This window comes from Medicago sativa, chromosome 6 (genome assembly GCF_051527215.1).
Source record: "Medicago sativa cultivar Bolivia chromosome 6, Bolivia_mono, whole genome shotgun sequence".
NCBI lineage: Eukaryota > Viridiplantae > Streptophyta > Magnoliopsida > Fabales > Fabaceae > Medicago > Medicago sativa.
This window is the reverse complement of record NC_140754.1, coordinates 97271717-97335390: the sequence shown is the minus strand read 5'-3', so window position 1 is coordinate 97335390 and position 63674 is coordinate 97271717. Positions and strand designations below refer to the sequence as shown.

General features: G+C 31.9%; 4 protein-coding genes, 1 long non-coding RNA gene and 3 pseudogenes across 7 annotated transcripts; 7 read left to right on the top strand and 1 right to left on the bottom strand.

Moving 5' to 3' along the window:
• Window positions 1-3442: 3442 nt before the first annotated feature.
• Window positions 3443-5646, bottom strand: LOC146918692 (transcription factor MYBS3-like). The gene is made up of 3 exons (XM_085720306.1): window positions 5266-5646; window positions 4788-4984; window positions 3443-3943 (listed from the first exon to the last, which is right to left on the bottom strand). The coding sequence occupies exons 1-3, from the start codon at window positions 5549-5551 to the stop codon at window positions 3539-3541; spliced, it is 888 nt and encodes a 295-aa protein (XP_085576432.1). The 5' UTR covers window positions 5552-5646; the 3' UTR covers window positions 3443-3538.
• A 15112-nt stretch (window positions 5647-20758) lies between these two features.
• Window positions 20759-23750, top strand: LOC146918691 (uncharacterized). Its single transcript, XM_085720305.1, has 4 exons — window positions 20759-20898; window positions 21064-21176; window positions 22954-23034; window positions 23498-23750. The coding sequence occupies exons 1-3, from the start codon at window positions 20781-20783 to the stop codon at window positions 23032-23034; spliced, it is 312 nt and encodes a 103-aa protein (XP_085576431.1). The 5' UTR covers window positions 20759-20780; the 3' UTR covers window positions 23498-23750.
• A 15145-nt stretch (window positions 23751-38895) lies between these two features.
• On the top strand, window positions 38896-40234 carry LOC146918690 (protein EFFECTOR OF TRANSCRIPTION 2-like; annotated as a pseudogene). The gene is made up of 2 exons (XR_015016705.1): window positions 38896-38934; window positions 39428-40234. The product of XR_015016705.1 is annotated as a protein EFFECTOR OF TRANSCRIPTION 2-like (transcript).
• A 2499-nt stretch (window positions 40235-42733) lies between these two features.
• LOC146918689 (uncharacterized) lies at window positions 42734-45601 on the top strand. Its single transcript, XR_015016335.1, has 3 exons — window positions 42734-43038; window positions 43282-44255; window positions 44773-45601. It is a non-coding gene; the product is annotated as an uncharacterized LOC146918689 (long non-coding RNA).
• A 187-nt stretch (window positions 45602-45788) lies between these two features.
• On the top strand, window positions 45789-47613 carry LOC146918688 (F-box/LRR-repeat protein At3g26922-like; annotated as a pseudogene).
• A 4105-nt stretch (window positions 47614-51718) lies between these two features.
• LOC146918687 (protein EFFECTOR OF TRANSCRIPTION 2-like) lies at window positions 51719-54574 on the top strand. The gene is made up of 3 exons (XM_085720304.1): window positions 51719-52230; window positions 52816-53172; window positions 53672-54574. The coding sequence occupies exons 1-3, from the start codon at window positions 52171-52173 to the stop codon at window positions 54359-54361; spliced, it is 1107 nt and encodes a 368-aa protein (XP_085576430.1). The 5' UTR covers window positions 51719-52170; the 3' UTR covers window positions 54362-54574.
• A 1890-nt stretch (window positions 54575-56464) lies between these two features.
• Window positions 56465-58442, top strand: LOC146918686 (protein EFFECTOR OF TRANSCRIPTION 3-like). Its single transcript, XM_085722077.1, has 2 exons — window positions 56465-56560; window positions 57141-58442. The coding sequence occupies exons 1-2, from the start codon at window positions 56489-56491 to the stop codon at window positions 57375-57377; spliced, it is 309 nt and encodes a 102-aa protein (XP_085578203.1). The 5' UTR covers window positions 56465-56488; the 3' UTR covers window positions 57378-58442.
• Window positions 58443-60191: 1749 nt separating this feature from the next.
• LOC146918685 (putative F-box/FBD/LRR-repeat protein At1g78760) lies at window positions 60192-61949 on the top strand (annotated as a pseudogene). The gene is made up of 3 exons (XR_015014355.1): window positions 60192-61175; window positions 61540-61725; window positions 61829-61949. The product of XR_015014355.1 is annotated as a putative F-box/FBD/LRR-repeat protein At1g78760 (transcript).
• The last annotated feature ends 1725 nt before the right edge of the window (window positions 61950-63674 follow it).

Here is a 63674-nt window from a genome sequence, read left to right as displayed (position 1 = left end):
TAGGAGATAAGATTAATTGGTGACCAAACTTATAGAGGAAAGACATTTGATATATTTCACTAATTTCTTGGTCTCTAAATTTAGTAGGGGAATTAGAGAGATACATGCTCCCCTTTGCTAAATTTATGTTGCTAATAAGTTTTTAAAGGGTTAAATATGTTTTTAATCTTAATATTTTACACCTTTTTGAAGAATAGTCCATGCATTTTATTAAATGTTTTTAAAATTTTCACATTTTATTTCTGTTATCAAAATTAGTCCCTGCTGTTAATTCTCTAAAGCAATGCTGATGTTGCAGTTAGTGGATCCCAATTATTTAAATGTTAAAAATGTTTTTATCCTTACATTTTGCGTGATTTTAAAGAATAGTTCTTATTATTTTAGTCGATGTGGGGATGGCAATGGGTACCCTATGGGTAGGGTACTACAATGCCCTTCCCCATACCCGCGTATGTAAAAAATACCCGTACCCGAATCCATACCCTTATGGGCAACAACTTTAGTGCCCTTTGATAGATCTCTGGCAAGTGCACCAAATACTATCGAAGTAGTAAAAATATCGATCCCACGAGGACTGTTTTTAACTTCAATAATTCAATTGCGTTATAAAATTAGGATGTATAAAAGTTTATTTTGTTTTGCCACTAGGCAGTAGATTTGGTTTGATTTTAAGAAATCAAATAAAAGAATAAGATTTGATTAAGAAAATATGGAGAGAGATGAGATCAGGTCTTTGAATCCTCTATGTTTTCCCTAATTGGTTACTGCACCTATTGTTACTAATGATTTTCTAGTTTCACGATAGTTAACAAATTAGCCCTAATCAATCCCTTGAGTTAGGACCCTCTTCTTAAACTACAGCCCCTAATTCCTTAGGTGGTCTAATAATCCTTGAAGGTTTTATGAACGTTAACCTAATATCACTAACAAACGATTATCCATTCCTAGACTAACCATGTTTATTAGAACAATTCAATTAGGTCCAAGTCGAAAGCTATGGTCAGTAGTCATTCGATCTCACAAAATCATGTTTATATTTGATCAGGATATAAAAAGCATTAAGAACAATTGAATTGAATAAAGACTAGAAATTCATTAATAAACAATAGAGTTTCACAGCAACATAATATCAATTAGGGTTACATAGGTTCATCTCCGACCTAATCTCTAAGAGATTTAGCTACTCATAATTGAGTTTACAAATAGCATAATCAATGAAAGAATTAAAACATACATAAAATGGGTTAGAGATGATGAAATCCTCTCCGCTGCAGCCTTCTGGGTGTTAAAATCGCACTTTAGTTCTCCAAAATCGTCATCCCTATGTTTGAGAGTGACTTCAGCTTAAATAGGCAACTTCTGGATCGCCCAAAATCGCACCACGATTTAGAAATCGTACCACGATGGCCTCTTTGAACCCTAATTTCCTTTAAAGCCCTTCTTGAAATCGTATCACGATGGTATGGATCGTATTGCGATCCAACTCCTCAAAAAACATGCTCTCTGACTTCAAGAAATCGTATTGCGATTAGCAAATCGCAGTACGATTGGCTTCTTCCAGTTCTTCCATATTTGATGCTTTTAACTGCTCCTGGACACTTAATGTTGCTTAGAACTCTATCAAAATGTCAAAATAAGTCCTAAAAATTACGTAATGACAGCATGTCATCACCCTTCCCCATACCCTATGGGCACCTTAGTGCCCATACCCGCACCTATTACCCGCACTTTAACTATGAAAATACAATAAAAATATCACAGTTGAAATAAAACTATGATTCAAATTTTTTTAAATCAACTCATAAAATAGTACGAATCGTAATATTTAACAAAATAAAAAACATCTAAAACATCCTTTAAAAATTGATGGATCAGTTATTGTATTATGTAGTTTTTAGGTTTAGGCTTAGACTTAAATAGCTAAATAAATTAATTAATTATACATCAAAAATAAATAAATTATTTATCATATAATATAAATATGTATATGCGGGTTGCAGAGCTGGGTAGTATAGTACCCTTACCCGTACCCATACCCGTTTAAATTTGCGGGGAATACCCGGACCCAAGCCCATACCCATGAAAGCGGGGTTTTACCCTACCCATTGTGGGTATTTTTTGTGGGTACCCATTGGGCATAGGTCTAATTGCCATCCCTAGATGTGAAACTATCTGCCCACTCTTATTCCACTATATTTTAAAAATCTTTAGAGGAGGCATGTATGTTGTAAGCCTAGACGGCTACCTTTCCAACCCTAGAGATAGTGGAATCCAAAATCTTCTCAATACACAATCCAACTTTGCTTTTAACTGATGGAAAAATAACTTTATGTTATAAAAAATCAGGAAGTGAACAAAAAATTAGCCAATCATGTGATTTTTTAGGCATCAGCAGCTGTCTCTATTATGTTGAGTTATTGACACTGCAAAGCACTACAGTACAAGCAACCAAAAGAGCTTGTTCCAGTTGTAAACTTTTGATAATTATAATATAAAACACGTTCTTACTAAATTAAGTCCATATATTAAACCATAATACTATATTGGGTAGGGTAGGTACAAATGTTGATGACTTGCTAGTTAATTTATTACAAGCAAAATGTAAAATTTTATGGTTGAAAAGCAATTCCACTCATATGAGTGTGTAATAGTAAAACATGATTTTATAAAGCTGATTTGGTGACTTTACTGGAAAGTTAAGGAGCAGACTTATATAAATGTTAAGGGTTCAATCCTCACTCAACATAATATTAACATTGATCGAATAAAAAACTAAAATAAGTTTTATGCTAAGCTTTGCAACAATGTTTTAAACATTGTATTGAACCAACCGGCTCAATCAATTGATCGATTAATTCGTTGATTGGTTTGATCTTGATTGAATCATAGTGGAATTTATCGAAGTTGAAATAGTTGAATTACAGTTGATTTAATCGGTTTTATGTTTTTGCATTTTCTTAATATATTTATTTATTTGTTATTTGGTTCAATTGGTTCAACCAATTGAACCATGATTTGTAGGTCTTTGCTTGTTTTTTTTTCGGTTCAATTAATGGGGTTTTAATTAATTAATGCTTAGATTAGTGCCTAAATAATTAACATTAACATAAATAAAAAAGTGTTCCTTTGATCTAATCAAATGACATTCTTCATGATCGTTGAGATATAGTCGACAAATTTTATCAGATCAAACGACCTTCTGTATGATCGTTGAGATATAGTCGACAAATAAATGATACAAAAGAGTACACCTCTCTAAGCAATACTCATTCTATTTCCTTTTAACCGTTGCTTTAAAATTATGTTATCATAAATGAAATTATTTTCATTTTTTCATAACACTCTTAATTATATATTATTTCATTCCATTCCACTTATTTCTTTCTTTGCATCCATAGTTCGAACTATTATCGTCAAAACAATAGTTAACGTTGCACTGCACTTTGAAAAATGACATGTAAATAGAAACAAAAAATTTCTTGAAAAGTTGCATACATAAAGGAGTAATATATAAACTTTTTATAATAGTTTAAGCTAATTAAGTCACACTAATTGGCCCAATAAGAAATGAACTTGGGGATGTTTTATCTTGTTCCATGTTATTTGAATTGGACCCTGCCAGAGTTAGCTCAAGATCAGGTGCTGCTACATTAGAAGAATTTGGTATCACCAATGTCATATTTAAAGACTTTGTTAGAGGATGTAGCCAATCTGGCACATCTTTATGTTCTGCTTCTTCAGAATCATCTTCAACTTCAACATCTTCAATTTTTTGCATATCATAATAATCTGATTTGGTTTGTTGTTGAAGTGAGTTTATTAGTAGTGACAAAGTTCCATCCTTCTCAACTTCATGATCATCATGTCTACAAACTGAATCACCTGACTTGCTTTTTGAGCTGTTATTTGGATCAACTGCTTTGTTTGTCTTGCCACTACCAACCTAAACATATTCAACAATATCATTCAATTTAAGAGATTAATGTAAAATGCAAATATCCAAATTGGTCTTTTGAGAAGGAAAAAAACATTATTGAAAAACGAAAAATATCTAAGATTTTGACAAAATATTAAATGTCAGTTAAAGTGGTCTCGATAAGGACTAATTTCACCGACATTTGACGTTTTTTATTTGTCATCGAACAAATGTGTTTGTATATCAAAAATCAAGTTGTTTACTAAACACGTTTGAGACTCTTAACACATCCTTTATGTCTAAGATTGAACATCTCAAGCATGACTCGAGTGATCTTATAACGATTTATGTCTAAAGATTGAACATCTCAAACATGACTCGAGTGATCTGATAACGAGTGACCTAATAATTTTTTGATAGGTTATGATGTTATTTTAGAATTTGGGTTGTGCCTAATTCAACAATTATAAAAAGAAGATTCTTTGGCCACCATGATTCTTAAAAACCACTCACGTTTGAATTTACTCATTTAGACGGAAAAAACACATTTTTTCCGAATTATACATCCAAACGCGTTCGTGCCTTTCCAATTCGAAGTGGTGTGCTTTTTAAGAAATCAGAGGGAATAGAACAAAAAAAAAACTTATACAAAATGGGCGGGCATATAAAGTAGAAATTTTTCCCACATATGAACTCTTTTATAGACTTTATTTCATCAAATGTGAGACTTTTTATAATATGAATAAACAAGAAGTATGCATTTCATTGAATTTAAGGTCATGAGGTGATTAATTAAGAAAGAAGTTTTTTTATATATAAATTAAGAAAGGAGTACTAGTTAGTTGATCATGAAATATTATATATTATATACCATGTCAAAGAGACTTGAACGTCTCTTCTTCTTGTTCAAGGTAGCAAGTCGAATAAAATACTTTTGAGCATGGCTTGCAACTTGTGTTGGTGTTCTTGTAGTCACATAGTTTCTAGAGATACCCCTCCAATCTCCCTTTCCAAGCTTCTCAAGTCCAACAAGGAATTTTCTATGCTCTTCTTCTGTCCATGGAACTCCTAATTAATAAAACAACAAAATTTCAACAAACTTGTTAGATGTTAATTTTATTTAACATTCTAAATCAATGATTTAAAATCATAGATGAACTAGCTACAATTGATTGATAACAAAGAAAGTAAATAGTAATAAAATGCCTTCATAATAAATACATCATAGCATCTGAAGCCTAGATACTTCAAAATGGATGACGTGCCGTATCCCTGCGTATCCTGCACCGATGTCTTGATAAAATTTGATTCTAAATTAAAAATTTACAAATATATTACAATATATATACCTTTTTTCCTTTCTTGTGTACGAACTATGAGGCCATCTGAAAGATAACCAATAGAGGCTCTATCATCAATGGATAATCTTGAAGAAGAAAAGGAAGAAGTAGGAGAAGAAGATGAAGTAGGAAAAGAATCCATGCTAAAACTCTTTTTCATGGAAACACAAGAAGAAGATAAATCAAGTTGAACACCAAAAAGTCTAACTCCAACAAAACTACTACTTCCTCTTAATGAATTACAAGTCCTTGAATTATGGCCTATGTTTCCACAATGTGAGCACTTTCTGCCCATTTTTTGAACCGACACAAACCTTAACCTTAAAAACTAGAATACCAAACTTGTGTTTATTGTCTCTTAGAGGGAGAAATTGAAATTAGAGATCCAACACAAAAGAACTTATGTGTCTGGTGATATATATGATGATTGATGGGTGTGAGCGGTGGAATTTGTGAAAATTGGACGCACACCAACACTATTTAATTGGTTGGACATAGTTTATTCAATGTGGATACTTTTTATAATTGATTTTTTTTTTTCAAAACTTTTTTTAAGCATTAGAAATACTAGATCACAAGGATATATAGATACCTTATCTTATTTGTAAGTACTTGTGTATGGACTATACTAATACACACCACATTAAATTCACCTGATTTTCCTCTTTCCTTCTTTTTGTCAAATCATAATTCTGTCACACACACACAAAAAAAAAAATTATCAATTAAAAAATATTTTTGGATTTTGGAGTGTGCACTTTATTAAAGTTTTTTTAGTTACCATATTATAATTAAGTTTTTACTATCAGAACCCAAATTCCTTACTACTTAGAGCAATGATTGTTATTAAAGTATGTTTTATTCATACATAACACTTAACCAAATATATATACACCCTCCGGTCACTAATATAAGCAAAATTCCACTTTTTAGATACATTCAATTAATGATGTATGTGGTCTTTATTATATGTCACATACATCATTAATTGAATGTATCTAAAAAGTAATTTTTTGCTTATATTAGTGACCGGAGGGTGTATGTATTTTCGGTGGATATGTATTTATGAGCATATATTAAGATGCCTCCAGGAATTAGACGTCACTCTAGATACCTTGTCAAAAAAGGAGATATTCTAGTTATAAACAAGATTTTACATTCGTAAATATTATAAATACATGTTTTCACCAAAATAAAAAAATTATAAACACACGTACCTATGAATTTGTATTTGTTGGTCCCAAACGTATTGTCAAACATCAAGGAAGTTATTAAGTAAAAGACAGATAAGGTCAGAATTCCCTTCCCCTCCAATCTTTGGGATGTCGGTCTATCATATATGTGATCTATATGTATGACTTTAGGGAAAAATAGAAATATCATAGAAAAGAATTACTTTGAAATTCGTATCATTCAACCACTATTACTTGCCATGGAAATTACTAAAGGTACATATGTATAAGGATATCCCTATCTTGTATTATTAGAAAAACGTGACAAGGACGTGACAATCAAATTTTGTACATTTTTTCTTTCACCGATCTTAGATTTGAATGTTTCAAATTGAGATAATGTGGTTCTTAAAAAATCTATATGGAGAAACTATTCCTTTTGAGATGTTATTCAAAGTCAGAATCCAAAGTAATAATCTTGCTTTCTGGAAGGCAAGATTAAACCCTTAAATGGGGTACTTCTCTTTATTCAAACATTTGATAGAAATTAGAAATAGAATACCACTTTTTACAAGACAAGATAGAAATGTTGTTCATAATCACTTTCATTTGATTGACATGAAATCTAATCAATAATCCATATGATGAATCATTAAAGACAGCTAATTATAATTAGATTAGATCATTCAATTATCCATCATTATAGTAATTATCATTTTGATTAAGAGAAAGAAAAGGGGCCCGGATGGTAGATACCATATTGGACATATCACATCATGTTTTTAAAATCACCATACAACATGGCTTTGCTAAAGGTGAGTTCCCACATAATTAAAATCTTAGATTCATTGGTAAAAAGGATAAGGATATAGAACATTCATGTTCAATATGGTATAATATATCAAATATTCACATTTTGGGATAGTTATATATCCATCTTAATCTTTTTTTTTCTCTTCAAGTGACTTAATGACTGGAGCTCACACATTTTAAATGTAGAGAAGTATGGTGTTTGGAGTTCGACCTGCATGTATTATGTATTGTCCTTACCAACTGAGTTACGCTCACGGACATATTCATCTTAATCTTACCATGTCACATATCTTTTGTCCTTTTTTTTTATATACAATCACATATTTGGTCCTACCTAGCTTAGTTAGTGATACTTTAATTGTTAATTAATGTTTTTGTTATTATATTATTTGAGCTAACTTTCTTAAGAATTTCAGTCCAAATTTATTAATACAACTTGTATTGCAAGTCAAGTTGAGCATTGTTTAGTCTTTTAATTATTTGTACAAAGGAAATTATAGGTCATCTATTTAATACCCATTTGGCCTTACATGAGAAGGAATCTTTTTTGTGAGGGAAGAGACTAATACTGATTAGATACTACTATATGACTATGTTTGTTTATTCTTTCTAATTTTTTTGTTAGTCTTCACTACTTTCAATATCATTGAAGAGTATTATATATATCTATATAAAAATATATTTATTAGTGCTATCAAAGAACTTTCCACTTCAAGTGTCTTTGTTTTTCTGGTTGCAAAAGTTTATTTTTCTATCTTCAAAGTACAAACTTTTGAGATTTCATATCCTAAAAATGGGGAAGTCTAACATGAGGTAGCGTTTAGGTCCCTCATTGCATGAGGGAGTTTTTTTTAATGGTGAGATTGACTCAATGGATTGGATTTATTCCACCTCATCAAGTGAGCACATGCACCTCTCCATACTCAACCAAAACATATCATACACACTCTGCATTTGATTTTCCATTAGTTTACAATTCTCTCTCCTCTCTATCAGTACACTCACCTCTCTTCTTCCATTTCACAACTCAATGGCTGACTTCACCGCTCCGCCGCCGTCAGTTCGCCGCGCCGTCGCCGTCCAACGTTGATACTCATTTGCTATTGAATGTATTGAATGTTCAATTGAAACTCGTATGAAATTACTGTGTAAAACGTTGATACTCATATGTTTAATAGATTTTTTTCTTGCCAGAACCTTAAAAAAATTATCTGCAATTGGTTTGTGTATTTGAAAAAGAAGTATGTCCTTTCTACTTCCCTTTCAATCCCGATCAAAACTATGTAAAAAAATTTGAATTTCATTGCGTAACAAGGGAGATCAGGTCGGGTCAAATCGCGGGTCAAAACGACCCGTTTTACAGTTGACGGGCGAAGAAGAAAAGATGAGTTAAACAAAAAAAAATAACAAAATCAAGCAAGGCATGAATCGAACCAGCGACCCCTCACACACATATAATCACATTACCAACTGTACTATGGATACATTTTGGTTACACTTGGATTTATATATTATTTAACGTCTATTACAAAATTTGAATTTGATCATTTAATTCATTTTGTATTGGATTTTTATACATACCAAGTCTTAAACATACACAACCCTAAATAAATTTTATACGACCACACTTACATAAATGATAAATTTTATGGTTAAATATGTTTTTGATTTCTATAAATATATAAATTTTTCGTTTTATTCTCTCTAAAATTTTCGTTCAATTTTTAGTCACTATAAAATTTTCAATCACTACTTTTGGTTCTTATTTTAAAGTTAATTTTTGTATTTTCTTTTTTAATGAAAATATGCAGGAATTTGTAGATTTTTGTAAAAATAAATAAATTTTTTAACAAAACACAAATTAAATATGAATTTTTACCTATCAAAAATATAAAAATTCATATTAAATTCATGTTTTGTTAAAAAATTCTAATTTTTTTTTGGGAGAGATACTTATAATATTATGAATTTTTTTTCAAAATTTTATACAAAAATATGAATTCTACATATGAATTTACTTTAAAAGAGGGACCAAAAGTGAACATGAAATTTTTTTATGGACTTAAAGTTGAAGAAAAATTTTAAACGGACTAAAATGAAAAGTTGTAAGCTGCAACACGATTTCAACACTGTAACTTATGAATTTGAAATATTTTAGATTTCATTAACTGTATTGAATGGCAATTAAAATAATTAATTCTTTTTTAAGGAATCAATTAATGCATCATTTAATTCATAGTAGGATAGATATATATAGTATAAAAAAAAGACTTTTGAATAACATAGGCAAAAATTTAAATAAAATTTATTTTTTTTGAAGAAGAAAAATAAATAAAATTTATTTAAACACACAATCTATTGTCATTACAATTTAAAATAAAAATTAAAATTAAGTTATGAGACTAAATTATATTTCTTTTAAATTTTATCAATTATATGTGTTCAAATTTTTTATTTATTTTAGGTTATGTTCAATTAAGCATTTCTCATATCAGATTCCCAGAGGTATGTCATCCGGACGAACTATCCCCTCGAAAACTAGTAAGTTTAGGAACTAGTTTACTCCGGGGACCTAAACGTGCCTATCAACTGAAAGGCAATAGGCACAGTCAATCCGACCGTTCAAAATGACATTCTTAGACCTAAAAGGATGCAGAAACTTGAATTTCTCAGATCGGGTTCTCGGAGGTATGTCATCCGGACAAACTATCCCCTCGGAAACTAGTCACCTTAGGAACTAGTTAACTTAGGGGACCTAAACGTGCCTATCATCTGAAAGGCAACATGCACATTCAATCCGACCGTTCAAAATGACCTTCTTAGTCCTAAAAGGATGCAGAAACTTGAATTTCATAGATCGGGTTCTCGAAGGTATGTCATCAGGACGAACTATCCCCACAAAAACTAGTCATCTTAGGAACTAGTTTACTCCGGGGACCTAAACGTGCCTATCATCTGAAAGGCAACAGGCACAGTCAATCCAACCGTTCAAAATGACCTTCTTAGAACTAAAAGGATGCAGAAACTTGAAATTCTCAAATCGGGTTCTCGGAGGTGTGTCATCAGAACGAACTATCCCCTCGAAAACTAGTAAGCTCGGGATCTAGTGTACTCCGGGGACCTAAACGTGCCTATCATCTGAAAGGCAATAGGCACAGTCAATCCAACCGTTCAAAAAGACCTTCTTAGACCTAAAAGGATGCAGAAACTTGAATTTCTCAGATCGGGTTCTCGGAGGTATGTCATCCGAACGAACTATCCCCTCGAAAACTAGTCAGCTTAGGAACTAGTTTACTCCGGAGACCTAAACGTGCCTATCATCTAAAAGGCAACATGCATAATCAATCTGACCGTTCAAAATGACCTTCTTAGACCAAAAAGGGTGCAGAAACTTGAATTTCTCAGATCGGGTTCTCGAAGGTATGTTATCTAGACGAACTATCCCCTCGAAAACTAGTAAGCTTAGGAACTAGTTTACTACGGGGACCCAAATTGCCTATCATCTAAAAGGCAACAGGCACAGTCAATCCGACCGTTCAAAATGACCTTCTTAGACCAAAAAGGATGCAGAAACTTGAATTTCTCAGATCGGGTTCTCGGAGGTATGTCATCCGGACAAACTATCCCCTCGGAAACTAGTCACCTTAGGAACTAGTTAACTTCGGGGACCTAAACGTGCCTATCATCTGAAAGGCAACATGCACATTCAATCCGACCGTTCAAAATGACCTTCTTAGTCCTAAAAGGATGTAGAAACTTGAATTTCATAGATCGGGTTCTCGGAGGTATGTCATCCGGACGAACTATCCCCTCAAAAACTAGTCATCTTAGGAACTAGTTTACTCCGGGGACCTAAACGTGCCTATCATCTGAAAGGCAACAGGCACAGTCAATCCAACCGTTCAAAATGGCCTTCTTAGAACTAAAAGGATGCAGAAACTTGAATTTCTCAGATCGGGTTCTCGGAGGTGTGTCATCCGAACGAACTATCTCCTCGAAAACTAGTAAGCTCGGGAACTAGTTTACTCCGGGGACCTAAACGTGTCTATCATCTGAAAGGCAACGGGCACAGTCAATCCAACCGTTCAAAAAGACCTTCTTAGACCTAAAAGGATGCAGAAACTTGAATTTCTCAGATCGGGTTCTCGGAGGTATGTCATCCGAACGAACTATCCCCTCGAAAACTAGTCAGCTAAGGAACTAGTTTACTCTGGAGACCTAAACGTGCCTATCATCTAAAAGGCAACATGCACAATCAATTCGACCGTTCAAAATGACCTTCTTAGACCAAAAAGGGTGCAGAAACTTGAATTTCTCAGATCGGGTTCTCGAAGGTATGTCATCCGGACGAACTATCCCCTCGGAAACTAGTCACCTTAGGAACTAGTTAACTTCGGGGACCTAAACGTGCCTATCATCTGAAAGGCAACATGCACATTCAATCCGACCGTTCAAAATGACCTTCTTAGTCCTAAAAGGATGCAGAAACTTGAATTTCATAGATCGGGTTCTCGGAGGTATGTCATCCGGACGAACTATGCCCTCAAATCATCTTAGGAACTAGTTTACTCCGGGGACCTAAACGTGCGTATCATCTGAAAGGCAACAAAGATAGTCAATCCGACCGTTCAAAAGGACCTTCTTAGACCAAAAAGGATGCAGAAACTTGAATTTCTCAGATCGGGTTCTTGGAGGTATGTCATCCAAACGAACTATCCCCTCGAAAACTAGTAAGCTCGGGAACTAGTTTACTCCGGGGACCTAAACGTGTCTATCATCTGAAAGGCAACGGGCACAGTCAATCCAACCATTCAAAATGACCTTCTTAGACCTAAAAGGATGTAAAAACTTGAATTTCTCAGATCGGGTTCTCGGAGGTATGTCATCCAGACAAACTATCCCCTCAAAAACTAGTCATCTTTGGAACTAGTTTACTCCGGGGACCTAAACGTGCCTATCATCTGAAAGGAAATAGGCACAGTCAATCCAACCGTTCAAAATGACCTTCTTAGACCAAAAAGGATGCAGAAACTTGAATTTCTCAGATCGGGTTCTCGGAGGTATGTCATCCGAACGAACTATCCCCTCGAAAACTAGTAAGCTTAGGAACTAGTTTACTCCGGGGACCTAAACGTGCCTATCATCTGAAAGGCAACGGGCACAGTCAATCCAACCATTCAAAATGACCTTCTTAAACCTAAAAGAATGTAGAAACTTGAATTTCTCAGATCGGGTTCTCGGTGGTATGTCATCCGAACGAACTATCCCCTCGAAAACTAGTCAGCTTAGGAACTAGTTTACTCCGGGGACCTAAACGTGCCTATCATTTAACAGGCAACATGCACATTCAATCCGACCATTCAAAATGACCTTCTTAGACCAAAAAGGATGCAGAAACTTGAATTTCTCAGATCGGGTTCTCGGAGGTATGTCATCCGGACGAATTATCCCCTCGAAAACTAGAAAGCTTAGGAACTAGTTTACTCCGGGGACCTAAACTGCCTATCATCTGAAAGGCAACAGGAACAGTCAATCTGACCGTTCAAAATGACATTCTTAGACCAAAAAGGATGCAGAAACTTGAATTTCTCAGATCGGGTTCTCGAAGGTATGTCATCCGGACGAACTATCCCCTCGGAAACTAGTCACCTTAGGAACTAGTTAACTTCGGGGACCTAAACGTGTCTATCATCTGAAAGGCAACATGCACATTCAATCCGACCGTTTAAAATGACCTTCTTATTCCTAAAAGGATGCAGAAACTTGAATTTCTCAGATCGGGTTCTCGAAGGTATGTCATCCGGACGAACTATCCCCTCGGAAACTAGTCACCTTAGGAACTAGTTAACTTCGGGGACCTAAACGTGCCTATCATCTGAAAGGCAACATGCACATTCAATCCGACCGTTCAAAATGACCTTCTTAGTCCTAAAAGGATGCAGAAACTTGAATTTCATAGATCGGGTTCTCAGAGGTATGTCATCCGGACGAACTATGCCCTCAAATCATCTTAGGAACTAGTTTACTTTGGGGACCTAAACGTGCGTATCATCTGAAAGGCAACAAAGATAGTCAATCCGACCGTTCAAAAGGACCTTCTTAGACCAAAAAGGATGCAGAAACTTGAATTTCTCAGATCGGGTTCTCGGAGGTATGTCATCCAAACGAACTATCCCCTCGAAAACTAGTAAGCTCGGGAACTAGTTTACTCCGGGGACCTAAACGTGTCTATCATCTGAAAGGCAACGGGCACAGTCAATCCAACCATTCAAAATGACCTTCTTAGACCTAAAAGGATGCAGAAACTTGAATTTCTCAGATCGGGTTCTCGGAGGTATGTCATCCGAACGAACTATCCCCTCGAAAACTAGTAAGCTTAGGAACTAGTTTACTCCGGGGACCTAAACGTGCCTATCATCTGAAAGGCAACGGGCACAGTCAATCCAACCATTCAAAATGACCTTCTTAGACCTAAAAGGATGTAGAAACTTGAATTTCTCAGATCGGGTTCTCGGTGGTATGTCATCCGAACGAACTATCCCCTCGAAAACTAGTCAGCATAGGAACTAGTTTACTCCGGGGACCTAAACGTGCCTATCATCTAACGGGCAACATGCACATTCAATCCGACCATTCAAAATGACCTTCTTAGACCAAAAAGGATGCAGAAACTTGAATTTATCAGATCTGGTTCTCGGAGGTATGTCATCCGGACGAACTATCCCCTCGAAAACTAGGAAGCTTAGGAACTAGTTTACTCCGGGGACCTAAACTGCCTATCATCTGAAAGGCAACAGGCACAGTCAATCTGACCGTTCAAAATGACATTCTTAGACCAAAAAGGATGCAGAAACTTGAATTTCTCAGATCGGGTTCTCGAAGGTATGTCATCCGGACGAACTATCCCATCGGAAACTAGTCACCTTAGGAACTAGTTAACTTCGGGGACCTAAACGTGTCTATCATCTGAAAGGCAACATGCACATTCAATCCGACCGTTCAAAATGACCTTCTTAGTCCTAAAAGGATGCAGAAACTTGAATTTCTCAGATCGGGTTCTCGAAGGTATGTCATCCGCACGAACTATCCCCTCGGAAACTAGTCACCTTAGGAACTAGTTAACTTCGGGGACCTAAACGTGCCTATCATCTGAAAGGCAACATGCACATTCAATCCGACCGTTCAAAATGACCTTCTTAGTCCTAAAAGGATGCAGAAACTTGAATTTCATAGATCGGGTTCTCGGAGGTATGTCATCCGGACGAACTATGCCCTCAAATCATCTTAGGAACTAGTTTACTCTGGGGACCTAAACGTGCGTATCATCTGAAAGGCATCAAAGATAGTCAATCCGACCGTTCAAAATGACCTTCTTAGACCAAAAAGGATGCAAAAACTTGAATTTCTCAGATCGGGTTCTCGGAGGTATGTCATCCAAACGAACTATCCCCTCGAAAACTAGTAAGCCCGGGAACTAGTTTACTCCGGGGACCTAAACGTGTCTATCATCTGAAAGGCAACGGGCACAGTCAATCCAACCATTCAAAATGACCTTCTTAGACCTAAAAGGATGCAGAAACTTGGATTTCTCAGATCAGGTTCTCGGAGGTATGTCATCCGGACAAACTATCCCCTCAAAAACTAGTCATCTTTGGAAGTAGTTTACTCCGGGGACCTAAACGTGCCTATCATCTGAAAGGAAATAGGCATAGTCAATCCAACCGTTCAAAATGACCTTCTTAGACCAAAAAGGATGCAGAAACTTGAATTTCTCAGATCGGGTTCTCGGAGGTATGTCATCCGAACGAACTATCCCCTCGAAAACTAGTAAGCTTAGGAACTAGTTTACTTCGGGGACCTAAACGTGCCTATCATCTGAAAGGCAACGGGCACAGTCAATCCAACCATTCAAAATGACCTTCTTAGACCTAAAAGGATGCAGAAACTTGAATTTCTCAGATCGGGTTCTCGGTGGTATGTCATCCGAACGAACTATCCCCTCGAAAACTAGTCAGCTTAGGAACTAGTTTACTCCGGGGACCTAAACGTGCCTATCATCTGAAAGGCAACATGCACAGTCAATCCGACCGTTCAAAATGACATTCTTAGACCTAAAAGGATGCAGAAACTTGAATTTCTCAGATCGGGTTCTCGGAGGTATGTCATCCGGACAAACTATCCCCTCGAAAACTAGTCAACTTAGGAATTAGTTAACTCCGGGGACCTAAAGGTGCCTATCATCTGAAAGGCAACAGGCACAGTCAATCCGACCGTTCAAAACGTGCCTATCATTTAAATGGTCGTATTGTCTGTGCCTGTTGCCTTTCAGATGATAGGCACGTTTAGGCCCCCGGAGTAAACTAGTTCCTAAGATGACTAGTTTCCGAGGCGATAGTTCGTCCGAATAAGATACATCCGTGAACCCGATCTGAGAAAATCAAGTTTCTGCATCATTTTAGGTCTAATAAGGTAATATTGAATGGTCGGATTGATTGTACATGTTGCCTTTTAGATGATAGGCACATTTAGGCCCCTAGAGTTAACTCGTTCCTAAGTTGACTAGTTTTCGAGGGGATAGTTCATCCGGATGACATACCTCCGTGAACCTGATCTGAGAAATTCAAGTTTCTGCATCCTTTTAGGTCTAAAAAGGTTATTTTGAACGGTCGGATTGAATGTACCTGTATCCTTTCAGATGATAGGCACGTTTAGGCCCCTGGAGTAAACTAGTTCCTAAGTTAACTAGTTTCCGAGGGGATAGTTCATCCGGATGACATACCTCTGTGAACCCGATCTGAGAAATTCAAGTTTCTGCATCCTTTTAGGTCTAAGAAGGTTATTTTGAACGGTTGGATTGAATGTACCTGTAGCCTTTCCGATGATAGGCGCGTTTAGGCCCCCAGAGTAAACTAGTTCCTAAGTTGACTAGTTTCCGAGGGGATAGTTCATCCGGATGACATACCTCCGTGAACCCGATCTGAGAAATTCAAGTTTCTGCATCCTTTTAGGTCTAAGAAGGTTATTTTGAACGGTTGGATTGAATGTACCTGTAGCCTTTCAGATGATAGACACGTTTAGGCTCCCGGAGTAAACTAGTTCCTAAGTTGACTAGTTTCCGAGGGGATAGTTCGTCCGGATGACATACCTCCGTGAACCCGATATGAGAAATTCAAGTTTCTGCATCCTTTTAGGTCTAAGAAGGTTATTTTGAACGGTTGGATTGAATGTACCTGTAGCCTTTCAGATGATAGGCACATTTAGGCCCTCGGAGTAAACTAGTTCCTAAGTTGACTAGTTTCCGCGGGGATAGTTCGTCCGTATGACATACATCCGTGAACCTGTTTTGAGAAATTCAAGTTTATGCATCATTTTAGGTCTAAGAAGGTCGTTTATGCCATTTTAATAATGTTTTTATTCCACGTTAGTGTGGACCAAAAACATTTTTGGAGAATTTAACTTGATTTTAATGGTTAAAATGACGTTTTGTTCTTTATAATTAAATTGATCCTAAGCGAAGCTTCTCCCCCTATCTGCTTCTTGCCGCAATCAATTCTCTCTTGTAAACAAAAGACAAAAGATCACGTGTGGTTTGTTCTTTTTTTTTTTGGTCAAAAACGTGTGGTTTGTTCTAACTTTCAATTTTTTCCTTTCAAATCCAACTTAAGTTATGAAAGATGAATAGTTTAATTAACTTCAAAAAATAATATTTTTTTAGCTAATTATTTTTATGAAAGAAATTTGTCAGTTGATATAATATATATGACTTAATTAACGGACCAAAAAAATGTAACTTTTTTTTCAGTTGAAAAAGACATATGTCCATTGCACAACATCGTATTTTTTTTCCTTAAAAAAAAAATTGTCACAATCAATTATGTCAAACCCACACTAAATTGAATTGATATTAGTATCCAGAACAATAATGGTTTAACCAAAGTTTGAGACTAAAATTAGAGACAGAATTCAGTTTCATATCTTTTAGCGGTCCTTTAAATAAAAAAACTATTTACAGTAGTTAAATAAAAATAAAAGGTTTTAAAGTACAAGTGGTGCGCTTGGTGCAGCTGGCATGACAGTTTCTTTCCGTCATTCTTGGATGAGGTTTTGTTTTTGTGTTCGATTCCTGCCATGCCTCAATTATTATTAATTTTTGTTTTAATTCTGCTTCTTCAAGCTCCAGACGGGTCATAACGACCCGGTTGAAAACCCACGTTACCCGGAACGAAAAACCATGGCTTTAAGCCATTTTAACTCCAAAAATTGAATTTGAACAATTGAATTTGAACACTTAGTCATGAACCAAAAACCTTTTTTGTTTTGTTTCATGCAATTTTCTGCATTTTATATACTCAAAGTGTGGAATCTAAAATTTTAATTTCAAATAAAATTTCCCAAAATTCCAGAAAAAATTAGCATGAAAGTAGGCCATTGATGATACCAAAATAAAATAGAAAGAAAACACAATCAAATTTTATATCAATAGTTATTCAATTTGCAACAGAGATGGCTCCACGATGGGTTTACACTACACGATGGGTTTACACTATAACAAGGAGGATTTCGATGGTTTTTGTTGAACTTTGGGTTTTGAGTTTAAATGTATATGTCTTTGTTGTCGTAAACCATAACTATGCCTTCGAACCTGCACAAATATTGTTTATTGAACGCCGGTAAGCTGTGCCGGAGAGGTCGCCGACGATGGGGAGTGGGGAAGAAAGAAGTTTGGATCTTAAAATATCTGAATGTGGGACAGTTATGTTCTTGTTGGATGTGTTAGAGTGTGGAGAGATATCTGTGTTCCTTATGTTTAATCTAGACCACATATCTAATCCAATGGTATTTTTTACTCCCTCACCGGTGAGGGACCTATTAGCTACCTCATCCTAGCCGTCACCCCTAAAAATAGTCATAGTTTTCAGAGAATATTGATAGTCTAAAAGAAGAACATGCAGTCGTTGAGAATTGGTGACTATGCTAATATTGATGGCTAATTTTAGCACCCCTCCACATGTAAAGATCTGGAGGGAAGAAAATACCTGTGTTAAATTTAGACTTAAATACCCTTGTATTTGATCATCTTATAGTAAACTCAACGTAAAATTTTTAAAAATAAAGACTAAATAAAGTTCTACAAACTTCTAAGACTCGATCTCAAAAAGTAAAAACTATTCACCATAAACTTTGCATCCAATTCAAAAAACTTGACATATCTTTCGCATTATGCTCTCTCGTCCATAACATTGTATGATATATTCTCTTGAGGTACCATTTATTTTATACCAACTTTTTTCTGTTGAAGCTAGTTTTTAAGTTGCTTGTAGTTTGTTATTAGTTCTACATTGCTTAGGTTCCTGAACTATTGAATGTATGAATATGTTTAAGTACTCTCATAGTTTGAGTTATCTTTTGAGATGAGATTCAAATATATTTAATATGGTATGAGAGTCGGGTTAAGGATTGCAATGTGGGAATTGAACTTAGGCCTACGTTAGACGTGAGGATGAGTGTTGAAGTTGGTTTTGAAGTTGTTTATAATTTATTATTAGTTTCATATTACTCAGATTCATGAGTTATTGAGTGTATAAATATGATTGATTACCTTCATCGTTTGAGCTAACTTTTAAAATTAGATACAAGTCTCTTTAACATTTCCAACGTACCAAGCTTTTTACACTCCACTTGTTAGGTACAAAAGCGTATAAAATTCAATTAATTTAATTTTAAGCACATTACTAATTTGCTTATGTTTGCACATATCATAGTACCAAACCAAATTGAGATATACATGCATCTAGTCATTAGCCATATCAAACACTAAAAATTTAGTTTTTGAGCATAATAAGGAAAAAAGAAGCACCGTTTTTGTACAAAAAAAAAAATTATTCACTGCTTTCATACATAGGGTGTAAATAACATAATATAAAATAAAATAAAACAAGTAAAGAACGGGTTAGGTTAGTTCACAAGTCACAATCAATCAAATAAATATAAACAATGATACATAATTAAGATTAATTTTTCACTTATAGGCTCTTTTATCATGATCAATCACATTTCATAAGAGAAAATTATAGGGACAATGTGCCCACTTATACTGAAAAGATAGATTACATCACTAAATTATCAAGTAGCTGGATGAAATTTTTACTAAAAATGTCCAATGTACAAGCACTTTGTTACTCAATAAATAATTCCACTCCAATAAATTTGCAACATTTGCATCCTATAACTTGTCTCAATCCAAAGGTTCTACTTTGGTGGATGCCAAGGATCTTGATAGCTATGTCACGCCATTTTTTTAATCCTTCATGGCCTTTTAATTTTGCAAAGAGTTATTACTTTCCTTAAGTCAAGATTAGCAACAGAAATTAAGCAATAATCATTTTGTATAGATGGGGAAATTGGGAGTTGTATTCGGCATACACACTAAAAAAATTCCTTAATATGTTCCAATCATTTCAATAGTTTATACTTTTATCACCTATTATCAGGATCCATTCTTGATTCATCCACTCATACAATAATCAATTATTGATACCAATGAATATTTTATATTGTGCATCAAGATTCATATCTATTTGTTGATCACTTTTTTTACATAATATTATATACATTTACTTTTAACATTGAAGTATGATACAAGCACAATTGAAAATAATTATATAATAAAAAAAGCATATGTATGATAGAAAATTAGAAATTAAGTACGTTTAGAAAGCATGATCTAGTTATGAACATGTTTGGAGTGTGTGACTCAACATAGTCTTGTATTTTAATGGCACAAAAACATACACCAAAGGAATATAACGGGTTCAACTAGTCAAAAGTTCAACATTTAGTTAGTAATTTGATTATTATAGAGAATCTAAATTTGCAAATATTACTATTGTTGTTGTTGTTGTATTACTATTACTGTTGAATAATTTAGGAGAGAATGGAGATTGAATGTGTTAGTATTTTAAATAATATCGATTTTAGAAGTGAATATCAAATTGATAGTAAAAAATATTATAATAAAAATCTTTTTCAATCTGCATGGTCGAACACTATGATTTCATCTTATATTTAAGATAATGTGTTTTTATATATTACAAATCATTCAAATTAATCAAGTGATTGGACTCAAATAGTTAATGAGTTTTTTCAAAGACGAATCGCTTTAGAGAACCTAAATTCAATTTCTGATGAAAACAATTCTTGACCCGGCTTTATTTACCTTATGACCGAACTTCAGATTACTAGGGTTCTTTTCCTCATAAACCAAAGGGTTAACCCTAGAAAAAATCAACCAAATTGTTTCCTAAACATGTATTTTTTTTTCCTCATAAACCATTTTTTTTTTGAATAACCTAGGGGCAAAATTGGAATTTAGGGGTTCTAGGAAGCAATAGGGAGGCTAGAAAAGCAAGATTTAAGTTGTTGCAAATCCAAAATGCCAAATTTAGTCTTAAGCCCATAGAAAAGCCCAAAAGAAAGCCCATCTATATAAATTTACAATAACTACAACATTTATTATTAGAACTCGCAGAAGCTTCATCAATGGCGGAAGAAGAAGAAGAACAAGAGCATCCCTCAAAAATAGAAGAACAAGATCAAGAGCAAGAGCAAAATCTCCCTCCACCTTCCGACCCACCATTACCATTTGATCCCAGTCGAAGTAACTTTCCTTCTTTCCTTCCATTCTCTTTTCAATTTTCAATTTTCTCGCACAATTGAGTTTTACTGAATTTAGGGTTTCAATTTCATACATTGCAATTATGAGTTTAGGATTTGATTAGTGATTAAAAAATTTAACTTTTGATTATTTTTTGTTGAATTGAAGTGGTTGGTATCATCAAAAGAAAAGCTTTGATCAAAGACTTAGCTGCTGCATATCATGCTGAATGTCTTCAATATTGTCAAGAACTTTTGGAACTTCAAACTAAATGGGAAGAGGTTACATTCAAATCCACTCTTTTATATCCCTTTATATATGAATTTAATTTATTTGCACTGTTGGTGTAAAATCAAAATCATTTTACACATGCATCCAATCATGTGTTGCCACACCATGTAATGTATTTGAAAACACATGACTTGTTAGATTTATATATTGGCTATGTTTGGATAAACACCTTAGTTGCAACTTATAGCATAAGTGCTTATGTATATAAGCTATGTCTATAGTAAAAGATAAAGTAAAGTTAAATTTTTTTCATATGAGAGTTATAAACTGATTTCATAAACTATCTTGGCGACTGTACCAAAATAAGATGAAAACAACTTATGAACATGTCATAAGTTGTTTTCGTAAGTTCTTTCAAACAATCTCACATAGAATTTAGAAACTAATAATGCCCGGTTTGAAACTTTGGATAAATAGCTTAATTAGGTGTTTATAGCATAAACGTGTTTCATGTAAGTGCATGTGTATAATCTATGATATTATAATGTCAATTTTTTTCATATAAGTTAGAAGATATTTTCATAAGCTATCCTAGAGAGCTTGTGGAAGTAAGGTGAAAACAGTGTAGGGACATGACATTAGTATTACATTTACTTTCATTGATTTCATAAACTAATAATGCCCTATTATGATAAATAGCTTAATTAAGCACGTAAGCGTAAATACGTTTTATGTAAGTGCTTATGTATTGGATACGATATGATAGTATAAAGTCAAAATGTTGTCATATAAGTTATAAGTTGTTTTCGTGAGCTATTCTAGAGAGTTTGAGCCTGTTTGGATTGACTTATTTGAGCTTATCTATTAACATAACCACTTGTGAGGTTGTTTGGACTTGGGAGAGCTTATGAAAATAACTTATGACCTGCTCTTCAATTTATTTTCATATGCTCTCCAGGATAACTCATAAAAACAACTTATTGCTTATATGATAACAATTTGACTTTATTTTATCTTATGTTATAGCGTATACATAAGCAGTTAGGCCCTGTTTGGATTGCTTATTTGAACTTATCCACTGACATAAGCACTTCTGAGACTGTTTGGAATAACTTACGAAAACAGGCTATGGCACGTTTATAAGTTGTTTTCAACTGATTTTCATAAGCTCTCCAACATAGCTTATGAAAACAGCTTATAGCTAATATGAAAACAATATAATTTTATTATTTTGTTAGTTATAGAATAAGCTTATACATAAGTACTTATCATGATAAGAGCTTGTGCTCTAAGCTGCAAATTAAATTGTTTATCCAATAGGGGCTTAGATGATAAGTGTTTATGCTTAAGTGCTTAATAAAGTTGTTTATCCAAACAGAACCTTTATCGATGTAAGATGAAAACAACTTATGAACATGTCATTATTGTCTTCATAAGCTCTTCCAAATAGTTTGACGAGTACTCATGTCAGTAAATATGTTAAATAAGTCGATCCAACACAGGCTGTAAGTTGTTTCTTGTTAGCATTTTAGTGGTATTAGAAAGAGGGTAATGCTTGATACACATCCCTTATAATCACATTACCTTCATTATGTTGTGAAATGTCGTGGAAAGTAGTAAGATAAGCTGTGATCATATGGTGAATACTGTGATGACTTTAGATGATCTATGTTTAGTATTGTTCTAAGAAATATTACCCATTACAAAGGCTTTGTTTGGGTAATATTTCTTAGAACAATAAGCACTATCATATAAATTTGAAGCCATAATTGGTTATAGTGTTTCAATGTAGTTGATTATACTAGTTATTTGTCTCAATTGTTTCAGCCGTTTATTGACTTAAAGCCTCTGGAGGAATCAAAAAAGGAGCCAACGCGTCCCTCTAAACGCATGAAAAAGTTGCGCTAGGTATGATATGGCATAATCTCATTGTAATTACAAATTTTCCATAGCTTATTTAGCTTATTGAACATCAGTTCAAGTACACAAAGTTAATATGTGGATTCAGGGAGCAAGACACATAATATATCATCTTTGATGTCTGTGTTGTATAATATAACACTTCCATTATTGCATTCAGCTTTTGTCAAGAACTTGTAACCATGGTAGAATGATCAGATGAAAAATAATTCAATTGTCATCTAATTCCTATAGTTTATTACAGTGAGATCGAATTTAATTACAAGTACTTTAAGGACATCATTCTTGACTAAATTTTTAGTTCAAGATTTTAGGAGATTACATTACATAATCTAAACAAGTTAACTATTTGAGAACCTTCATTATTCTATATCCAAATATGATATTAATTTTTCAGCTTTTTACATGCAAAAGATAATGATTAATTTATTTATTTATTTGGATGAAACAGCTTCTAAGCTCTGAAGATATGTGGATGTATGCTCCAATTGCTTACAATGGAATGAATATTGGATTAGACCTCAGCTTTTCTTCTCCAACAAATTAAAGGAAGATGAATATGTGATCATGATAGTATAGCAATTAAAGAGGATGTAACATTTCATATATTTTGTTAATTGTATTAGAGGCTTGCCAACTAATCAAGAGGATGTAAACTCAATTCTAGAACACACTAAAATCTATGTATTTTCAAGTTTGATCTTCGATGGTGTCAAAAAAATCTCTGCTTAGGATTAGCAACAGTCACATACTTCAACAATAATTAGTCTGTGATTGAAAGCTTAATCAAACAAGCTCTTTTTATTTTAGAGCAATGAGACAAACAAAACAAAAAAACAATCGTGGAGCATTTGTCACACAAAAAAGGAACAATCTTTGAAGCACGTGACATTATGAAACTAAGTACACATTTTTACTCAATTTTATTTAGATGTAATGAATTATATCTATTTTTATTTATTTCATTATTCTTTTGACAAGTTTTATTTCATTATTTATAATGGGGTTTATTGATTTTGACATACACACACTCACCATTATATTTTCATTTTTAAATTAATACTCGAATTTCGTCCTTGTTAATTTATCTTAGTTGGTAGGGACATTGCATAATATATGCAAGGATCGAATTCAAACCCCGGACATCTCATTTATTCACTTTAAATTAAAATGTTAATTTCTAGCCACAATGTTACTTGACAGGAAAAAAAATACATTAACATTTTCATTTTTAAATTAATACTCGAATTTCGTCCTTGTTAATTTATCTTAGTTGTTAGGGACATTGCATAATATATGCAAGGATCGGATTCAAACCCCGGACATCTCATTTATTCACCTTAAATTAAAATGTTAATTTCTCGCCGCAATGCTACTTGACAGGAAAAAAAATACATTAACATTAGGCATAATGATGATTTATTTATGAACCAATGATTGAAATTATTATATATCTATTAAAATAATTTATATGTTTTAATATTTAAATTTTTCATTATGATCACAATATATATAACGGATGCAAAAATATCCCAAGATATATTTTCTCTTTTTTTTTTCACATGTGAAAAGTTTGTTACTAAAGCTCTGAGTGTAGTAACAAAATTGTGTAAAAAAAAAAAAATTCTGAGTGTAGTAAAATCCATAATGACGTCGTACTTTTCAATTGAGAAATAGAAAAATAATTTAATTTGAATGCAGTGATAGTTTATATTTTTTTACACATAAATCATATCAAATTATATCATAGTTTGTTACTAAAGCTCTGAGTGTAGTAACAAAATTGTGTAAAAAAAAAAAAAAATTCTGAGTGTAGTAAAATCCATAATGACGTCGTACTTTTCAATTGAGAAATAGAAAAATAATTTAATTTGAATGCAGTGATAGTTTATATTTTTTTACACATAAATCATATCAAATTATATCATATGTATTTCTGGAGATACTTTAGGAACTAACTTAAGAAAGTGACGCTATAGTGTGCCGTGCAACAAATTTTATAGTTAGTGCATACAAAATTATCCCATAGAAAAATTGAGTGAATGCTTAGACACAATTGCACATTTACATGTACGATCATTGTGTCACCTTAAGGATCTTTGAAGCTCCAATATATCATATATGTCATCCCATCATATCAAATTTAGGAACTAAATAATGAAGATTTTAGTTCAACGGCTAAACATTATGAATCTGGTACCTGCTATAACAACAGTCCAGACAATAATATATCAGATCATTATATTCAACATATATAAATTGCATATTCATCATATGTTTCATTGTACATGTTAGAGTTCAGTTCATTTCATATATTCAATTCCTATGGGCCATATAATTGAAACAACTTTCTCTAATAACCTTTAATTATTGTCATATGTATTAATTTGTTAAGCCACTACTGCTTATTACCTTTTAGACCATTTTGGTGGCTACCTAAAATTCACAATTCTATTTGAAACCTTTCTTTTACTCTCATAAACTTTTTAGCAATATATATGTATACTTCATATAAAATAGCATGACTATAAATTTACATGTAACTCAACATGCTAAAACATATCTAATGCCTAAACTTCTTTTTTTAAGGGAAATTCCTTAATTTATATAAAAACTAATTAATATCCTAAATCCGAACTCGTAATATCATTATACTAATCAAATTGATTCACACACTCGCATGAAATTTCTATCTTATTTCACAAGTTAAAAAACTAAAGATATAAGCAGTGTTTTGAAAATTGTGTATTCAATGCTTTAAAAGTTTTTTTTAGACGATATTCAATGTTTTAAAAGGTCAAACGTTTATATTTTCAATACAAAATTTATTTCTTATTTTCTTTTTTGATTTCTTTTTCTGAGTCAGATTAGTTGACACCAAGTGTCAAACTAAATTAATGAAATTAGTTGACCTTCGATCTTACTGAATACAACCCATTACTCTCCTCTTGTCACACAACTCTGTTCTCTTGCACTGAAGGAAACAATGGTGTCTGAATAACAGCATGCGCACCTTCAGAAGAAAACAATTCAGTAACCTTATCAAAATCTCATTCATTCCCTCCATCAATCAGTAAATCGGACATGAATAAATCATACACACCTTGGTTTTGAGGAGCTTGGAGCCATTTACCAACCTCACTACGCAGCCAAGGATCTCCTGTAACTCAGATGTGTGATCCATCACTTATGCTCCACCTACATCCACTTAAAAGAACTTGTTGCGACATTCATATACTCCGCCAAGCATAACTTGGGTTAAAACCAAGCTTAGCATCAAGAAAAGATGTTTTAGGAAAATATCTTGCTTTGAATATTTGAGAGACCAATGATGTCAGGTTCGTTAAGAAATTTCACCCTTGCTTTGCGACCATAGCCAAGTTAAAAGCATGAAAATTGCAACAACAAAAAAAACATACAACCAAGGTCTTTAGGATACGTTAAACTCTCCCATGTCATCCATTTGATACCACCATTACCTCCGACACCACCCCACTAGAAAGAATTCAACATCCTCTCAATGTCGTTAATCATCTTTCTTGGAAGCACGTAAATACTCATAATGTAGGAGGGAATGGATTGTAACACAGACTTAATCATTACTTTCTTACCCACTTTCGACAATGCGCGTCCTCTCTAAGAGTTGATTTTCTGCCAAATCTGATTCTTAGTATACGCAAAGGTATCTGATTTACTCCTACCAATCATCGTTGACATCCCCATATGTTTTACAGATCCCATCACTAACCGGACCCCCAAGATGAGCGCTAGATCCTCTTGGGCCGCAGGGCTCATATTACGGCTGAAATACACCTTTGATTTAGCTGAATTAATTTCTTGACCTAACGCCTCCGCGTTCGTATGCAGAATTTGAATCAACTTATTAACCTCGATCACATTTTGCTACACTTATTTTTGTGTTTTTGGATGCGTTACCTTTTTTGGTTTTATGGTGTGTGAGGGCGTTATATCTACTTCAATTAGGTTGATTGTAAACTTTTCTTATATATTTGTTTGGTACTAAATATCAGTTAGTATTTACCTTGTGTTTTATTTTGTTAAAAAACTAAAATAAGTAAATTACTGTTTAATTAACTGTGGGATTGGCCTGGTTGTAAACATCTTTTTGTAGATGATGACCTATATTTTTTTTTTATTTTCTTGCATCGAGTAACATCATAATTGTGTACATATTCGTCTCGTGTGTGAATTAGACATCTTAGAAAAACTCAAAATTGGCGAATTAGTTGTGCATCGTACGGGTTTGCTATCCTAGTTGGAAACAAAAGTGCATATCTGAATCAATTTATTGGTTTAGTAAAATCGAAACCCTTTGAATTAAATTGATATGTTAGCCATCAGTGCACACAAGAATCAACAGTTGTTATCTTCGTTGGGTATTAATCCAAGGAGGTGGTTGTGTAGCTGAGAATTTGGGATCAAGAAGAATCATAATTTCACTGTTGGTCTTTCAGCAAAGTGAGTGTACCGATTAGGTGTAGAAAGGGAGAAAGATTCACGTGAGTGGGTTTAACGAATAACTCAGGACCCTTGGATTGAACATAATCAATGGTTAAGATTTGATGCCAAATTAAAGATTAACACTTGGTGTCAACGAATATATATATATATATATATATATATATATATATATATATATATATATATATATATATATATATCAGTTATTTCAATAAAATCCTTATCTATCAATCCAGCTTACTACAAACCTCACCTCAAGGATTCTCAAAGGTTTCAACAGTGCTATCTTAATGTGTCCCACATCGGTTGGGAAATTGTTCAAATAAGAATTTATAAGTAGAGGCAATCATCACCTTATAAGTTGATTTTGGGGGGTTATGTTAAGCCCAATCACAAAGTCTATAATGGTATCAGAGACATCTCCAAGATTCGTACTTGCTCGTTTTTTTGCTATCAGGTTTCTGCTATTAGGATACTTATCCTTTATATCCACACATCACGTCCAATAGTGTTGAGTGTGAGATTATTTGTTAAAGAATATTACATTGATTGAGAGAAGACATGAATAAATATTTATAAGTGGAGGGTAATCATAACTTTTCAAGTCGAATTTGTAAGGTTGTATTAGGCACAATCTCAAATTCTAAGATTCTCAACCCTCCTAAAAATGGGAAGGGAAAATTATTATTTTTCTCAACCTTTTGCTTCTTTTTGACCGTTTATTCCTATACCGAAAATCCCATTTCTTATAAAAAAAAGGATTTGTTCTATTTATATTCTTATTTTTTTAATATATATTTATATTTGTTATATAAGGAAATATATGCTATTTATAGATTGTTATATATATAATTTATATAATATAATTTATAGAATTTACCTCTTAAGGGTGACATACAAGCAATCCATTTTCTCTATTTCTTTATCTCGACGTGAATCGTATGTTTGCAACAAAAGGGACAAAATTTTCTCAATTCCAATCGACTAGGTGTATTGTGTCAATTCTTTTGAATAATATATCTAGAAATACCCCTAGATTCCTTATTAACACTCTCTTTATCACAACTACTACATTTCAAAATAACAATTATTCGTATATCTTTACCCTTGGCCATGAACCTCCTTTGGTTTTTTTTTATTCACTTAACTCTTCTATTTTATGATTTGAAGCGAAGAAGATAAAAGGAACGAAAAAAGTATAAGTTGAGAATTCAAAATCAAATTATGAAAGATTTTGTTCCAAATAATATTATATAGTACAATAATAATTCATTAATACAATGATTTAGAACTATATTTCGAATCACAGTACAATATTTCATTTTTCATTTAAATATCTTGTATGATATTATTGACCCGCCCAAGTATTCTATTACAATTCCATTTATGGTCTCACTCTATTACTAAATTAATAGCAATGCTTCAATTCCATTGAAACCTGGGAAAAACTCCTAATTTCACTGAGGCCAAATCCACCTTTCTTAAATTAGAATGTAAGTTTGGATGAGTATAATTATTTAAATTAAAATGATACAACAAAATGCTTTCATTCAACAACAAAATATATCTATATTATATTAAATGCTTTCACTCAACAATAAAATAAATTTTAAATCATTATCAAGTCACATGGAGTTAATTTCAACTTAAGTTACTTCATTCACAACAGAGAAAAGAAAATTTTCATTCAAATATTTTTTACCTTAAAATTGTTTATACACACAAGTGATTTGTCTCTATCTTTTTGTGATCTTCAAGTCACCCAATACTAATGTTAAGCTCTAATATGTATTCATCTAAATTATCTTTTACCAAATTATACATGATTCAACCATTAAAATACCATTAAAAAATTTGTAGTTATATAAATGTTTTGTATATGTAGTTTTGTTTGCAATTATTTTTTAATTATTAACAATCAAATTTATTTGTACAATCCAAAACAAAAAGAAATATTAATCGATTTAAAATACCGGCAATCTACAATGCATAATAAGCTTAAAGATCGTAACAATTTGAAACTAAGTTCAGTGGACATGTTTGAATTTTTTGAGTGAGATGTTCATCATACAATAGACACAAGCAAGAACAATACATTTCAGGTTTCTATTATCAATATTTTATTGTAATACTTAACAAATTAAACGGATTAATTAAATTTTGAAAAATAATAGAGTATTCTATCTTCCCTCATTTTCAACAACCATGCATATCACTCATAGTTTCTATTGGACGTTGCAAGAGCTCAAAGAGACAATAAAGAAAGAAAAAAAATTAAGTGTTCAAGTGGTAATTGGATTTAGATTAATGTTGTTTATTTCTATGTAGCGATAACATCTCATGTAGAAGTAGCAATTCCTAAAATTTCTCTCGCCACAATTTCTATTTTTAGTTTTTTATACAACTTTAATTTAATTTAATCTATGTTTGATATCACATTTAAGTGGAAATGATTTTAAAGAAATTAGTTTGGTTTGGTTTGATTTTACTTACGTTAGATTTTAACTTTAATTTAATTGAGTTGTTCTTTCAAAGGAATTGAAAGAACATTGTTTTGTGTGTGTGTGTGTGTGTGTTCGCGCGCGTGTAAGTGTTGGGTAAATATAGTTTTGTTTGTAAATATTTCTCTATTATAAACAATCAATCAAATTCCTCAACAAAGAAAACATTCTTATATGGTTTAAGATGTTAACAACGAAGAATGAACTATACCCAAGATGATTGCTTCAAATAAAAAAAAAAATTAAGGAATGCATTTAGATTTCTTGAGAAGGACTTTCATCTCATGTTAGACTACAACAAAAACAATACACAGACTTTTATTTAAAGTACTGCAATTATAAGGAAATTAGATTAATGAATTAAATTGTCAAAGTTTGAAGATAAATTTTTGTAACATTTTAACGATCTCGACAACAATCATCATATAAATAAGAGGATGTTTATGTTTGGAACCAATGGTATTGTAAATGGTTTTAGATTCTTTGTTGAGAAAAGAAATAATTTTATTTAACCTATCTTCCCTTAAGATGGTTTGTATTGCGGTTTGTCCCCATCAGTTTGCAATCTTCAAGTCAACTAAAGTACAAATCCTAAACTCTAAAATTGTTTTAATATAAGTTCTATACACCAAATTGTATATGACCCACTAGTTGAACATTTCCCATCATATAACCAACATTCTCTTAAAACTCCAGACACATTTTTGTAATCCCCCTTGTTAGTACATGAGAGCTTGTTTGTAAAAAGAATTTATCACCAAAAGATGAGAAAAAGTGTATTAAGTCAATCTTTACCCTCATCTCTTCATTCCCTTTATATTATTTGTTTTTATTTCTAAACTCATAATTGCTTCTTTTTAATTTTGAAACTATTCTTCCTTACTTCACCACAATCTTCCTTAACTTTTTACTGACTATGATGAACATTCCACCGTTAAATGTAATCATTGATTACTTCTTTATTTAGTTTTTAAAATATTTTGTTGATCTTTTTTGTTGTTGACAATTTCTGTTTGATTTTTGTGTTCAACAGTTTGGTAACTTTGATGTTGTTGTTAAATGTCAACAATCTATGAAAGTTCAACAAGTTATTGAAGGTAAACAAGTTATTACATCCCTCATTATTTTTTTGTTGTTCCATGTGAAAATTTCATTTCTATTGTTTATCTTTGTTTAACTCTTATGTTTTTTTCTTTCTTTTTGAATGAATATTTATTGATTACATTTGTTTTTTTTTAATATAATAACATATTATTAAAACAACCTTACATACGATTTACCAAGGGCAACACCCATTTGTACGATAACCACTTTAAATTGAATGGTTATTATTCGGTAAGATTCAATTCTGCAATTTGTTATTATTCTTATATGGTTCGGTAAAATGTTCAATTTAATTGAATGGTTATAATACATAAGGAAATTATATGCTACTTTTCGACAATTTAATTATTATAGTTTGTCATCTAAATCCTTATGTAGATATTTAATAGGATCAAACCACAACATATTTATAATAATATCTACAACTTGATCTCTCTTCAACTCCTCCTTTCTAGATGAGGTGTAGAACCAATTAAAGAAGTTATTGGCAGTTGTAAGTCGCTTTTTATTCTTGTCCTTCTCACTCTTGTTGGGAACGGGTTCACCCTTTTTCCATTTTATAACAGTATAATTAACCACAGTTGTTAAGAGGGAATTCCAAAAACGAATTAGAACGAACCTTAAAGGGGATTGCATGGAATGGAAGAAATGATGGATCGTGAAGGGTAGATTCATTATTGGATTCCACCAGCAGGAAAAGAGTCATGGGAATATAAGACTTGGAGACGATGTTGACCCAATCCAAGACTGTGGTGTTACGTGGAACAGATGTGATCAATAGGTCATACATCTGTTCGTTCACGTCGTCGGACGACACCGACTCCGATGCCAACTCCGACGCAGTCGCCGTTGCAATGAGAGCGGAAAGAATGATTGTGAGAATAATCAAGTGAACGAGTGAAGGAGTGAGTGAAGAGGGTTTTAGACCAGTGAGTGAGTGAAGAGGATTTTAGTTTACAGTGAAGAAGACGAGTAACAGTTAATTTCTTTCTTTTTCTTTCTTTCTTTTTTTCTTTTTTAAATTTAATACAAACAATGTAATAACATTATTAATAATAATAAGAAAATTGTTGTTGACACATTTGGTTTGGTTGAGAAACACATATAAAAGACGAAAATGCCCCTCGGCTGTTAACTGCCGAGGAATTCAAAAACCGGCTGCAGTTAACTGCAGAGGAAACCTCGGTAGTTAACTGCCGAGGAAAACAATTATGCAGACAGTGAGTTCTGCATAATTTTAAAGCATTTTCAAGTCATTTTTCGGTCAGTTTTTACCTGTAATTAAACCAGAGCATTTCCAAAGGCAATATAAATCATACAACATTGAAACTCGGTCATAAACAAGAAAAATACAATATAAATGAGGGACTCCCTAAAGACCATTTCACCCGTGACATTCAAAAGGCTAGAAAGGACTGGATGTGCAATAAATGCCTTACACCATAATTGAGGCAATAATTTCAGTAGTTTCTTACGTTCATCACACCTCATTTTAAGTTTTTGAATGAAATTCTCCTCATTATTTACTATTGTAATTCTGTTCTCTAAATAAGTCCAAAACCATAATAATCAAAATTAAATTAAATAAAAATAATAAAAACTACAAACTTAAAATTAATTGTATTGAAAGATATTGAAGGATTTATATAAATTCTTCATATATTCAATCAATGTCGTTATAATATTCTTAAAATTAAAAATATAATAATCAAAAGCAATTAATTTAACATAGTCTAAAAAATTTAATGTGAAAAATTTTGTTTTTTGTTTTTCATTATTTCCCACCCCCTAAAGCCTTTCTCCTCTAAACTCCCAAAGAAAGTATATATGTTACATAATTTATTTTGTTATAAAAAAATGAAAAATAATCGCGGTTTAAAATTCCGTTGTTTACAACAAATAACAAAATTCAAAACTAAAATTGCAGAGACTTATAAATTATGAAGTCTATCAGAATTGAGCATAAACTCAATATCAAGCAAATGTGAGTCACCCTGTCTAAAGATAAATTTTGATATGATGTCAAAATTGTGAATATTAGGCCTAAATAAACCCCAAAAACTAGCTCAAGGTATTAAGGTAGTGTTGTCGATCGCAAAAAAAAGAGCTACATTAGCCTTAATTTAGTTGATAACATTTTGTATTAAGTAGTATATCATAACAAAAACTGTTTGTTTAAATTTCAATATGATATGTTGTCACTATAGCAACAATTTGACGACACAATAATTATCACTATTAATTGTAAAAGTTGACTTACATTGTAATAATAACGTCCGTGATCTTTCCATAACTCATATTTGATGATATCAACATGCTACAATTTAAAGAAGGTTCATCAACAATTGTTCAATAGATAGATGAAATATGTGATACAAATCATACAAAAAAAAGTTTATTACACATACTAGATCCCTAACTTTACCCGAAACACATAGCGGCTCTGTATCATTAAACCAGGAAAAGAAACTGTTTCCATTGACACACAAAACACTATATTTTTGTATATATTCAATATGACAATAAATTAGATACAATAAGTACTAACCTATTCCTGCGTTCTCATTTCTCAATAGACTATTAACATATAATATTTATATTCATAACTATTTAAATGATTTATAGACGAATATAATACGAGATAATTTTGTAACACTAACAACATTAAAATACCACCTACAAACTTATTGATATATAAATATTGTGTAAATATAATTTTGTTTGCAACTCTTTCTCACTTATAAACAATCAAGTTTAATGAAAAAAATGTTATATATATATATATATATATATATATATATATATCGGTTAATTCAATAAAATCCTTATCTATCAATCCAGTTTACTAAAAAATTCATCTCACAGAATCTCAAAGGTTTCAAGAGTGCTATGTTAAATTCAAAATCGTTATTTATGTTTAATTTAAACATAAATATTGATTTACGTTCTATTAATTATATATATGTGTCATGTATGATTTATGTTCATGCTTAACATTTTAACGAATCTGTAGTAAATCATATTATTTACACTGATTGATCAAATCAAACGTTTGAATCTTATTTTCTGAAGGAAATTTGAAGTATTAATGAATGTCTTTTTTAGTGATTGGTCCACTAATCATTGGGTCAGTAACCATTGGGTCCACTATAAAAAGGACTCCCTTTTAACTATGTTCTTACACATTAAAGAACATTCTCTTTCTGCCTCCTTTTCACCAACTGGTAAATTATTTTAATAAAATGATATTATTGTTATCATGGTGAGGCGTCCAACTGTGAGACATTTTTTCTCCCGTAAATTTCAATTGTGAGGCTTGATTTTCTCCCGTAAATTTCACTACCGAGAATTTCTCTCAATTTCTATTTTTAATCTAATTTAATGTATATTTTGGTTTGATGTATAAAGTTGATTGTGATATGTTTGTTTGTTATGGTTGATTTTACTTTGGTTTTATTTAAAATAATATATGATTTTATAATTGATTTTTATACACAAATTTAGAACTCAAATTCACTTTTAAATAAATGCATTCAAAAACATATCACTTTATGATCAACTCATTTTTAGTCATAAAATCAATTAATTCAAAATCAATTTTTATACCAAAAGTGATTTGTATTTGAATACACTTGAATTGAACTATAAAGTTGTGGGTAAAAATCAATTTTAGAGTCAGAAGCTATTTCTACTCAACAAGAACCAAACATATCATAATCAATTAATTATACATCTCTAAAATCAGTTTTGGTCTCTAGAGAAATAGAACCAAACATAAACTTCACCTTTCATCGTAGAATTTATACTTTATTTCATTCATCATGCGTCTCCTGATAATGTTTCTATTTCATTTATGATTTAATTACTTGGTTAAATCTAATTGCTAATCTAGGCTATGGTGTTTCAATTGTAAGTCTCAAATAAGCGTCATCAAATTATCTGAGCAAACTATTCATTTTAATTTCAGTTTTAAATTATGTGGTAGTTACTATTTTCTCCAATTTTATGCAACTTATCTATATCATTTTATTTTACAATATATATATATGTTATGGGGTTTTGTGAATTGTGTATTATTTGGGTTCTTGACAAGAAACATAACATTTTATACAAAAATCTAGGTGAATTGTGAATTGTGTATTCATTGGTACTGCACATTTTTCAACTGCTTAGAAAAGAATTCCAGTCTGGAATGCTTCAAGAAATTGTGTGTGTTACAGGAGTGCATGACTTTGTTACAAATGCTGGATTGATCGTTTCTGGTATCTTAATCGAAAGAGATTGTCGATAGTCTTGACTTACACCGACCAGGAGGTAGAGCAAACAGTGCTCTTTTACACCCACAATAATGCTCTTGAGTTATTCTAGTAAGTAAATCTTTTATTAGTTTTTAGGATTTCTTTTATTAGTTTCATCTGATCCTTTGCATATTTGATAAGCATGTAAATAGTTTGTTAGACTTTTTTGTTGATTTTTAATTGTATAGCTCAGGTTGTTACACAAGTCTTGGGATGTGTATAGCTCAGGTTGTTACACAAGTCTTGGGATGTACTATGTATATATATAACCATCTATATATCAAATAAAGTGAGCAATAAAATATATACTTTATCATCTTTATACGTTTTCTATCATAGTATAAATCGTAGGGTATTCTTTCTTTAATGTGAGTAATGATATTGCAGTAGTAAAAATAGATTTTGGTAATAATAATGAGTTAATGGGAAACTAGTCATGTTTTAGAGATTAATTAATGGATTTCTTTGTTATCGAACATTTTCATCATTGATTTGTGTCGTCGCAATCTTGATGTTGAAAATATTACAAGACAATGAGATCATTTGTCTCCACCGAAGCAACAAGTTTGGTTTGACAAATCAAGAGCTGAGGTTGACAGAACTCTCAGGCTTCGAAGAGACATGTTTGAAGATGAAGATATTATTAGTGATCGACAATTGAAAGAGTTATGGTTAATAGGTTCTGCAGCTTCCATAATATATTATAATAATTGGGTTAGGAAGTCACCCGTTACTGCTACAACTCAGGTTGTTTGCTCTTTACTTATATATCATTAGTAATATGAAATTTTTTGTTTTTTAGTTTATTGGTTGTCCGTGATTCTATTGGTTGATTGAGCGTTTAAATCTTATTTTCAGAGTGATATGGCTGCAATCTTTCATCCACCAGGTCCTGTAGAGGGATCACCTGTGGTTGTGGAGTCATCAAATCTGGTGAGAGAAGTATTCTTGTATAGATAACATATATAATTGGAAAATTTAATATAATTTTCTGTCTCATTTCATTCTCACCATACCTCTTCAACACAGTTTCTACGAAAATGGTATTGAGGAAGTTGAATGAAAGATTATGTATGCACATATAATTTGATATAACATTCTTTTCAAACAAAGTTTATGCTTTTATAAAACTAAACATTATATTAACATTCCAAAATTTTAATGTTTAAGATTGATTTTTTATTTAGTTTTTATTGTAAATCTAGATTTTTACTTTGATTTCTATTGTCAATAATTAAAAATGTGTTGATAGTAAAAAGAAATAAGTTAATTAATAACTGTAACATACTAAAATTATCGGCCAAAATAATTGTTTTTTACTCAAGTTTCAAATATATGTTAAATGTGTTAATTATTCATATTATAACACTAATACCATTAAAATACCATCAAAATGCATGTTTTGTGACACCTTAAACTTTAAATATAATATATAATATTTCTAGCTCTATAAATGGTTGTTGGATGAGTAAAGTATGAGATAGTTTTGTAATACAATCACCATTAAAACGTCATCAACATACTTATATATATAAATTTTGTTTAAATATAGTTTTGCTTGCAAATTTTTCTCTATTATAAACAATCTAATTCAACAACGAAAAAAGTGTTGTTAGTTCTTTTAAAACATCGACAAACAAAATGACATCAAATGATTTAAGTGTATACCATTTTCCAGCGAGTGAATTAGATTTGAAATCTAAAAAAGTAGAGTAAAAAAAAGGTGAAATGTGATCTTTTTTGAGTGTGTGCACCCTTTTTTCAATGAGTAAATTAGATTTTGAAATTATTGAAATAGAAATGTTTACTATTATTCATCAATTTTTTGTCTATATCGTAACTTTTTCAACAAATAAAAAAGTTTTATGCATTAGTGGGGCTAAAAAGTCTCTTAAACTCACTTTATTTTATGACTTTTACATTTCGCACCATATATATTTTTAATTTTTTTTGTTGAAAAAATGTTGTATACGATATTATTTCAACGCGTACTATACTCAAACAGAAACACATAATGTATGTGTATTGCTTCGATACCTGGTAAGGAAACATAACATTTTATATTAACATACAAGTGAATGGAACAAAACATATTGAATTCAAATACATTTTTCATCAATTCACTGCAGATATGTTTCAATAATATTATTGTTTTCACCGTCTTGCAAAATAAGGTAAATTTTAAAAGAAAATGAATTATAATCTCTATTATGCATGATTTTAAGTTTTAGCTACTAAAAGAATCTCATTAAATACCATCAATTTATTTGTTTGTATATATGTATTGAGAAAGAAAATTATCGATATATGCAAACAAATAAATATTATTTAATAAAAAATGGTGGTCAACAAAATCAATGGAACACAATTAATTTTAATTCAAAATTTGTTTTCTTTTAATACCATTGTGTCCCCTAGGACTAACCACACAATGTATTGAGTCCATGAAGGGATTGACCTTATTCATTATATATGGGAGCTAGTTTTACTTGAACACAAATATAAATAAAATATATTTGGGAACACTCACATAAATGGAGCAAAATAAATGAGAAAGAATTTAGTTATATCATTCAATTATTTCTTCTTTAATTTTTTGGATTCATGAGCGTGTCACTAACCACTTTTTATGTTTTTTATTTGTGTTCGTGAATATGTAAGCATTTCTCTAGATATGGAGTATTGGTTTTTTTTTTTGACAAAGATGTGGAGTATTGGTTAAAAGTTTGCTTAAAACAATTTCATATTTCACCATTACTAATATGAGGTCTCTATTAATATTGAAAGGTCAAATGTCTTTTAAGGAACATTTAAAGCAAATGTTTTTTTTTTAACTATATTTGCATTTAAGACAAATGTTGAATAGACTTATCAGACAAATGTATTTGGTACAATGACGAATAATTTCGGTACCAATTTCACCGTCTACTAATGAGGTCCATGTAAAGACAGAGAAAATATGTATATAGATTTATCGAACATAAGATTTGTTAGCGCATAAGAAAATCAAACCTAAAACTTGAAAATGGTGCATTTTGATATCCCAAGCTTACACCAATAACTATGACTAATTAATAAAAAAAGATAAATCTTATTTTGAATATTAATTAAATAATCCATCATCATAATACACTTGGAGGTTGGAATGATCTTGAAGTAATTGATATTATGAAAGGGCATTTTGGTAAATGGCAAAAGTATGAACATAAATATTAGAAGCTTTAATAATTGGAACGTTTAACAAGAAAAGTAAACAACGGTCATATAATCTATCTATCATATACTTTCCATGAGACACGACACAAATGTTGAAGAGAGAGCAATGTGACTACAATAAACATGATTCTAGCTTCTTTCATTGGAAGGTAATTCATATCAATTATCCTCTAATCTAATAGAATAAACAATTGGAAAACCTTGAATCATGTCTCTTAATACTAACATATTCTATTAAATTAAGAGACATGATTCAAGGTTTTCCAATTGTTTATAGATGGGCTCCTGTAAGTACATTCTATGCATTTACATTATTTTTCTTCAACTTATTAAGATCAAGATGGTTTCAATTGAACATGTATTGATTGATTCAGAATGCTAGATTACCATTGCCTTGACCATATTGTATATGTTCATTTTGCAAAATCCATGATTTGAGATACATATTATTCTATGATAGTATAATTGAAGATGATTAGTGAATACTTGATTTAACAAATGATGATTAGTTTAATTAAGAGCTAAGTTATAGGTTTGGAAGTCTAGGATGAATTAATTGACTGATTATGAAGTAAGTATTTTCTCTGGTTGTGAGTTAATCAATTAAGTCTTTGTAATCAAATATTTACTATGATGATTGTGAGAATAATTAGTAATCTACACAATTTGTGTGAAGTGTTGTTGACCCAAAAGATTAAATATAAATGCACATTTGCATCTTACATAAAGGATATATCAAAGTGCAATTTTTTTAACTTCAATGATTCATTTGTTGAACAGATGCAAACCAAGGGAGATGCCTTGCAAACAGAATTTCAACTGTTGAGTACATTTGATTATGCTTGGAACACAATTAATAACGGTCCACGGCGTCCCGGTGATATTCTTGAAATGCTCAACAAAATATCTTCCAGCACAAGAACATTTTCAGATGTAGCCAAATCACTTCTACCCTTCACTCAAAAGAAAGTAGGGATACCAATTAAATCAAGTATGTTGCCTATGAAAGATAACAAATCCGATGAAGCAGACAATGGCAGCTACAATTTCCTATCTCGCGTGTTCAAATTCCACCGGTCGCGTCCTAAGATAGTTCAAGATACAACTGATTTTTCCGTTGAGAAGAGTGGTAAAATTTGTGGAGTGAATTTGGATAATAGTTCTATTTGTACAAAGACGCCGGTCGAAAAAAGAGTTAGGTGTCATGAACATAAAGGAATGAGAATAAGAACATCCAAGTCAGAATCAAAAAGAGGAAATGCTTGTAGGTACTAAAATATTGACCATGATGTTGAAGATCTTCCACAAACAATGGCTGAGAGTCTTGTTGATGAGAGTATCACCAAAACTATTACATGTGGAATTATTTTGAAAGATGGATCCACTTGTAGAAAACAACCAGTTAAAGGAAGAAAAAGATGTCATGATCATAAAGGGAAGAGAATTCGTGCATTTGTTCCTATTAATTAGAAATAATTGATGATGAAGAATGGTCAATTTTTTTGATAGACCACAAAATTATGTACTTGTTCAAGTTTATACTTACATCTAATCTATGTAATACATAGTTGTTACTTGTAGATCATAGATCACTAGTGTTTGATTGTGGTTTCTTAATTCATTCACTTTAACCTTTACAAATTTATTTATTATACCTTAGTTGTAGTTTGAATTTATTCCGAACAGAGATATGGAAGCAAATAAAAAAAATATGGTATTATATAGGCAGGCCGTTGGATCGGATCGGATTATAAAGACTAGTACTGTATGTTTGATAGTGTGAGGATTGTAACATGATTCAAATTTGATTTTAGAGTTCCATTATTTTTTGACGAGTTAGAGTTCCATTAAATGTGATAATTATTTATGTTTGAATTTCCTCTAGTTAAAAAACTATAAATTTTCTATTCCGATGTTTAAATCCTCAAACCACATTTGTAGAAATACAAAAACATTCCCACAAAATCCTCAAATTAGACTTTGTCCCTTTGATACCACTTTCAAATGTGAGTTTTTAAAACTGATCTTGTAAAGATGGGTTCGAAATAGCTTACGCTATTTTTGAGCATGTTTTCCTAAAAATTATTTTTTAAAATATAAAGTAAGAATCACTTTTATAAAATTTATAATACTCGGCATCATAATATAGAAAATATGTTATTTGAAGAACTATTTACAGTATCCATCCTTTATATTTTCAGAGCAAATTCAATAGTATTAACGGTTAAGCGTGGGAGAGTGTATTGAGAAAGGTGTCCGTTTTTCAAACCGAATTTATAAAAGGCTTTTATATATGTGTTTAGTCCCTGCAAATAGGGGTCATTTAAAAAATGGTCCCTATATTCCTTAATCCTGGCATTTTGCTCTGCCAAAATTTAATCATTTAAAAATTGATCCCTCAGCCCGGTTAATTACTGTCACGACACAACGTGAAATTACAAAAATACCCCTGTAATTAATGATGTGGCAGTGATTAAGTGGGGAGAGAGAGAGACACAATTTTAAGTGATTAAATTTTGGCAGACAAAATGCCAGGATTAAAGAATACCATTTTTTAAATGACCATATCTGCAGGGACTAAACACATATAAGAGCCTTTATAAAATTTTCGTCAACTCAAATCGTAAGAAGTTAAAAACGTGTTGTTGGGTGTTGTGAATTAACACAGGCGGATATAAGGGTAGCACTTGTGTGACATAGAGTTGGGTGACATTGACAATCACAATGTCACAATGCTTGTGAAAGAGAGAGAGAAACACAAGCATTGTGACATTGTGATTGGCCAATGTCATCAATGTCACCCAAGTCTATGTCACCCAAGTGCTATCACGGATATAATAGTAGTATAATTATTTTTTAGGGGAGTAGTTGTAGATGATTTTTTATTTTTTTTAGTGAAGTAGTTGTAGATGATGATTCATAAGTTAAAAACGGTTCCAAAATAACTGTTCCTTAAAAAAAAAACGGTTCCAAAATGAAAAAAAAATTACATGACCCTATAAATAAATGAGGAAAAAAAAAAATCAAGGATTCACGGAAAACAAAAAACCTAGGATTTGTGTTGTGCAAAGAACAGTGACGCCGCCAATCCAAAAACATCAGAGACATCGTCGAACCAAAACATCATCACTACTAATTAATTTACACAGTAAGTATCCTTGACACGCCATAATTTTCATGATTGGTTGACACGAGCTTGGTAATATTATCATATTTGTGAATTGATTTATTATCTTTGCCACTTTTGGATGTGTGTTTATGATGAATCATAGCCCAAGTTAGGGTTTATGTCTTTAGTAAAAAATAATTTGAATCATAGCCCAAGTTAGGGTTTATGTCTTTAGTTAAATATAATCTATACCTATTAATAAAGGCAAAACACACTTTTGGTGTAGCCTATTTTTTTACCTAAATTACCCTTCACAAAATGCAAATATTTTAAAAAGAAATTAACTACTCGAAGTCAGTTACCATCTTTTCAAAAACAAGATGTAACCGATCTCATAAATCAAAATGAAAATTTAAGAGTATGGATTTGGGAGGAATGGCCAAAACAGAAATATGGCCAAAAGAGGAATAACATTGAAACCTTATGGATCATAGCGGCCATGTTTCTGGTGAAGTAGAAACTTGATGAAACTTTTTATGGTTTAGGCTTAAAGGATTGTTGTGACATGTTGATTTTTTCAATTTGATTTATTTTGCTGAAGTCCTTTAAATAGATGTATATAATCAGGGATCATCTATTTTGGATCGATTGTGAAGGTTGGTGACTTTTTTTCGTTGTGTTTCTGGATCATATATAGGTAACATGGAACTTACTCTTATATAGTTATCATGATATATCTTAGATGATGACTTAAATCTATCTATACAATTTAACCTGGTCAAGGAAATGTACTATGCTTATGAAGATTTGTAATTTTTGAAATCAAACATGGATATTGTTTAGTCGCTAAAACTCCGCACATTGTACTGGTATTATTATTTTTCGGATGAGGGATGAGATCCTTACGAGTGCTTATTTTTCAAATGAATGAAGCCATCATACTGGAAGAAAAAAGACGGGGAGGGTCTCATCTCATACAATACAAAATTTGCATATGCATTCTTAATTTCTTTGATAACTCAATGGATTTTGGTCTTTAAATGAACCTTCATCCTTCCATGACCGCATCAGGCGACAATTATGTGTAAACCCACATTACAACGCTGCAACGATTCTAACATAGTTGGTGCAAGAACCACATCACACTGAGTCAATATGCAGCAGCCGATGTAGTGATCATACAAAGTATTTATCTATCTAACTATTTTACATTTTTCAGTTTTCTTTTTGGAAAGGGATTAAGAGAGGGTTCATATTGGAGGTCATGAAATTGTGGTAAATGGTTAGTGATTTACGTCATTACTTCAAACTATATATTGTCTCTTTATTTTTTGTTATTTTTTTTTCTGTCTAATTCTTCTATTTTCCTTTCTTTTCATACAAGCGTATATTTATTTAGGTTGGACATAACAACACACGATCATCATATAAGTATAGCATAATTTGGCTTTGAGAGAATTAGGATCTGAATTCAAGGTGTTTTGACTAGATTTAATTTGATTATTGCAATTTTCAAATGTGCCAGATGCTTGCTCCCAACAACTACAACTACAACGAATAACGATTGACATTGAAGTGGAGTTCTATTTAGTTTCAGTTAGCAACATGACGTCGCACTCTAATGATATACCGATGTAACTCTTTTCCTTTGCTTTCTTCTTCTACTGTGAGACTATTTTAAATTTCCTAAATTTAGATTGGATTTTTCATCTAAATGTCCTTTTCAATTCGAACTGTTCAGGTGTAGTATTCAATAATGCACTTTTTATCTTATTTTGTTAACTTCATGAATCTTCTTTTGAAAAAAATCACATGAGTATGCTTTAACAGGGTGATTTATGGCAGTTTCTCTCTCTTTCTATTTAACAATTCCTAATGAGAATTGAGGATTGAGCGGTTCTATTGTTTTTCTTCTCAGGACAAAAAAAACCAATGAAAATGGGAGCAGAGACGTTCCAAATTACAATTGCAAGAGACGTTTCATCCACAGATAAAGAGGAAAACATGACAGGGTTTCACCAAGTTTCTATATTTCTTATCCCTTTTATCATCCATTTATTTTAGAACAAAGAGAAATATACATTTCATCCAATTGAAAACAATAGGTACATACTTTCATCATACACTTCTTATTTTTAATTTCAATTTCAGTATGAATGGATAATTTAGTTGGTGATTTTATTGATCAATTTTTTGTTTCTATTATATCCTTCATTGACTTTTTCTTCAAACTTCCCTCACAATGATTTATTCTATTCATTTGTTTTTCTTTAATTTTCATATGCTATTCCCATTATATTTTAATAATCCCTTTTTTAGTGGGGAAAATTGATGTAACTTCTATTATATTTCAATCTTTTAATCTTACTTTTTTTTTCGAACATGAATCTTCTAACCCTTCCTTTGTTTTCATTTTTTTTTTCTTCATGAAAGTGGTTTCCTATTGTCATCTTCCATAACTATTAATGGGAACAAGAATGGGACGATCATGAAATATTAGTAGGTTACAATTAACTCTCTTGCTTTGTGTGTTATGCTTCTACGGTTTTTAATATTCATCCATGTCTTCTTATACTAACATGACACACTTTTTTCTTTTACCATTATTTTTTCTTTGTTTCCTTTTTTTTTTAAATTTTTTTTTTAGAGATTTTGTTCTATGTTTTTTTTTCTTTTACCATTAAAAAACTGTTCAAACTTTGTTCATAATAGTGTGATCAATTTCAAAAACCATATTATTATTATTTAAAGTATCTACATTAAATATGTTGACAATATTTCGTAACCAAGGTCGACCTGTTTATGAAAATGTAGCTGATTTTGTGAATCGATATAGAATGATTTAGTTATCTTTTAAGAAGCCATTCGTTGCATGTGCTTATTAGAAACCAACAAATTGAGAGTGGGAGTTAGAGGAAAATCGTACAATTTTACTACTATTATTTCCAGTTTTTGAGTTTTGAACTTTAACCTTAACTTTCTTTTTCTTTTTCATTTACTATTTGTTTTCGATCAGCGCTGGTTCAATGTGAGATGGAGGACAAGAGTAGAGGAAGAGAAGAGACAAAATAATATCTAAGGAACATAGGGAGCCATCAAGGTGACCCTTTGACCGTGGCCTAAATGCAAATCCTCATAGCACTCACATGAAATGATGAAGGAAGGGGGCATAAGGTTTTTGGAGAGAGATAGAGAGAGAGAGGTTTGTTTACTAATTTTAGTTAAAATATTTTCTTATTCTGTTTCTAGAATTAATTTTATTCTCTTCATTTCTTTTGTAGAACATGTCTTATATTTTTATTTCAAAGAAAATAATTTGGGTTTTTTTTTTCTTCAAATATAGGTATACCTATAAATAAAGACCCATTTTTGTGTATTTTGTACCTCTGGACTTATTTGATATTTGTTTTGTGTTACTCATGTATACTTTACCCAAGTTCAACCCCTAAACTCATTCCAACCTCAACCATAGAGTGGAGAATAAGAACCATAAGGAGTGGGAGAAAGCTCTAAAGGTAAATATACATGTTTTGAAATATATTTTAATGAAGTGATTATATAACAAACTTTATTTTAGGCTTTTGAAATGCAAAGTGCTAAAGAAATTATTCTTTGAATGGCAAAGGTATAAAGAGATTAATTGTGCATTTGGAATCACAATGAAAGGTGATAACGGGCGGTTGATATTATAATTTTCTTAAGTTTCATTTATATTTCTATTTTATTGTGAGCATCTTAGATAGTATGAAGTGTGTTAAGTGAGAGATATGTCAATTGTCTTATGTTTACAACTATTTGAATTAATAAATAACAATCATAATATGTTCTAATCCTCTCTTATTCTCTTGCTATCTAATTATATCTCTTTATTTATTCATAGAATAGATATTATTCCAAAGTAACATTTTCTATTTCAACCTATCATTTTTGTGTACATACATGCGTTAGCGCAGTAGAAAAGGCGGACAGACGGGCACGGGAGTGCCCGTCTGGACGCTAGTTTAAAGAAAGTAAAAAAGGAAAGCATGTTTTATGCATATTTTGTTTATGATGAATCATAGCCCAATTTAGGGTTTATGTCTTTCTTTAAATCTAATTTAAAGAAAATAAAAAAGGATAACATGTTGTATGCATATTTTGTTTATGATGAATCATAGCCCAATTTAGGGTTTATGTCTTTAGTTAAAAAGAATTTGTAGAAAGTAAAAAAGGATAACATGTTGTATGCATATTTTGTTTATGATGAATTAATCATAGCCCAAGTTAGGGTTTATGTCTTTAGTTAAAAAGAATTTGTAGAAAGTAAAAAATGATAACATCTTGTATGCATATTTTGTTTTGAGTTTAGGAAGAATGTAAAAAAGGATAACATGTTCTATTCCCGTTCTTTGGGTTTGAAGTGATAGTGTTTGATATGTTTTGGTGGTGTTTTAACTATGAGAGAATAATGCAATATGTATAGACTCTATTTTGCATGCATGCATGCAGTTTCGGATGTTATATGGTTTGATATTTGTGCAACTTTGTTAGGTCAGTCAAGTGCAACCAAAGATAAGGAAAGAAGCGGAAGACTGTTAAAGATGGAAAAGAAAAAGAAAAGTGAAATACATATACAAGATGCTGGCAGAGACAGACTAAGTGACCTTCCCGACCATGTGCTTCTCCGAATAATTGAATTTATGAACATAAAATGTTCTGTTCAAACTTGTGTTTTGTCTAAACGATGGAAGGATATTTGGAAATGTCTCACTAGACTTTTATTCGTTCGCTTCTACGAAGACAATGATATCACCACCAAGTTTGTATCCCACATTTTGTCTGGCCGTGACGACGCTCTTCCCCTTCATAGTCTAACATATATTCATTATGATGATAATATAGATCCCCATATAGACACAATTCTCAAGGTCATCACATATGCTGCATCACATAATGTGAAGAAACTCAACGTTGATGTCGATGGATTTGTTGTCTTCAAGGAACTTGAATTGCCCCCTTCCATCTTTTATTGTCGTTCTTTGACATTTCTTCACCTTCGCTTTTGGTGGCAGCATTCATATAATACTAAGAAAATGATTCCAAAATCTTTGAACTTGCCGTTATTGAAAACCTTGCATCTTGAGAATCTCTCTTTCACTACAAGTGACAATGGTTGTGTTGAGCCCTTTTCAACATATAACATGTTGAATACTTTAGTCATTATGGGTTGTCGTTTACACAAACCCTCTGCATATCCAATTCTAATGTTTCTAGTTTGACCTTAGCATGTACCCATATGCATAAAGTTGTGATTTCTACTCCAAAACTTACTTCTCTCACTATCAGTGGCCTTCTTAATCCTAACTTCCAAGTCCCCTCTGCATACAATTTACCTTTTCTAGAAGAATTAAATATCGATTACAGTTTTCTTTATAAACCGGACGAAAGTTTAGTCATGATTAGTTGGTTGCAATTGTTTGATAAGGTCAAGATTATGACTCTCGGTTTCGATACCCTTAAAGAGACATATAAAGTAAGTTACTTTAGTATCTTTTATCCTATTTATATTTTTTATTTTTGATGTTGCTCAAGATAGGTATTAATCCTTATGCCAATATTTTCCAAATAAACAATCTTGTTTGTCTTTCACGTTATTCATTTGAAATGTATCCAATCCATTCTAATTATGCAGGTTCTAAACAATAATGGTAGAACTGAACCTCCTTGCTTTGTTAGATTGAAGTCATGCAAAGTGAAAATGGATAATTCAACGATATCTAACGAGAGTGTAAGAGGTTTGGTAACATATCTACTTCAAAATTCACCACTTGACAGATTTGATATCATCACTGTGGAAGGTTTTGAGATTAGGTATTGATTTTTACTAAATACTTTGCATTTGCTTCGTTTACTATATATATATATATATATATATATATATATATATATATATATATATATATGGGTTATGATAGAAGACACCTTTTATGAAGGTGTCTTTTATCAAGTTACTCTATGAACATTTGCGAAAAGACACCAACTTACTTTTAGGAAGGTGTCTTTTATCAAAGTTATAACTAAAAAATGAAAATCACACCTTAAGGTGTGACTTGATAAAAGACACCACCAAAGGGTGGCTTGTAACATAACCCTATATATATATATATATTCGAGTTTTTAGCCATTAGGCTACTTAACCAAAAAAGAGAGTAGAGGGTCAATTAAGAATATATTCGAGTTTCTATCCATTAGACTACTTGACCAAAAAAGAGACCAAAAAAGAGAGTAGAGGGTCAACTAACGGCCATAGCAGTCGATAGCAGCTGCACGTAGCGTAGTCGGCATAGCGGTGCAGAACCAAATAGCGGCCGCTTTAGCTGCTATAGCGGCGTAGCAGTTCGGATAGCGACCGGTTTGGCCGCTATTTGATTTTAATATGAAATTTCCAAATCCTTATTTATTAATTTTGTTACGTCTGCGGCAACTTAACCTAATTTTTTCCCGCCCATTTGCTTTATTAGATTTACAATTATTTAACCTAACAAATTTCATCTAAAAAAATGCATTGCACACCAATTTCATTCCTATCCTCTTGCCTTTTTTTTTTAAGAAATATTTTCTACCATATCAATGATCTTACGGGTTAAAGATTATTTATTGGTCTCTATTATAGTCGAGAAAACCCGTGCAACGCACGGTTCAAAAGTCTAGTTAACCCTATGTTTAAAACCTTTTTGAGGGCTTTTGGGGATTCTGTAAACCCTAACATTGTTTAATGGTTTCTCTCTCTCTCTCTCTCTCTCTCTCTCTCTCTCTCTCTCTCTCTCTCTCTCTCTCTCTCTCTCTCTCTCTCTCTCTCTCTCTCTCTCTCTCTCTCTCTCTCTCTCTCTCTCTCTCTCTCTCTCTCTCTCTCTCTCTCTCTCTCTCTCTCCTTTCATCTTCTATTGTATGGTTTCTCTATTTTTTTTTCTTCCTCTCTTTTCTTTTGTTTTATGGTTTATCATGTTTTATGATTTTTTTTTATTTGTTTCTCTGTCTATTGGTTTTTGGTGTTTTGATTTTTGAATGTTTTATGAGATTTGAGTGTTATATTTAATTTTATATTATATATAAGTTATTTTTTAGAATTATATAAGTTTAATTTGTTTATACTTTATATTCATATAATTTGTCCAAAAAATAATCAAATATTACGTTATCCCACTGTCCCACATTTTGGTTAGGTCGCTACGCACCGTTAGCTGAGATTGACAACTATGCTAACGCCCTAAGAGTTCCAAAACACCGGGTTTGATAATTGAAAGCTACTATCTGATGGATCTTATATTTAAATTTTAAAATTAATCTATATCAAGATGCATCATGATGAATGTTACTTACAATTACACCATTAACATTAATCTTTAAGAAATTGGGATGACATGTGAAATAATTATAGATTAATGTTAAAATATTAGAAATATGATCTATATCATAATTCTTTTCATTGTATGATTTTTGTCCCTTTCCATTTACAGAAAAATTAGAAACCAAAAAGGTGTTTACTTATTTTATTAACTTTTAGTATTTGTCTGAGATTTGTTGCTATGTGGAGACAGTGTTTTGTTGTTCAAAGCAGCAGATGGATGTAGCAATACAGCAGCTTTTTTTTGAACAAGGAGCAATACAGCAGCTTGAAGACAATCCTCGTGGCTATGACCTACTCTTTGGATAACAATATTTATTTGTCAATTTTCTTTTTAAGAAGATTATTTGTCTACATTATTTTTAGTCTTATTTCAAACTCAAACCAAATTATTATTATTATTACTATTATTATTATTATTATTATTATTATTATTATTATTATTATTATTATATGATTTCAAATATGAGGTTGAAATATCTTTGTAGACCTATTAAAAAGATTTGTGAGCTTGGAAGAAAAAAATAAGAAGAATAGAAATAAACCATAGTTGTTTGGGTTGCATTAACTTACATTTGAGTCATCAAGGGAGTGTGAGCAATGAATTATAGTTTGAATTCTCAAGTTACTCCTTCTGAAAGATGTGTATCAGCTCAAGAAGAAAATTGCTATTTAGGCAAATAGCAATTTTTATTGGCAACTAGGATATTAAAAAAAATCTCGGCTTTGTTGAGAGAGGAACTGATAGAACAAACAGGTCCAATGGGCACTACTCATCACCATGAAAGCATTAGTAGTGAAGGTATGGGCACTATCAGCTCTAGACGACAATTTGCATTGATATTCGGAAGAACACTGCATCTCAGCAATTTACAACATAATAAGATGTAGTAACATAATAAATAATAAACCCACTTGTGTTGGCCTAGTGGTATTGACTTGGGATCTGGGAGTGTGTTCCTCCTCGAGGTATCAGGTTCAAATAACACTTTCTATTCATCACGATAGAGTTTGAGGTTTTGCCTCAACTTGAGTTCTGCAGTTGTGAGGTTGTGTCACTTGTGTGAGGCTAGGCGTTGATTTTTTTGGTGTTGGTTGTAGTCTTTGTTAGTTTTTATTTGGTTTGGCGATAGATATCGGGTGGGTGGTGTCTTTATGAGTGTTTTGACATATGAGGTGTAGGAGTTTACTTTTGGATGTTCCGCCTATATACATCGTCCTTTGCTTGTTTCTGTCTTGCCGGTCTCTGTTCTTCTTGAGCATTGATTCGGTTTTAATAAAATTTTGCCGTTAAAAAAAAACACCTTTGTTATGATTATTGTTGTTTCTTTGCTTGAAAACAAATAATGAATATCTTATATATTTTTTAAGAAAACAATTAATATGTATCAAAGAGGTAAAATAAAGAAAATAAAAAGAGAAAGATTGTGTGTATGTTTTTGTATAAAGAAGAAGGTCGACCAATGTTCTGGAACTAAGATGGAGACAACACAACAAAAACAAAAATAAAACATAAACACGCTCAAGAAAACAAACAAATCAAAATCATAAAAATAATGCGAGCAAATACTTATATTAACATTTTTTTTCTTCCAGGAATTAATAATGTTTTTTTTATGTTTTTTTTCTTCCTAATATTTACTCTTTTATCTAATGAAATAATAATGTGTTAACCATTTCATAATGAAATAATAATGTGTTAACCATTTCATGAAAGACCTGTTTTAGAGTGGTGTGACCCACGTGTATTTCTCTCAATCAAAAGACGAGTGTTAGAAAGAACGTTAAAACGAATATAGTTTTTCTTTTGGATGGATAAGTAAATGTCGTTTAAAGTATTACATAAATTATGAAGTAGAAGAAACGTCATATGACCTTGTCAAAATGCAAACTAGGACTCTTCGACAAAGTCACACGACTATTCATTCTATGTTAAGCAAAAACTGCAATCATAATTACTTCACCAAATTAAAATTAAACAAAATTAGAACCCGAACACTTTCATTGAAAACTTTCTCGCTAGAAAAAGGCTGACAACTACAATGAGAAAATTAAACAAGATTAAGAGACAATTGAAGCATGTTCAAGAACAATTGAAAGAAAGCAAGTCAACAAAATTAAAACTATATGTTGCCTCCACCAACTTACGTAATAAGGTAAATTTTCAAAGAAAATGAATTACAATCTCTATTATGCATGATTTTAAGTGTTAGCTACTAAAAGAATCTCATTAAATATTAATTAATTAGTGAGAAAGAAAATTATCAATATATGCAAAAAAAAAATATTATTATTTAATAAAAAATGGTGGTCATCAAAATCAATGGAACAAAATTAATTTTAATTCAAAATTTGTTTTTTTAAAACCATTGTGTCCCTTAGGAATAACTACACAATGCATTGAGTCCATGAAGGGATCGACCTTCTTCAATAGATATGGAGTGTTGGGTAAAAGTTTGCTCAAGCCAATCTCATATTTTCACCATTACTAATAATATGATGTCTCTACTAATATTGAAAAGTCAAATATCTTTTAAGGAACATATTTAAAGAAAATGATTTTTTAACTATATTTGCATTTAAGACAAATGTTGAACAGACTCATCCGAAAAATGTATTTGATCCAATGACGAATAATTTCGACACCAATTTCACCATCTACTAATAGGGTCCAATTAAAAGCAGAGAAAGTATGTATATAGACTTATTGAACATAAGATTTGTTAGCACATAAGAAAATCAAACCAAAAACTTGAGAAAGCACACAAGCTTACACCGATAACTAGGACTAATTAATTAATGAAAAAAAGATAAATCTTACTATGAATAATAATTAATTAATCAATTATCATAATAGACTTGGAGGTTGGAATGATTTCAAGGTATGGATATTATGAAAGGGCATTTTGGTAAATGGGAAAAGTATGAACATAAACATTAGAACCTTTAATAAATGGAACATTTTACAAGGAACGCAAATAACGGTCATATAATCTATTTGTCATATACTTTCCATGAGACACGGTGCAAATGTTGAAGAGAGAGCAATGTGACTACACTAAACATGATTTTAGCTTCTCTCATTGGAAGGTAATTCATATAAATTATCCTCTAATCTATTAATTTTAATTTAATGTTCTATTAATTATTATATATATATATGTGTCATGTATGATTTATGTTAACGCTTAACATTTTTTTGAATCTGTAGCAAATCCTATTATTTACACAGTTTGATTAATTCTTCATTCTTTTAGTGATAATAGTTAGTGTTAATTCATGTTTCAGCTAAGTCGTTTTTCTGGGGTGACACTTTTTTAAAGCTTTCAATTTAGATTTAGAAGAAATTCAATAGCTCATTTTTTTAATGTAGTGCTTGAAACTTGAAATTGAGTATGATGTTATGTGTGTAAGACTGAAAAATATCAAACTAAAGGGCTACATAATAGCTGACAATTTCACACATTCACGCTGTCAAGACATTGTTGGATTGAGATCTAAATATTATTTCACTGTAGATTTTTATTTTGTTTTTGAATCTAAAAATACGGAGATTGATATCCAAATAGTTTTAAATATGAGCAGTCTGATTGGATTCAATGGTCATCAATGTATTGATTGCGTCGCAATCCGAATACATATATATTGATTATTCATGTTAATAATTGGTTTCAGATTCTTATTGGTCCTTCTGATTGGGAAGACTACTCCAAAGGAAAGGAAGGTTGTACAAGATATAGAATCCATAACCTGCCACAAAATTTGGGGCCGGGAGTCTATGAGCTCGGAGTAGCTCTGTCGACTAGCGGTTTGGGACGCGAAATTTACAAGCTTGTCACCGACTTGCATCGAGTAGTTGTGGTTTATTTAGGAAAAGCTGATAATGTGAGAACAAGACTCCAATGTTATGGTAGAAATGGAGCTCATTTGGATAATGGTTCTTCTTCATTTGAATCTTCTCACCAAAAGGGACGTTCATTGTTTCATGAAATCTTTCTTCAAGGTTTCCCAATTGTTTATAGATGGGCTCCTGTAAGTAAATTTCATGCATTTACATTATTTTTCATCAATTTAATAAGATCAAGATGGTTTCAATTGAACATGTATTGATTGATCCAAAATGCTAGATTACCATTGCCTTGACCATATTGTAAATGCTCGTTTTGCAAAATCCATGATTTGAGATACATATTATTCTATGATAGTATAATTGAAGATGATTAGTGAATACTTGATTTAAGAATGATGATTAGTTTAATTAAGAGCTAAGTTATATAGGTTTGGAAGTCTAGGATGAATTAATTGAGTGATTATGAAGTAAGTATTTCCTCTTGTTGTGAGTTAATCGATTAAGTCTTTGGTAATCAAATATTTACTATGATGATTGTGAGAATAATTAGTAATCTACACAATTTGTGTGAAGTTTTGTTAACCCAAAAGATTAAATATAAATGCACATATTCATCTTACATAGTAATAGATACATCAAAGTGCTATTTTTTTGAACTTCAATGATTTATTTGTTGAACAGATGCAGACCAAGGGAGATGCCTTGCAAACAGAATCTCAACTGCTGAGTACATTTGATTATGCTTGGAACACAATTAATAACGGTCCACGGCGTCCGGGTGATATTCTTGAAATACTCAACAAAATTTCATCAGGCACAAGAACATTTTCAAATGTAGGCAAATCACTTCTACCCTTCACTCAAAAGAAAGTAGGGATACCAATTAAACCAAGCATGTTGCCTATGAAAGATAACAAATCCGATGAAGCAGACAATGGCGGCTACAATTTCCTATCTCGCGTGTTCAAATTCTACCGCTCGCATCCTAAGATAGTTCAAGATACAACTGATTTTTCCGTTGAGAAGAGTGGTAAAATTTGTGGAGTGATTTTGGATGATGGTTCTATTTGTACAAATACGCCGGTCGAAAAAAGAGTTAGGTGTCATGAACATAAAGGAACGAGAATAAGAACATCCAAGTCAGAATCAAAAAGAGGAAATGCTTGTAGGTACCAAAATATTAAACATGATGTTGAAGATCTTCCACAAACAATGGCTGAGAGTCTTGTTGATGAGAGTGTCACCAAAACTATTACATGTGGAATTATTTTGAAAGATGGATCCACTTGTAGAAGACAACCAGTTAAAGGAAGAAAAAGATGTCATGAACATAAAGGGAAGAGAATTCGTGCATTTGTTCCTATTAATTAGAAATAATTGATGATGAAGAATGGACAATTTTTGCCTAGACCACAAAATTATGTACTTGTTCAAGCTTATACTTATATCTAATCTATGTAATACATAGTTGTTACTTAGGAGATAAATAAAAATGTTGGCAATTGCCAGTATATAGGCTTGGGAAAAAAAATACGGTATTCATATTATTCATTCATTTTACCTTTACAAATTTAGTTTTTTTTTTTTTTTTACCTTTTGTTGTAGTTTGAATTTATCCAATTTCTTATCGTTATATTTTGGTTTAGTTGTAATTTGAATTTTTAAATTATTTATTTTCTATCTAACAATTATACACACACAGATAAAAACTTTATTTTTTCTTTTATATTTCATTGTTGATGTATAAATATAATAAATAAAAATGATAATAGTCGATGTATGTTGGCACTAGTAATGAGTTGACTGATATCTCATAACGTGTGAGTTCAATTTCCATTCCCATGATAAGAACATCTTTGGTTGGTATTTTGTAGGTATCTATTTACAATTTGCATATTAGTTTAAGGATATATTTATATAATATGATACGTCAACATCAACTAAAATTCTTTTGACATAATGATTTTAATGAAAAAATATAATAATTCAAGAACAAGTTAACATAATTATATAATATTTTGATCACTCTTCTATAGTTTGATATATTTACTAAAACACCCACACATTGGTTTTCTCCTTTGTAAGAATGAGAAACCACCACAACTCAGTCTAAAGCCAAACAACTGACGAATTTTCTTCACTAAAGAGAAACCTGCTAAACTATTTGTCCTTCTTGACTTCAAAATCTTAGTTACCACGAGAGAATCAACATCCAATTCAATATATATAAACCCTAATCTTCTAACATAACTCAAACCTTCAAACACTTTCCGACGGACATGACTTATATTTTTTTTTAAGGGAGACATTTTTTCTTCTTCTGTTATATTTGTTTTTAAGACAAATATATGATTATTTGCCTAAGAATACTTATTAAATTTACAAGAAGCAACTTATTAAATAAAAAATATTAAAATTTTAGTAAATGAATTGATTATATCGAATATAAATAAATTACTATATTATACTTACCTTTCTAAAGTTTTTTTTTTTTTTTGAGAGAACCTTTCTAAAGTTTCTAAAAGTAATTAGTTCATAAAAAATATTCTAATCATTCGAAATTGTTTTAATAGATATGATTTTTTATTGTTGAAAGGAATGGCTACGATTTTCTTTATACTTTCAAATTTTTTAACCAGCAGTAAATCTAGGTTATGGTCTAAGGACACCTATTAATAAGATCCAAAGGATTATGGACAGAAGATATATTTAACTGAATATAAATAATTTTTTTTTAGGAAATAAAATGAATTTCGTTTGTACATACCGATTCTTTAAAAAAAAAAAATGTATATGTTGATATTGTAAATCTTTTTTAAATAGGTATCCAATCAAATTTCATTTGTACATACTGATTCTTTCAAAAAAATTATATATGCCGATATTGTAAATCTTTTTTAAACATGTATCCAATCAAATACTCAATAATATCATATTTTTAAATTAATTTCTAAAATATCGATAAAAATATTAATTTATTTGATAAAAGAGGCTTGAATTAACTAAACAGAAAGTTGGGGAATATACACCAACATCATAGATCAATAGAGTACCCAATAAAGAAAAAGTATCCTAACCAACTGGAATTTTAAAAGTAGCGTACAAACCCATTTTGGCTAACATATGAGCATATAAAAATATTTATTTAGCATGATTTGATTCAAGGCATATGTATAAATAAACAAACATTACAAACGCAAGTGCGTAGAATTTAACCTCTTATACAAAAACAAAAAGATATATATATCTTATTTTGAATAATTGCTTTTATTTTTTGGTATAATACTTTGAGTAATTTCTTTTTTCATGTAGTGTAGTGGTTGGACTCACTTATTTTTAAATGTTGAGAAAGGCAAATAATTGTTGATTAATGATTATTTACTCTTAGACGCTTTATTTTATGAAATAATACTCTTTGAAGTTGGAATGGTCATGGACATATAAATAGTATGAACATTAGAAGCTTTTAATGGAACATTTAATTTAACGACGACGGAAATGTTGAAGAGAGAGCAATGTGACCACACTAAACATGATTCTAGGTTCTCTCATTGGAAGGTTCATATATTAATTATCCTCTAAACTATTAATTTTATTTAGTGTGTGTTGTATGCTTTATGTTAAGAAAAATGCTATATCTCGCGACAGATTCCATCCAGAGCGCATCGCGAATCTACGTGGCACCACAACTTACGTTCTTTTCTTCATGTTTTTTATTTTTATACATATGCTTTTTCTTACTTGTTTCTCTCATTCTTTCTTTCAATTATTTATCTCTCCTTTTCTCCTCCCACAACCGCTTCATCTATTGTTTGCCGACAAACGAGGATTCATCACCTCTATCAGTTTTCACACCTCTAGCTTTACATTTGAAATCGGTGAGAAGAAATTTGGACCCAATTTGGGAAGTGGATACCAAAGTAGAACATGGATATATCACAGCATCTACTACTCCAAAAGTAACACCACAAGGGCTCAACAACCAATTTCCATAATTCTAATAATGATGGAAGTAAAAATAGATCAAAGATTTCATGAATTAAGGTTCTGTAATATGAAGCTATGACAACAGGATATTTCTTTGTGAGATATATAGATAGTAGCAGTTCTATTTTTCGAAATATTTTAAGGAAAGAAATAAGAAAAGTAGGAAAACAGAGAAGAGATCGTGAAATATTCGCGAGAAGCGGCTTCGCGATATTACAAGCTTGCGACCGACCCTCATCGCGTAGTAGTGGTTTATATAGGAAAATCTGTTAATGTGAGAACAATACTCCAAAGTTATGGCATAGATGGAGGTCATTTGGGTGATAATTGTGCATCAGGCTCATTGTTTCATGAGATCATTTTTCAAGGGTTCCCAATTGTTTATAGATGGCTGCTGTAAGTACACTTCATGCATGTACATTTATTTTTCAATTTGTTAATATCAATATGGCGAGAGTATCACAAAAAATGATATTGGTACGTCGGATGTGGCTTTGGAAGTTGAGGTTGACTATCAGCTCGCAGACGACAAATCAGATGAAGCTGAAAATAATAACAGTTTTGTTGATGAGAGTATCATAAAAAATGATGTTGGTACATCAGAGGTGGCTTTGGAAGTTAAGGTTGACCATCAGCTCGCAGACAACAAATCATATGAAGCTAAAAATAATAGTAGTTTTGTTGACGAGAGTATCACAAAAAATGATCTTGGTACGTCGAAGGTGGCTTTGGAAGGTGAGGTTGACCATCAGCTCGCCGAGGAGTCTCCTTTAATGAAGAAAGGGAAGAGTGATAAAGGCAAGACGAACAAGAAGAAGGTCGAGTGCGTTCTTGAGGCTGAGACTGGCCGCTCCTTGTGGAACATGAACTTCGATCGTGCTGGCTTCGTGAAGGATCATTTCAACCTTTATGAAGATTGTGAGGCAACAAGGAAGTCTAATCACTCCAATATGTTTCATGATGCTAGTGTTTCTTGTCTGCGCTCTGTGGTGTTGCTTGAAGTGATGGAGGATCAGTTGAAGGAATCTAGCAACTCCTTAAAGACGATGAAGGATGAGAAAATGAAAGCTGAGGAAGATAAGCGAGATGTTGAAGCCAAGTGCGTGGAGCTTAATAACAATTACGGTGCCATAAAGGGGGAGGTTGAGAAGGACGTTAAGAAGATTACCGAGTTGAAAGAGGGTGTTGAAAATGCAAACAAAAGTTGGCTGGGAATATGGAAAAAGGGGAGGTTGAGAAGTCATGTTGTTATACCTAGATCTTGATCTAAGTCGTCTGTTGTCATTCAAGATTGTTCGGGATGAGGAGCTGGTCAATAAGCCGTGATTATGCTTTTGTAATGGCCGTGTTGGTGTAAAGGTGTCAGATTAAACTCTTGTAATGGCCTTTTGAGGCTCGTTTTTTACCTTTTTTTTGAGGCTCGTCTTTAATTCTTAATGCAAATGGATTTCCTTTTTTATTTAGATTTCCTATTTTTAATTGCTGGTTATTTTCCCTTAATTTATGAAAGTCTTTGCATACTTGGGCGCTTTCTTCGCGAGGAGGTTTTCTTCTTTGTTTGTTTTCTTTTAAGGAAAATCTTACGAGGCCACCTTCCTTAAAAAGGGAAGGCTAATAATGATACTTCCCTTCATATGGAAAGTTTTACGAAGTTGTTTCCCTTCAAAAGGAAAGTTTTACCGGTTGTTTCCCTTCAAAGGGGAAGTCTTATTGGTTGCTTCCCTTCGAAGGGGAAGTCTTACATGCTGCTTCCCTTCATAAGGGAAGTTTTCTAGGTTGCTTCCATTCACAAAAGAAGTCTTATGAGGCTGCTTCTCTTCAAAGATTAATATAGTTTTTTTTTTTTTACAAAGATTAATATAGTTTGCTACAATATGAAAATGCAAAATATATTTATATATAATTTTAGCCAAAATCAAAATTTCATAAAAACTTTTGTTCATAACTTATATGCATACAAAGAAAAAAAAAACAGACAGACAAACACAGAGTGTTTGTTTTAAACGCTAATAACAATAATAATTTGTTTGAGAAAATAGACAAAATGACAATATCATTGAATACTCAATAACCCAAATGAAAAAATCGAAGTTGGAATGCGGTCAACATATTTAACCTAACAATTTCGTCCTTTTTTACCCTCATAATTGTTCACAAGTGACTTTATTACAAAAACTCATTACCTCTTGTGCTAAATAAATAAGGGTCATGTTAACTTGTGCGGCACACATTAAGGATTCTATAAATGATAAATATTTACTACAAAACATTAATTTTCATTCTCTAGAAGAATAAATTGGCATAATTTTTTAAACAAAATTTCCACTTCAAGTTCCTTAAAATGTGCCCTAAACAAGGTGTGACCTTTCGTCTTCTAGGATGAAAACTCGATTTAAACATTATTTTAGTCAAGTTACTTGTTCATTGGTTATATATTCATCCTACTTTGACTTATACACTAGTATAATTATCGATAGTAAGATTTACCTTACAAACCAAGCTATCTAAGGGAACAAGGTAGCATTTTCCAATAAATAAAAGACAAACAAACCTAGGATTCACATAAAACAAAATCTGGACGCAGATTTGTGTTGTACAAAGAAAAGAACAAAACAGTGACGCCGCCGATCCAAGAATTTCAGGAAGACAATTTCGTTTTGATATGTTTAGGTATCTTTCTCAGTATCCTTGACACGCTTTAGGTTCAGCATATACACGTCATAATTAGTTTTATTACACGAGTTTGATAAGATTATTATAACATGTTGTATTTATATGTGCTTATGATGAATCATAGCCCAAGTCTTCTGTTATTCCTTGCTTTCATTCCATGTTGATATGTTTTGGTGATGTTTAACTATATAGATATCAGTGTGCATGCATGCAGTTTTGAATGATATAAGGGTTAGGGTTTCTATTATTATGATTAACAATTCTTCTAATTTTTGGAGGGTCAAAGTGATTCTACAAGTTGTAGAATTGATTTTAACATTTATGTATGTTTTAAATAAGAATTTATTTTGCTTGTAGAATTGATTCTACTTGAAGTTGTAACTCGTAGCTTTTAGCTTCTACACTTGATTTTAGCCTTGAATTTATAGTCAAATCCACTTTTACACAATACACCCAAACATAGATCAATTTACATTCAACTTACTTTTATTTAGAATCAATTCACTCAATTAATTATATCACCGCACAAACAAACATACATTAAGCAATGATTTTAAGTATTTTTGTAACTTTGTTAGGTCGGTCAAGTGTTACCGAAGATAAAGATAAAGAAACGAAGGAATGATGAAGAGGGAAAGACACAAGAAAAGTGACAGACTTAGTGACCTGCCCATATAATTGAATTTTTTAATATAAAACAATCTGTTCGGACTTGTGTTTTGTCTAAACGATGGAAGAGCCTTTGGAAAAGTTTCGCTAATCTCACGTTGCATCACTCCGAGAAGGAGAAGAGTTATATATTCAGTTGTTTTGTATCCCATCTTTTGTCTAGTCGTGACTACTCTCTTCCTCTTCATAGCGTAAGTTACGAGTATGATAATGCTGCAGATTGCCACAAAACTACAATCCCACGGGTTATGAATTATGCTGTGTCACATAATGTGCAACAAGACACGGTCATTGTTAAGACATCGAACATAAAGGATCTTGAACTTCCCCGGTCCATTTTTTATTCTCATTCTTTGACATATCTTAAGCTTGAGTTTCAATATTCATATACAGATCCCCGTAGTAAGATGTTTCCAAAATCTTTGAACTTGTCGGCATTGAAAAGCTTGCATCTTGAGAATCTTTGTTTCACTACAAGTGACAATGCATGGTTGTGTTGAGCCCTTGTCAACATGTAACATGTTGAGTACTTTGGGATGATGAACAAACCCTCTCCATATCCAATTATAACGTTTCTAGTCTGACCATAGATAATATCCACGTGAATAAAGAAGCTGACAATTACAAAGTTGTGTTTTGTACTCCAAAACTTACTTCACTCACCATCAAGGTTCATCGTCCTACGACTTTCCCAGCCCCCTCTGCATGCCATTTACCTTTCCTTGAAGAATTAAATATTATTTACTCTTTTCATTGTAAATCGAATGAACGTTTAATCGTCATGAGTTGGTTGCAATTACTAGCTAATGTCAAGATAATGACTCTCGATTTCGAAACCTTTAAGATGATGCTTATGGTAAGTTTCTTTAATATCATTTCTCCTCTTTATATTTTTGGAAAATGCTACTTTTCAAGAAAAATAGCTTCAAGAATTTTTCAAGACACAGTTGGCAAATGTTAATTGGATGATTTATTTGTTTACTTCCTATTTTTCAGCCACATCACACAGTTGGCAAATGTTAATTGGATGATTTATTTGTTTACTTCCTATTTTTCAGCCACATCACCTTGAATTGTGGCAAATAGTGCACTGTGGTTGGCTATTCTTTATTCTTGAAGAATTCTTGATGTTATTTTTCTAGAGATATAGCATTGCTCTTTTTTATGTTGCTCATGATAGGTATTCATTTGAATGTATCCAACTCACTATAATTATGGAGGTTCTAAGAAATAATGATTCAATGAGAAATCAACTTCCTTGCTTTGTTAGATTGAAGTCATTGAAACTGGATGTGGGTCATGTAACGATCTATAAAGAGAAGATAATAAAAATGGTAGCATATTCAAGATTCTCCACCACTTGTTACAATTCACATTGGTAGGAAGGCAGGCATAGTAACTTTTAGGTATTGATTTTTACACAATACTCACTTTTGTCCCTAATTTCCATTCACCAAAAGAGTTATTTACTTTTTTTTTTATTAATTTTTAATATTTTACCGGTGCAAGGTTTAAAGAAGCAGATATGATGGATAGAGCAATTAATAGATCTTGAGGACAATGGTGGTGGCTGATACAAAATTAGCAAGTGTACTAATTTATATCGAAGTAATAATTTAATTCGTATCCACAGGGACTGTTCTAATCTCTACTCCGCAATTTCATTAATATTTAGGATGTATGTAAATGGGGGTTGCCCTAGGCAGTTGGTTTGATTACATAAAAAGTAAATAAATGACTGAAGAATAAAATTGGTTTTGAAATATGTTTAGAGAAATGATTAAGTCTTTCGATTCATCTGTCCATCACTCATTAGTAATCTGCATCTAAATCATATGATTGATATTCAGTTTACGACAATTAACAAAATAGCTCAGGTCAATCCCTTGACTCAGAGCCCTCTTATCTGATTATAATTCCCTAATTCCTTAGGTGAACCTATAATCATCAAAGGTTTTAAGTCCGTTAATTTTAGAATCACAACCTAACAATTTTCTATCCCTAGATCATCCGTTAAGTTGAACAGCATAAATATGTCCGAGTTATAAGCTGGTGTCAGCAGTCATATAATCTCTAAGATCAATTATATTGGGTCAGAATCATAAAAGCATTACGCACAATTTATACTGAATAAACTAGAACAACATTCATGGTAATTCAGAGTTACAGATTACATAGTCATGAGCTAGAACAAAATCATCTATGACCTAATCAATAAAATTTAACTACACATAATAATATAATTAAACAACATGAAAAGAGAAGAAATTACAAACAAAGACGGTTTGCTCATGATTTCTCTTCTAGACATGATGCTCCATTAGCTTCCTGTGCGGCTTCCAATCCTCCAAACTGTAATTCCTTTAGTGCCAAAACGTGATTTTCCAGTGCCAAGAAAAGTCCCTTTCAATGTACTGTGCGGCTGCCTTTTATGCTTTGCTTTCAGGTCAACAACTTGCCTTTTGGTCAAAGCCCAACTTTTCATCTAATTATGCATAGATCATATTTCTATTCACACTTCCATTTTTTGTTAGGCTAGACAAGTGGTACAACACTAGTTGTTTCTCATTCTTTTTAACCATAAGAATATGTCACACTAATTGACCAATAATAGTAATAATATCCTACTTGACTCGATATATAAAAAAAACGATAATTTATTTAAAATGACTCTAAATTATACTAAAATAATAAAATAGACTAAAAACTTAACTAAAAAGACTCTGAAAATATGGAACGACGGACTGTCATCAGTGGCAATAATGTCGACTGCTACTAGCTATCTCTTTGTACAAAAGTATTTATTTCTCCTTATATATCTAGTCTTATTTTCAAACTATTTTTTTGTGAAACTGTATTTGGTGAAAGGCCAAAACAACATTTTGGAAATCGTATATAATGAATCCCAGGTGACATTTAGGGTGGGTAGGAGGAATTCTTTCCTATCATGGAAAAGTTGATTTAAACCATCAGATTTAATCAAGAACACAATTTTACTATGGTCTCTCACTATCAGATCTCCTACACTTTCTCTCTCACCTCTTCTCTCTCTGACCCAACCTCCCCGTCCTCCCTTCGATCGCCATTCCTGCAACCGTGATTTCCTCTCTCCGCTCCCTCTTCCGACGAAGAATCCAGTCTCCGACACCGGCATCGAAACCTTCGTCTCCGAATCCATTCTCCCTTCCGACGCCTCCTTTCTCGGCCTCGCCGTCGTCCACTCACAACAACCCTCTTGTTGGTTGTTAACAAGAGTAAAACTTTCCCTTTTCCTATTCCTCGTTTGAGTTTGTGTAAAAGAAGAAATGAATTTTTGTTGTTATCGTTGTTAGGGATGTAAGTGTTGTTTCATATT

Coding starts and splice junctions, on each gene's coding strand:
- LOC146918691 (XM_085720305.1), top strand. CDS start 20,781: ATGGCGGAAGAAGAAGAAGAACAAGAGCATCCCTCAAAAATAGAAGAA. Junction 20,899..21,063: donor ACCATTTGATCCCAGTCGAA/GTAACTTTCCTT, acceptor GTTGAATTGAAG/TGGTTGGTATCATCAAAAGA. Junction 21,177..22,953: donor TTCAAACTAAATGGGAAGAG/GTTACATTCAAA, acceptor CAATTGTTTCAG/CCGTTTATTGACTTAAAGCC.
- LOC146918686 (XM_085722077.1), top strand. CDS start 56,489: ATGTTGAAGAGAGAGCAATGTGACCACACTAAACATGATTCTAGGTTC. Junction 56,561..57,140: donor ATTGGAAGGTTCATATATTA/ATTATCCTCTAA, acceptor TAAGAAAAGTAG/GAAAACAGAGAAGAGATCGT.
- LOC146918687 (XM_085720304.1), top strand. CDS start 52,171: ATGTTGAAGAGAGAGCAATGTGACTACACTAAACATGATTTTAGCTTC. Junction 52,231..52,815: donor TTAGCTTCTCTCATTGGAAG/GTAATTCATATA, acceptor AATTGGTTTCAG/ATTCTTATTGGTCCTTCTGA. Junction 53,173..53,671: donor TTGTTTATAGATGGGCTCCT/GTAAGTAAATTT, acceptor TTTGTTGAACAG/ATGCAGACCAAGGGAGATGC.
- LOC146918692 (XM_085720306.1), bottom strand. CDS start 5,551: ATGGGCAGAAAGTGCTCACATTGTGGAAACATAGGCCATAATTCAAGG. Junction 4,985..5,265: donor TACACAAGAAAGGAAAAAAG/GTATATATATTG, acceptor TTTATTAATTAG/GAGTTCCATGGACAGAAGAA. Junction 3,944..4,787: donor GTTCAAGTCTCTTTGACATG/GTATATAATATA, acceptor GAATATGTTTAG/GTTGGTAGTGGCAAGACAAA.